Source organism: Mobula birostris, chromosome 13 (genome assembly GCF_030028105.1).
Source record: "Mobula birostris isolate sMobBir1 chromosome 13, sMobBir1.hap1, whole genome shotgun sequence".
NCBI lineage: Eukaryota > Metazoa > Chordata > Chondrichthyes > Myliobatiformes > Myliobatidae > Mobula > Mobula birostris.
Genome location: NC_092382.1, coordinates 4,783,412 through 4,855,500, shown reverse-complemented (window position 1 = coordinate 4,855,500; position 72,089 = coordinate 4,783,412). Strand labels below are relative to the sequence as shown.

Genomic DNA, 72,089 nt, shown 5'->3' with positions numbered 1-72,089 from the left:
CTCTCTCAGCCCCACCATCCGTACACGGGCCCCGGGGAGCTTCCGGCTGATGAGGGAATGGGAACCGATGGGTCTCTCAGACAGAGCTGAGCTCCAGCTGTCTAAATGCAAGGATCGGGAACTCGGAGAAAGGGAACAAAATCTTTTACATCAGCTGTTGTGAAAATCACCTTTGTTCTGCCTCCAGTCACAAACAAGAGAAAATCTGCAGATGCTGGAAATCCGAGCAACACACACAAATTGCTGGAGGAACTCAGCATTAGTACTCTTTTCCATAGATGCTGCCTGGCCTGCTGAGTTCCTCCAGCATTTTGTGTCTGTTGCTTGTTCCACCCCCTCTTGTTCTGGACTTTCTACCCGTGAGAACATGTTTTGTCCCACTCTCTCTGGGTACATAATGATATCAAACACCTTTGCCCTGGGCAACAAGTAGCTTTCACATCACAAATGTGCCAGACTCCAATGAGACAGACTACTGCCCTTCCCTTCATATTCATTGGCATTGCCATCACTGAGTTCACCACCGTCAGTCACCTGGGGGAGGGTTCAGGGGAAATATTTATATACAATGCAGAAACTGGTGTTACCTGTGTGTATTGTGGTGATGCAAAAGTTGCTGGAGAATTTGCAAGTGGGAAGAAGTGGAGTGATATTTGAAAATCTGACTTTTTATAGCATTATTTAGCAAGCAAATCAGATATGGACAGTGTGCAATTGCTCCAGTGAGAAAATCCTTCATTACCTGCTACAGACCTGTTACATATGTTGTGTGAGATTGCAGATCAAAATTATTACTGACAGTGATTTGCTAGCTGTTAAAATGAGTACCTCTATATATAAAATTCAGTGTGCACATGTTGTGTCTCCACTTTAAGGAGTTGGGGCTGGAAATGGATGAATTCCGTATCATCCGGGAGTCGGAAGGGGTGGGATAAAGAGAGGTGAGTTACACCCAAGGTGCAGGACACAGGAAACTGGGTGAGAGTCAGGAAGGGGAATGAGATTAAATAGCCATCGCAGAGTACTCTTGTGGCCATCCCACACAGCAACAGGTAGGCCATAGAGAGGGTGCAGAGGAGATTTATAAGGACTTTGCCTCGACAGGCGAGCATGCCTTATGAGAATATGTTGAGTGAACTTGGCCATTTTTCCTTGTAGTGACGGAGGATGAGAGGTGACCTGATAGAGGTGTATGAGATAATGAGAGGCATTGATCATGTGGATAGTCTGAGGCTTTTTCCCAGGGCTGAAATGGCTAGCACGAGAGGGCATAGGTTTAAGGTGCTTGGAAGTAAATACAGAGGAGATGTCGGGGATAAGTTATTCATGCAGAGAGTGGTGAGTGCGTGGAATAGGCGGCCGGCGGCAGTGGAGGAGGTGGAAACAATAACGTATTTTCAGAGACTCCTGGATGGGTACATGGAGCTTAGAAAAGTAAAGGGCTCTGGGTAAGCCTCGGTAGCTCTAAGGTAGGGACATGTTTGGCACAGCTTTGTGGGCTGAAGAGCCTGTTTTGTGCTGTAGGTTTTCTATGTTTTTTTTATGTTCTATGTATTCTACCACTTTAGAAACTGTTGGGGGGAGGAGATTACGTGGCAGAGGAAAGTCAAAGAGGTGATAGGGGATTTGCTAGTTACGGCAACAGAACTAGAAGGGGACTGATATCCTAGTGTTAAGGCTTGCTTGTGCTAGTGTGGTGGGTGGGGGGGGGGGGGTGTTAAACCAAAGTTGTAGAGGGGATGGGAGCCAGAATGCCAGGTAATAGAGAGGGTGAATTGAATTGACTTTCTTACTTACATCCTTCACATGCATGAGGAGTAAAAATCTGTGTTGCATCTCCATCTAAATGTGCAATGTGCAATTTATAGTAATTTATAATAGAACAGGACAGTCAATATAACATAGAAATACAGTTGTATCAGCATGAATTAAGCAGTGTGATGACCTGATAGAAGAATCCTGTTGGTTCTGGCTTTTATGCTGCAGTACTGTTTCCCGGATGGTAGCAGCTTGGAACAGTCTGTGGTTCGGTTGAGTAGGGTCCCCAGTGGTCCTCTGGGCCCCTTTTACACACCTGTCCCTGTAAATGTCCTGAATCATGGGCAGTTCACAACTACAGATGCGCTAGGCTGTCCACACCACTCTCTGCAAAGTCTGTGATTAAGGGAAGTACAGTTCCCAGACCAGGCAGTGATGCAGCCAGTCAGGATGCTCTCAATTGTGTGTCCCTGTAGAAAGTTCTTAGGATTTGGGGCCCCATTTCAGACTTCTTCAACCGTCTGACGTGAGGGAGGCACTGCTGTGCCTTTTTCACCACACAGCTGGTATGTACAGACCACATGAGATCCTCGGTGATGTGTATGCCGAGGAACTTAAAGCTGTTCACCCTCTCAACCCCAGATCCATTGGTGTAAATAGGGGTTAGCCTGTCTCCATTCCTTCTGTAGTCCATAATCAGCTCCTTTGTTTTTGTGGCAGTGAGGGAGAGGTTGTTTTCTTGACACCAGGCAAATGCTGTTCAGACCTCAGGGCATGGAATTGTGATCTTGTTGACATGACTGGGACTTGTTTGCACCCAACAATCTGAGGAATTTGGAGGAACAAATTAGCAAGAGAGATCGCAGACTATGCCAATGCTTGATATACTAAATGATTTTAAATTTCCATAGATTGACGTGACTCCCAGATGTAAAAGGACTAGATGGGGTAGAGTTTGTCAGATGTGCCATTAATCAGCACATAGAATTCCCAGCATAGAAATGTGCAATAAGCTATTAGAAAATAATCCAGGGCTAGTGACAGAATATTAGTGTATGGGAACACTTTGCATCTAGTGATCATATTGCCATGAGATTCCAAGTTAACATGGAAAAAGAAAGGACTGAACCATGGGTCGAGATTCTAAATTGGAGAAAGGTCAATTCTGATGGTATCAGAATGGATCTGACAAGTGTGGACAGGCTGTTTTCTGGCAAAGGAGTACTTGGTAAGTGGGAATTCTTCAGAAGTGAAGTTTTGAGGGTGTAGAGTTTGTATGTGCCTGTCAAAATAAAAGTTGAAAGGTAACTGGTGCAGGGAACCTTGGTTTTCAAGAGATATTGAGGCCCTGGATATTTTGTTCCTTCAAATGCCTCAGACTGTTGGGTGCTACAAAGACTCATTAGTGACTACAATATCATAATTCCACACCCTGAACTCATCTGACATCTTTTTTAGTCATCTTCTGTAGTTTTCTAAAAGCTTCCCAATAGATTTTGCTCTTTTGTTTGCCCTCTCTTTGCTTTTTATGTTGGCTTTGGCTTCTCATTTCATCCACGGTTGTGTCCCCCTGCCTTTCTAATGCTTCCACTTCTTTGGGATGTATCGATCACTCAGCTCCCGAATTGCTCCCAGAAACGCCAGCCATTGCTGCTCCATCATCATTCCTACTAGTTTCCCCTCCCAATCAAGTTTGGCCAGTTCAGTACAGAAACATGCCCACTCTGGACGATCAGAATGGTAATCTGTATGAGGAGACAAAATATATGGGGGAGATTTTAAATATTATTTTTTGCATCCACATTTACTTAGGAGATGGACACAGAGTCTATAGAAGTGAGGCAAAATGGCATCAACTTCATGGACCCTGTACAGATTACAGAGGTGGAGGTGCTTGCTGTCTTAAGGCAAATTAGCGTGGATAAATCCCCAGGGCCTGACAAGTTGTTCCATGGGACTCTGCGGAAAACAAGTGCAGAAATTGTCAGGACCCAAGCACAGATATTTAAATAATGCTTAGTGACTGGTGAGGTACTGGAGGATTGGAGGACAGCCAATGTTGTTCCGCTGTTCAAGAAAGGCTCTAAAAATAAAGTAGGAAATTATACGTCAGTGAGGTTGACATCAGTAGTGGGAAAGTCATTGGAACGAATGTGCAGGAACCAGATATGTAAGTATTTGGATAGATGTGGACTGATTAAGGATAGACAGCATGGCTTTGTGCATGCTAGGTCATGTCTAACCAATCTAATAGAGTCTCTCGAGGAAGTTATCAGGAAAGTGGACGAAGGCAAGGCAGTGAATGTTGTCTACGTGGACTTTAGCAAGGCACTTGACAAAGTCTCATATGGGAAGTGGGTCAAGAAGGTTCAGTCACTTAGCATTCAAGATAAGATAGTAAATTGCATGAGACACTGGTTTTGGGAGAAGCCGATGGTTGCCTCTCTGACTGGAGGCCTGTGACTAGTGGTGTGCCACAGGGATCGGTGCTGGATCTGTTGTTGTTTGTCATCTAGATCAGTAATCTGGATGATAGTGTGGTTAACTGGATCAGCAGATTTCTGGATGACACTAAGATTGGGGGTGTAGTGGACAGTGAGGAAGGGTATAATGGCTTGCAGTGTGATCTGGACCAGCTGGAGAAATGCAAAATGGAATTTAATGGAGACAAGTGCGAGGTGTTGCATTTTGGTGGGACCAAGGTCTTACACAGTGAATGGTCGGGCACTGAGGAGTGCTGCAGAAGAAAGGGATCTGGGAATACATGTCCATAATTCACTGAAAGTGGTGTCACAGTTAAATAGGGACGGAAAGAAAGATTTGGCACATTGGCCTTCATGAACCAAAGTACTGAGTACAGGAGATGACTTTGTTGACTTTTTACAAGACATTGGTGAGGCCTAATTTGGAGTGTTGTGTGCAGTTTTATCACCTACCTACAGGAAAGATGTAAAAGAGGTTGAATGAGTTCAGAGAAAATTCACAAGGATGTTGCCAGGTCTGGAGGACTTGGGTTATAGGGAAAGATTGAACAGGTCAGGGCTTTATTCCTTGGAACGTAGAAGATCGAGGGGAGATTTGATGGAGGTGTGCCAAAATTATGAGGGTTATAGATGGGGTAAATGCAAGCTGGCTTTTTCCACTGAGATGGGGTGGGACTACAACCAGAGGCCATGGGTTAAGGGTGAAAGGTGAAACATGAAGGGGAACATGAGGGGAATCTTTTTCACACAGACGGTCATCCAGGTGTGGAATGAGCAGACAGCCCAACTGGTGCGTGCGAGCTCAATTTCAACATGTAAGTGGTTTGTATGGGTACCTGGATGGTAGGGGTACAGGGGTAGACAGTTTACATAGTTCAACACAAACTAGATGGGCCAAAGGGCCTGTTTCTGTGTTGTACTTTTCTATGACTCTGTGACAAGAACATGAAATAATACTAATATTCATCTAATTCATTTTAACAGCTGTGCGGACCAACCATTCATCTGGGCAGAAAATGTTCTCGTGGCTTTAAAACTGTGGCACTTTAAATTGACAGTAGATAAAAGAAAATCCCAGCTGTACGTCAACAAAGGGGGAAACCTATTCATCTGCTGAGACAGTGGGAATGGATTCAGTCGGTCATCTCAACTGAAGGTACATCAGCAAGTTCACACTGGGACAAGGTCATTCACCTGTTCTGTGTGTGAGAAGGGATTCAGTCGGTCTTCCCACCTGTGGACACACCAGTCAGTTCACTTCGAACAGAGGCTGGTCATCTGCTGAATTTGTGGAGAAGGATTCACTCAGTTATCTGACCGAATGGCTCACCAGCGAGTTCACACCGGGGAGCGGCCGTTCACCTGCTTGGACTGTGGGAAGGGATTCACTCAGGCATCTCAACTACTGACACACCAGTCAGTTCACACGGGGGAGAGGCCGTTCACCTGCTCAGACTGTGGGAAGGGATTCACTTGCTCATTTAATCTGAAGGTACATCAGCGAGTTCACACTGGGGAGAGGCCGTTCACCTGCTCAGACTGTGGGAAGGGATTCACTCAATTATCTCAATTGAAGGTACATCAGCGAATTCACACTGGGGTGAGGCCGTTCACCTGCTCAGTCTGTGGGGAGGGTTTCACAAAGTCATCTCAACTGAAGATACATCAGCGAGTTCACACTGGGGAGAGGCCGTTCACCTGTTCAGACTGTGGGAAGGGATTCATTCAGTCATCTCATCTGAAGGCACATCAGCGAGTTCACACCAGGGAGAGACCGTTCACCTGCTCAGACTGTGGGAAGGGCTTCACTTGCTCACCTCATCTACTGAGACACCAGTCAGTTCACAACAGGGAGTGACCATTCACTTGCTCAGTCTGTGGGAAGGGATTCAATTGGTCATTTCACCTACTGACACACAGGGAAATGGCCGTTCACCTGCTCTGTCTGTGGGAAGGGATTCATTATGTCATCTCAACTGAAGGAACATCAGCGAGTCCACACTGGGAAGGGGCCGGTCACCTGCTCAGACTGTGGGAAGAAATTCTCTCAGCCAAATCAACCAATTGTGCATCACTGAGTTCACACCGGGGAGAGGCCGTTCACCTACTGTGAATGTGGTGAAGTATTTGTGGTGAACATGGACTGTGCCTTTAAATGAGAGAGAGACAGAAACTGTCTACAGTACTGCTGCCTGCTTCCTGGTTGCCATGGTGAGAGAGAGGCGGAGTTATGTGATGGACAGTTCGATGTTCACAGTTGCTTCTTGGTTGCCATGGTGAGAGAGAGGCGGTGTTATGTGATGGACAGTTCGATGTTCACAGTTGCTTCTTGGTTGCCATGGTGAGAGAGAGGCGGAGTTATGTGATGGACATTTCGATGTTCACAGTTGCTTCTTGGTTGCCATGGTGAGAGAGAGGCGGAGTTATGTGATGGACAGTTCGATGTTCACAGTTGCTTCTTGGTTGCCATGGTGAGAGAGAGGCGAGGTTATAGAGGCGGGGTTATGTGATGGACAGTTCGATGTTCACAGTTGCTTGGTTGCCATGGTGAGAGAGAGGCGGGGTTATGTGATGGACAGTTCGATGTTCACAGTTGCTTCTTGGTTGCCATGGTGAGAGAGAGGCGGAGTTATGTGATGGACAGTTCGATGTTCACAGTTGCTTCTTGGTTGCCATGGTGAGAGAGAGGCGGGGTTATGTGTTGGACAGTTCGATGTTCACAGTTGCTTCTTGGTTGCCATGGTGAGAGAGAGGCGGAGTTATGTGATTGACAGTTCGATGTTCACAGTTGCTTCTTGGTTGCCATGGTGAGAGAGAGGCGGAGTTATGTGATGGACAGTTCGATGTTCACAGTTGCTTCTTGGTTGCCATGGTGAGAGAGAGGCGGGGTTATGTGATGGACAGTTCGATGTTCACAGTTGCTTCGTAGCGAGTTTATTTAATCAAGGTCAGATGACTCTCCCAGAGACACACAGTGGGACACCGGTTACGGCGACCGGTCAGTGAAAGGAGGCCAGTGACAGAGGAGTCATTGGGTGGGACTTTCGAGTGCCCACAAGCGTGGGTTGAGGATCGATCAGGGTAATTGATCAGTGGGTATCACGGTGTGTGTAAGGGCTGACCCTGTGGAGGCTACCGGTGTGTCTACCCTTGCCCGGGTGGTAGTTTACCCTCGAAGATGGTCCCCTTAGTGATAAGCTGTGTTTGGCTAACTCGAGAGTGGATTTGGAGCCTGACGACGGAAGATCAACGGGACCTGTTTCCTCGCTCTTCTCATAATGTCTTTTTCACCTTGGATTCCAAATACCTTCCTCACACACACCAATTCCGTGGATTGAACTGAACTTCCTTACATTTCCATCGTAAGACTTTAACTGTTGCCACCCAAGCTTTAACGAGTTTGGGAATTATATTTACACACATATATATGTGTAACACTGCTAACTTTTGATTTACCTGGTTAAAGTTACTATATTAAATAGTTACTAATAAATAGTGGTTTTTAACATCAAAACCAGACTCCAGGTCTGCTCTATTGCTGCTGGTTCATTTAGACCATTGTGTGTACATAATAGTAACATAGAAACATAGAAAATAGGTGCAGGAGTAGGCCATTCAGCCCTTCGAGCCTGCACCGCCATTCAGTATGATCATGACTGATCATCCAACTCAGAACCTTGTACCAGCCTTCCCCCCCATACCCCCGATCCCTTTAGCCACAAGGGCCATATCTAACTCCCTCTTAAATATAGCCAATGAACGGGCCTCAACTGTTTCCCGTGGCAGAGAATTCCACAGATTCACCACTCTCTGTGTGAAGAAGTTTTTCCTAATCTCGGTCCTAAAAGGCTTCCCCTTTATCCTCAGACTGTGACCCCTCGTTCTGGACTTCCCCAACATCAGAAACAATCTTCCTGCAATCTTCCTAGATTTATTCAGTTGTCTATCCTTATGACACACTACCGGGTTCACACTGGAGAGAGGCTGTTCACCTGCTGTGAATGTCGAAGCGATTCACTCAGTCATCTCACCTTATGTAACTCTCCCTTCGGCTAGCAGCTTAATACAGGGGGTGACAGCGCCCCAGCCTGGCCAAACTTAAGAAATCTCGTTTGGGTGGATGCTGTGCAATGTGTCCCCTGTTACAAATCAGTACCCCGAAATAACAAACAGTACACAACATGTGATTATACAATTGAGCTTCATAATTCTTACTTTGAGTATAGGGTTAGTGAAGTAAACAAAAAAATAGAAAGAGCCCACTCTCTCCATTCGCATCTTCTCATCTCTCCCCAGCAAAAGACCACGAAAATCTCTCTTCCAGACTCACAAGAGAGAACATTTCTGTCATTGGATAGCCCTCCCTCCAAAACATTGTTATCTCTAGTCATAACCTAAACATTACAGCTACAGAGAACCCATTACCTCAGCAGTGAATCAGTGTAGAGAGGCCATTACATGAGCAGTGAAACCTCACAGCATGTTACACTTGTGACACACTGCAGGGTTCACACTGCGGAGAAAGTTTTAATTAGCTGCATGCTGGGTATTTGTCCATCACCATTGCTGAATGCTGTTTTGAGAGTGATTGTCGGTGCTGAACTCTGCAATTATTGCTGCTGCTCACCACACCCAGTCTGCACCCTGGTCACTGGGCATGGGAGGAGTTTCTTCTGCTACATATTCACCTTTAATGGGACTGGAGTTTAATATTCTGCATCTCCGACAAATAAATTAGTTCTATTTTAAACTCTGTTTTTGGTACTTAGCATATTTATAACATAACCAGTGTACTCAGACCTGCTGGACCCAGCCATTGATCCAGTTCCACGACAGTCCTTTTAAATCCTCCCCTGTTGTTCACATCTGTGGAATGGGTTCCAAACAGTCACCACTCTGTGGGTGAAGAGGTTTCCCTTGAATTTTCCGCAGACTGAAGAAGTCGAGCAGACTGCAGTTCTGTCTGAGATGTTCTTCACCCCTCTAATCTCTGGGCTGAGGAAGAATGACATTGGGAGTTAACCTCCTTATTCAGGGCTCATTTCCACATTATGGGTCATTTTCCCTGCTGCTGAAGGATTGTTGAAAACACCACTGTCCTCTAAAGACTGAAAGTAGAATGGGAAACCATTAGTTGGATGTTCAACGGAGCAGGGTCAGAAACCAGAGGCAAGTCTGCACAGGGCAGAGTTTGGGGCTCTGGACGATGGTTGGGGTAAGAACATATGATGAGGAGAAGGGAATCAGCAGTGGGTCGTGGCAACAAATGACAGAGTAGCAACATTTGGAAACTAATTGACAGAAAAAATAATTTGGTTGTCGGACTGATGACACCAATACCTTTGGTGAGATGCCCTATTGGTCGAGGAACGTGTGTGTTGAGAATGGTTATATCTGTTGAGGGAGTTGTTCCTGCTTATTTATCCTGTAATTTTATATCTGGATGGTTCTTCTAGATTATCATAATGTATTGATTATCATATAAATTGTGAGATTCTGTCCCTAACTGGATCAGGCTTGAATTTATGATGCCTTAATGAAGTTATGGTGGTTATTCATGAGTTTGTATTTTAAAGCAAGATTTTGGTGAATGATATTTGCCACTTGATTGTACCTGTGTAAGCAATCAGATTGAGTTAAACTGCAGCAGGATCCTGGAATGTGTTGGATTGTGTCTGGTTTCTCTTGGCATTTTCTGCATTTATTGCCTTGTTACTTTGTATGGTTTGTATTTTTGATTTCTTTTTCTTTTTGTTGACCACCTTGTCCTGTATTTCTGAAAGGAACCCCTCTGTTTCTGGGAAGAGATCTCCAACTCTCAGTCAGGTGCTCGATGCTTCCTTGTCAACATCTAGTCTGCTCAGATCATTGGGATGTCTCCCATGGAGGGTCGTACTCATTCCACTGGTTAATGTTTTCTTCCATAGTGATGATTCATTTTTTCTGAGGTAGCCTCTCATTTAGGTTTCCTGGTCTGTATTTCTTATCAGAATTTCATATACACACATGAAGCACTGAATCCAGTTCATTTTTGATGAAAATATATACTTAGAAGTCTTATCTGAGTGCTGTGTGATTTTTCTTTTTCATGTGTGCTATTCTTCTTTCTCCTTTTGTCCAATGTAGTTTGAATCTGAGGCTACGTCCACACTTTCTTTCTTTTTAAATCTTTTTATTGAATTAGTACACAAAAGGTAAACCATATTGGCACTGATACACTGTTGCAATATAACTTTACAAGAGATATTAATACACAAAAATAAGTTAATACAAACAGTGCAGTTTAGATATAAAATAACAAGGTAATAAAATAGTATACTAATTTTCATACCTGTCAATAAGGAAAAGAAAAAAAAACAAAAAAAAAACCACCGTACAACTAATCTAAAAAGCAAAGTAAAGCGATGGGCTAACTAGGTATCAAGTAGAGTTAATTTGTATTATATTTTTCTTGTATCTCAGCTCCAGCTGATAAAACGAGGTACAGACATGGCGAAGCACACTCATTTCTCACTTTGCTTGGAACTTGTCTGCTCAAATCGCGGGGATGTCTTCTATGGCGGGACATGAGTGGTTAACTTGATCTTCTAGAGTGACCATCCATTCATTTTCTTAATTGTGTTTTTATTTCAGTGTAGTGATGTGTATTTCTTATTAGTTTTTTCATGCCAGCATGGAGTGCTGAATCCTGGTTTTGTTAAGGGAAATATATCCTTAGGAACCTTGCACTTCTTACTCTGACTTCCCATCTTCCTCCCCCCCCCCCCCCCACAAAATGCCAAAACTTCAAGAGTATCGGGGCAGAAGTGAGTATAGATGCTATTACTAAGGAGAAAATTTGCTATGGAAGCTGAAAGGCCTGGAGGTAGATAAGACTCCTGAAAACAGATGGTGCACACCCCAGGGTGCAGAAAGAGGTAGCTGAAGAGATTGTGAAGGCATTACAGTCAAGTAACACTACAACACAGAACAATGCCTTTCGGCGAATCTAGTCTGTGCAAGAGCATTAATCTGCCTCGTTCCAGCAATCTCCACCAGGAGCATAGACCTCCATACCCTTCTCATCTATGCACCCATCCAAACTTCACTTAAATGTTGAATTCGCCCCTGCCACTTGCTCTGGCAGCTTGTTCCACATTCTCCCCGCCTCTGAGTGAAAAGGTTACCCCTCCTGTTTCTCTTAAAGATTGGGTAATGAACTTTTAAGTGTCTCTTGTTTTTGGAATGTTTCTGGGAGACTAGAAAGTTGCAAATGTCACTTCACGCTTTAAGAAGGGAGGGAGACAGAAGAAAGGAAACTTTTGGACAGTCAGTCTGAACTCAGTGGTTGGAGTCCATTCAGGATAATTTTCCAGGATACTTGGCGGCACATGATCTAAAACCTGTTTGAGGAATCCGTTGAAATCCTTTGATGAACTAACAGGCAGGACAGACAAAGGAGAGAAAGTGGATGCTGTTTGTTTGGATTTTCAGATGTTCTTTAACAAAATCTTGCACATGAGACTGCCTAACAACATCACAGCTCATGGTGTTACAGGAAAAAAATACTGACATCGATGGAAGATTGGATTAGTGGCGGGAGGCACAGAGTCAGAACAATGCGAGCCTATTCGGTTTGCTGCCAGTAACTCATGGCGTTCCGCTGGGGTCATTATTGAGACCGTTTCTTTTCCTGTTAGATATCAACAATCTGGATGAGAGGATTGATGGCTTGATAACCAACTTTGCAGTTGATACCAAGGTAGGTGCCGGACAGGTAGCTCAGAGTATAGTGGGTGTCTGCAGAAGGGCTCAGACCGGTTTGGAGAACAGACAATGAAGTGGCAGATGGAATGCAGTGTAGGGACTGCGGTCTACAGTCAGGGACTCAGGTTCACGTAGCATAGTGATGCACGAACATTATTAGCAGAACACTCCGACACAGTACAGTTTTAATTTTGCTTCAGACAAAAATGCCATTTTGGTACTACAAGTAAAGCATATTTCCACAGTGGTGGAAAAGTGCACAGACACCCCTCGCCATCTGTAAAAACCCTTCCAACCCCTACACCACTCCCCAATTCTGTAAACCCCCAGAACACCCTGTATCTCTGCAAAACCCTCCACCATCCACCCTGGAGCATTCAGACCACAGTTGACCCGAAAAAGACACTGTCCGTGGCAGAAAACTCCCCGCAGAAAAGAAGAAACTTCAGTCGCATCAAGGACAGGGGAAGCAGACAAACCAGTTCTCTCTGTTTTCCCCCAGTTTGTCTACTCTTGGATAATCTAACCAGAGCAACTGAATGTGGACACAGGAAGCTTCAGGTGATGATTTGCTAAACCTGAGACCATTCTCAACCACGTAGCCTTTTGTTATGTAAAGGGCGTGGACTCTGAATTGATTTCGGACTCTGGGACAATCTAATCAGAACAATAAACCTGAGACCATTCTCAGAGGAGTAGCTACTTGTTATGTAAAATACCAGACCTGCCAAATAAGAAATCTGTAGTCCCGTTAGACTCTGTCTGGTTTGCTGCATTTAACTGGTTTGGACCAGCAAGGATGTACAGATACAAATACACAAGGCAGGGGTGGGCAGACCTGTGAAACAGTGTTGGCTGTAGCCCTGTACAATGACCAGAAAGAAGGTGTCCCAGGTAGGTCAGGTGACCTTGAGCCAACGGGATGGAGATCCAACAGTCCAGTTGATGAGGAACAGTATAAGACTCAGGAATCCAAATATGCAGGGGCGATAACTCATCAGCAGCCATCCAACCATCGCTGATAAGGAGGACCCCACGGACACCTGGCCAGCGTAGACTACTTTCCTGGGTAATACCTTTTCTCTTCATTGGCTGTCTATGGAGTGTCAGGGGTTCTGGTAGGGTGCACACAGGTAGATAGAGTATGAACCTACGTGCTCTTTAGTTGAAATAATTAAATGTTACTTGTTGTTAAATACAGATTCTCTGTACATCACTGATCATTATTACAAGGGGTGATTCTTGTAACAGTGGCCTCCGTCATTAAAGTTTCCCACCAACAGGACACGCTCTCTGCACAGTGTTACCATCAGGATGGAGATATATAACCATATAAGCATATAACAATTACAGCACGGAAACAGGCCATCTCAGCCCTTCTAGTCCGTGCCAAACGCTTACTCTAATCTAGTCCCACCGACCTGCACTCAGTCCATAACCTAACATTCCTTTCCTGTCCATATAGCTGTCCAATTTAACTTTAAACAACAACATTGAACCTGCCTCAACCACTTCTGCTGGAAGCTCATTCCACAAAGCTACCACTCTCTGAGTAAAGAAGTTCCCCCTCATGTTACCCCTAAACTTTTGCCCTTTAACTCTCAACTCATGTCCTCTTGTTTGAATCTCCCCCACTCACAAAGGAAAAAGCCTATCCATGTCAACTCTATTTATCCCCTCATAATTTTAAATACCTCTATCAAGTCCCCTCACCCTTCTATGTTCCAAATAATAAAAACCTAACTTAAACATAGAACATAGAATAGTACAGCACATTACAGGCCTTTCGGCCCACAATGTTGTGCCGACCCTCAAACTCTGCCTCCCATATAAGACCCCACCTTAAATTCTTCCATATACCTCTCTAGTAGTCTCTCAAACTTCACTAGTATATCTGCCTCCACCACTGACTCAGGCAGTGCATTCCACGCACCAATCACTCTCTGAGTAAAGAACCTTCCTCTAATGCCCCCTTGAACTTCCCACCCCCTACCTTAAAGCCACGTCCTCTTGTATTGAGCAGTGGTGCCCTGGGGAAGAGGCACTGGCTATCCACTCTATCTATTCCTTATTATCTTGTATACCTCTATCATGTCTCCTCTCATCCTCCTTCTCTCCAAAGAGTACAGCAGGCATGCAGGTACAGCAGGCGGTGAAAAAGGCAAATGATATGCTGGCATTTATAGTGAGAGGATTCGAGTACAGGAGCAGGGAGGTACTACTGCAGTTGTACAAGGCCTTGGTGAGACCACACCTGGAGTATTGTGTGCAGTTTTGGTCCCCTAATCTGAGGAAAGACATCCTTGCCATAGAGGGAGTACAAAGAAGGTTCACCAGATTGATTCCTGGGATGGCAGGACTTTCATATGAAGAAAGACTGGATGAACTGGGCTTGTACTCGTTGGAATTTAGAAGATTGAGGGGGGATCTGATTGAAACGTATAAGATCCTAAAGGGATTGGACAGGCTAGATTGTTCCCGATGTTGGGGAAGTCCAGAACGAGGGGCCACAGTTTGAGGATAGAGGGGAAGCCTTTTAGGACCGAGATTACAAAAAACTTCTTCACACAGAGAGTGGTGAATCTGTGGAATTCTCTGCCACAGGAAACAGTTGAGGCCAGTTCATTGGCTATATTTAAGAGGGAGTTAGATATGGCCCTTGTGGCTATGGGGGTCAGGGGGTATGGAGGGAAGGCTGGGGCGGGGTTCTGAGTTGGATGATCAGCCATGATCATAATAAATGGCGATGCAGGCTCGAAGGGCCAAATGCCTACTCCTGCACCTATTTTCTATGTTTCTATGTTTCTAAGAGTAAAGCCCTAGCTCCCTTAATCTCTGATCAGAATGCATACTCTCTAAACCTAACTTGTTCAGCCTTTCTCTGTAACTTAGATGATGAAACCCAGGTAAAATTCTAATAAATCTCCTCTGTACTCTCTCTATTTTGTTGACATTTATCCTATAATTCGGTGACCAAAACTGTACACAATACTCCAAATTTGGCCTCACCAATATCTTGTATAGCTTCAACATTACATCCCAACCCCTATACTCAATGCCCTGATTTATAAAGACCAGCAACCGAAAAGCTTTCTTCACCACCCTATCCACATGAGATTCCACCTTCAGGGAACTATGCATCATTATTCCTAGATTCCTCTGCTCTACTGCATTCTTCAATGCCCAACCATTTACCATGAATGTCCTATTTTGATTAGTCCTACCAAAATGTTGTACCTCACATTTACCAGCATTAAACTCCATCTGCCATCTTTCAGCCCACTCTTCTAACTGGCCTATATCTCTCTGCAAGCTTTGAAAACCTACTTCATTATCCACAACTCCACCTACCTTAGTATCATCTGCATACTTACTAATCCAATTTACAACCCCATCATCCAGATCATTAATGTATATTACAAACAACATTGGACCCAGAACAGATCCCTGAGGCACACCACTAGTCACCAGCCTCCAATCGGACAAACAGTTATCCACCACCACTCTCTGGCCTCTCCCATCCAGACACTGCTATCCATTTTACTACTTCAATATTGCTATCTAATGATTGAACCTTCCTAACCAACCTTCCCTGCAGGACCTTCTCAAAGGCCTTACTGAAGTCCATATAGACAACATCCACCGCCTTACACTCGTCAAATTCTCTAGTAACCTCTTCAAAAAAATCAATAAGACTTGTCAAACTGACCTTCCACGCACAAATCCATGTTAATTGTTCCTAATCAGATGCTGTCTATCCAAATAATTATATATACCATCTCTAAGAATACTTTCCATCAATTTACCGACCACTGACGTCAAACTCACAGGCCGATAATTTCTAGGTTTACTCTTAGAACCCTTTTTAAACAATGGAACAACATGAGCAATACGCCAATCCTCCGGCACCATCCCCGTTTCTAATAACATTTGAAATATTTCTGTCGGAGTCCCTGCTATTTCTACACTAACGTCCCTCAAGGACCAAGGGAATATCCTGTCAGGACTCGGAGACTTATCCACTTTTATGTTCCTCAACAGCGCCAGTACTTCTTTTTTAATTGTCAATTGTCAGATGAAGGAAACAAGAACTTCCCTTCTTGTTTCCTTCACCTAACACAATTCAATACCCTCCTTCTTCGTGAATACTGAAGAAAAGAAATTGTTCAAAATCTCCCCTATCTATTTTGGCTCCGCACATAGCTGTCCACTCTGATTCTCTAAGGGACCAATTTTATCCCTCACTATCCTTTTGCTATCAATATAACTGTAGAAACTCTTTGGATTTATTTTAACCTTACTTGCCAAAGCAGCCTCATATCTTCTTTTAGCTTTTCTAATTTCTTTCTTAAGATTCTTTGTACATTCTTTATATTCCTTGAGCACCTCATTTAATCCAAGCTGCCTATATTTATTGTAGATCCCTCTCTTTTTCCGAACCAAGTTTCCGATATCCCTTGAAAATCATAGCTCTCTCAAACTTTTAACCTTTCCTTTCAACCTAACAGGAACATAAAGATCCTGTAGCCTCAAAATTTCACCTTTAACTGATCTCTATTTCTGTATTACATCCTTCCCATAAAAGAAATTGTCTCAATCCACTCCTTCTAAATCCTTTCACATCTCCTCAGAGTTAGCCTTTCTCAAATCAGAAATCTCAACCCTGTGTCCTTCTCCATAATTATATTGAAACTAATGGTATTGTGATCACTGGACCCGAAGTGCTCCCCAACACATACCTCCGTCACCCGACCTATCTCATTCCCTAACAGGAGATCCAACACTACCCCTTCTCTAGTTGGTACCTCTATGTATTGCTTCAAAAAACTATCTTGCACACATTTTACAAACTCCAAACCATCCAGCCCTTTTACAGAATGGGCTTCCCAGTCAATGTGTGGAAAATTAAAATCTCCCACAATCACAACCTTGTGCTTACTACAAATATCTGTTATCTCCTTACAAATTTGCTCCTCCAGTTCTCGGTCCCCATGAAGTGATCTATAATACACCCCTATAAGCATCACTGCACCTTTCCCATTCCTCAATTCCACCCAACTAGCCTCCCTAGAGGAGTCCACTAATCTATCCTACCAGAACACCGCTGGTATATTTTCTCTTACAAGCAATTCAACACCTCCTCCTCTTGCCCCTCTGATTCTATCACACATGAAGCAATGGAATCCAGGAATATTTAGTTGCCAATCACACCCCTCCATTCTAGCTTAAAGTCTCCTCATACCCTTCGCAAATCTCCCCGCCAAGATATTGGTCCCCCTAGGATTCAAGTGCAACCCGTCCTTTTTATACAGGTCACACCTGCACCAAAAGAGATCCCAATAATCCAAGAACTTGAATCCCTGCCCCCTGCTCCAATCCTTCAGCCACGCATTTATCCTCCACCTCATTGCATTCCTATGTTCACTGTCACGTGGCACAGGCAGTAATCCCGAGATTACTGCATTTGCTGTCCTTTTTCTCAACTTCCTTCCTAACTCCATATATTCTTCTTTCAGGACCTCTTCCCTTTTCCTACCTATGTCATTGGTACCTATATGTACCACAACCTCTGGATCCTCTCCCTCCCACTTCAGGATATCTTGGATGCGATCAGAAACATCCTTGACCCTGGCACCAGGGAGGCAAACTACCATCCGGGTCTCCAGACTGCGTCCACAGAATCGCCTATCTGACCCCCTTACTATCGAGTCCCCTAGCACAACTGCCCTCCTCTTCCTTCCTATACCCTTCTGAGCTACAGGGCCGGACTCTGTGCCGGAGGCACGGCCACTGTCACTTCCCCCAGGTAAGCTGTTCCCCCCAACAGTACTCAAACAGGAGTATTTATTGCAAGGGGCACAGCCACTGGGGTACTTTCTAGTATCTGATGCTTCCCCTTCCCCCTCCTAACCGTGACCCACTTGTCTGCCTCCCGTGGCCCCGGTGTGACCACCTGCCTGTAACTCCTCTCTATCAACTCCTCACTCTCCCTGACCAGACAAAGGTCATCGAGCTGCAGCTCCAGATCCCTAATGCGGTCCCTTAGGAGCTGCATCTTGGCGCACCTGGCGCAGATGTGGTGTCCGGGAGGCTGGGAGACTCCACGACCCCCCAAGTCCGGCACCGAGAACAACAAACTGCCCTCACACTCATACTTCCCCCTCTCCTCAAATAACAGGAAAAAATGAAAACCAAACCTCCTTCGCCTCGCCCGTTTCCGCCGGAGCCAGTTGAGCCAAAACCCTTAAGCCTTCACTGTGCTCCCGGCTCACTCCGCCGCCCGCAAACGACGCTGCCCGCTGTATAAGGCTCTGTTCCTTTTAAATCTTCCGCGCTTCACTGCCCGACATTACGCGCCTTCGCAGTCCCGCCTCTCTGAACTCCGATGAAAAAAAACTTTCAGAATTTAGCCCCATCTGCCACATTCGCCAATTCCTCGTCGAACTCAACGGTTAGTAAGACACTATTTGCCCCGCAAAGAGGTAAGCTAACTGCTCTTCATTAAGGGTCATTAATTACAAGGTATTACTGGCAATAACATAATACTGCTGTGAACCAGGAGGAGTTTCTTTAGCCAGAGGATACTGAATCTGTGGAATTCATTGCCACAGATGGCAGTGGAAGGCAAGTTACTGAATATATTTAAATTCGAGATGGATAGGTGTTTGAATAGTCAAAGGTTCCGGGGAAAAGGCAGGTAACTGGGTTTGTGCGGGTTTATAAATCAGCCATGATGGAATGGCAGAGCAGACTCGATGGGCTGAATGGCCCAATGGTGCTCCTATGGCATGTGGTCTTATGAATGTCAGAGATAGATTTTGCACAGAGAGTGGTGGGTGTGTGGAACACACTGCCAGGTATGGGTATGGGAGGCAGATACATTAGGGACATTTAAGAGGCTCTGAGGCACATGGACTAAAGACAAATTGAGGGTTGGCTGAGAAAAAAGGTGAAATGCATCTTGAGCATTTAAAAGTTCAGCACATGGTGAGGCGAAGGGCCTATTACTGGACTTTTCTACATAGCTGATCTATATGAGCCGTTTCCACGACAAGCTTTTCACTGTATTTCTGTTCATGTGAAAAAAAAACAATTTTGAAATTCTTTTTCCTTCCCCAGCCCCTCCTATCAGTCAGAAGATGCCAAATCTGAAAACACATTGCGACAGGCAAGGACGTCTTCTTCCCGGCTGCTATAAGCCGATTAACCGGACTCCCTAGTATGATAAGTTCAAGCCTTGACCACAAAATCTGCCACAAAATGTGTTCCCAGATTATTATCCGCCTCCATTGCACTTTATCTGTAGCTGCCACACTTTATTCTGCATTCTCCTACCGTTTCATCTTGTTCTACCTCAATACAATGCGTAATAACCCGATCTTTATGAACAGTCTACAAGATAAGCTTTTCACTGAACCTTGATGCATGTGACCACAATACACAAAGTAACCACCTAACACCGGCCCCACAGTCAGTCTCGACATCTCTCCCGTCTCCTGGAATGACCCTGTGGTTCCGCCTGATGGTTGACTGTGTTTCAGCCTGATGGTTGAGTGAACTCGGCCTTTTCTCCTTGGAGCGACGGAGTATGGGAGGTGACCTGATAGAGGTGTATAAGATGATAAGAGGCACTGATCGTGTGGATAATCAGAGGCTTTTACTCGGGGCCCATGGCTGCCACAAGAGGGCACAGGCTGCAGGTGCTTGGGAGTAGGTACAGGGGGAGATGTTGGGGTAAGTTTTTTACGCAGAGAGTGGTCAGTGCGTGGAATGGGCTGCCAGCAACGGTGGTACTGGCGGATACAATAGGGTCTTTTAAGCGACTTTAGGCTAGGTACATGGAGCTTAGAAAAATAGAGGGCTATGTGTTACCCTAGTAATTTCTAAGATAGGGACATGTTTGGCACAGCTTTGTGGGCCGAAGGGCCTGTATTGTGCTGCAGGTTCTCTATGTTTCCATGTTTCTATGTTTCTCAAACCCATCAAGCGCGTTAACATTGAGGTCACGGTAGACCTTGTTTCGTCAAATTAGGCAAATTAGATTACTTCCAGGATGGCCGCATTATGTCAAAAGAGCTCTGGTAATCTGCGTACAGCATGGATCTCAGCAGCACTGTGTGTAAGAGGGGGATTGGCAGAGGGACAGGAAGGGGGATGGAAAGCGAGAGAGGGAGAGAGAGAGGGAGAGAGAGGTACTAGGTGAGGGGGAGAGAGAAAGAGAGAGGAGAGAGAGAGCGGAGGTAGGGGAGGGGGTGTAGATGGATGGACACATTTAATATTTCTTCAGCTCCCTTTATCTCTATTGCTGTTTCTGCCTTCTCTCTCAAACTCTCTCGGTGCTTCTCCTTCTCGCTCAATCAGGATCTTCCTCTCCCTCTTGATTTTTTTTCTCTTTCCCTGTAAATTTTCCCCTCAATGTTTGTCCTTCTCTTTCTCTCCATCTCCTTCTCTCAATACAAATCCCTTTCTCAACCTTTCTCCTCCCTTTCTCTATTTACCGCTGACTCTCCATACCTCTCACGATATTTCTTCCTCTGTTTGTTCCTCTATCCTCTCTTTCCTACGTTGTTAAGAAGTGTGATGGGGTGGGGAGCCATCCTGAGCTCAGGGCCCGAGGTCTGAGTTCAGCAGGGTCTGGAGGTGGGCGATCCGTCATGACATATAAACATCAGAAAGAGGAGCAGGAGTTCAGTCAGACAGGATCAAAATCAGGATTATAGAACATATAACAGCAGAGGCGTTTCAGCCTATAATGTTCTGTTGACATTTGGAAGGTCAATTTACTCTCCAACACAGCCCTCATTTTTCATTCATCCATGTGCTTATCTAAGAGTCTCTTAAATGTCCCCAAAATATCTGCCTCCATCAGCACCCTGGCAGTGCATTCCACAGACCCACCACACTCTGTGTATAAAAAACAACTACCTCTTGTATCCCCCTTATAATTCCCTGCAATCCCTTTTAAATTCTGTCCTCTCCGATTAGAATTTCTGCCGTGGGTGAAAGACGCCCAGTTGTTCACTCTATGTGTGCCATTTTATCATCTTGTACACATCTATTAAGGCATCTGTCATCCTACTTTTCTCCAAAGAGAAAAGCCCTCGCTTGCTTAGCTTCTCCCCATAAGTTATCGTCTCTGATCCATGCAGCATCCTGGTAAATCACCTCGGCGTCCTCTATCAAACTTCCTAATTCATCCAATGATGAATTGACCAAATGTGCCCACAATACCTCGTGTGGTCTAATCAGAATTTTGTGTCGCTGCAACATTAACTCGCAATTCCTGAACACAATCCCGGACGAATAAAGAGAAACTCTCCAATCTTTGAAAAAGTGGACAAATGCTATCCACAGATGGGAAGAGAGACCTGCGGAGATGGCAGAAGAGGGAGGTTAACTACTTCATAAAATTACCATCAGCAATCATCACCTCCCTAACACTGCCTCACCATTCCCTCTCCCTCGGAAATGGCCATCTCCTCTCTCTCCCCTCTGTGTCCCCAGCTTGGTTTATAGAACAGAGGAGAGTACAGACCGGGAATAGGTTGATCGTCTCACCATGCCAGGGCTAAATTCCAACCTGTCTGACCATCTTCTCGGACACACAATGGAGTGGAGAGCGACACACAATCTGCTGAAGGAACTCAGCTGGTCGAGCAGCATCTGTGGGTGGGGGTGGTTGGAAAGGGTTGTCGGACGTTGGAGGCCAAAACTGCATCGGGAAACTAGGAATGTGGACCATGTGCAGGCACAAGGGACTAGTTTAGTTTGGCATTGTGTTCAGCACAGTCGTTGTGGGCCGAAGGACCTGTTGCCCTGCAGTACCGCTTTATTCCACTCTCTTGCGTATACGACACGGAGCCAAGCAGCAGAGATAAAGAGCAGATGGGAAATGTTTAGCTGTTGGCCGCGTTGAGGAGTTCGCACTTCGTATAGGGAACTTAATGGAATACAGTGGGTAGGGTAGTGAGGGATACAGAAAGAGGCAGGTTTACGATTCAGCTGACCACTCTGCAAGGGTTCGACATGAGGTAGACAAGGGGCGCGCCACGCGAGATTAGTTAAAAACACGCGAGAGTCGTTAAAGCACAGACACCGTCACTTCGGCCAGACAGGGTCTTGCCATTCACAGTCCAATCCTATGGTTAGGCCCTGCTATAGACCTTCGATTCACGTTCTTGTCCACAGGGGTCAAATTCCGGGTTGTGGTGAAAGTAAATGAGTGCAGGATTGGTATAACTGGGCATTTAATTGTGAAGACAGTGGACTAAACACTGTGCATTGTGAGACTCAGAGGGCTCACACAGGGCAAATCAAAAAGCAGGCTATTGAATTTTGTGTCTGCTGAATCTTTTGTTTCACGTAGTCAGAGCAGCGATGGTTACTCAGGCAGATCTCACGTGATGAAACAGGCATAGGACATGCCGGCCTTCATCGGTCAAGGCACAGAGTACAGAACTCAGAAGGACGCAAGCAGGATGTGCTTTTCTCGGAGACAGAACAGGCCAATTCAAGATCTCAGGAAAGATGTGTTATCATTGGAAGGCGTTCAAAGGAGTTTCGGGAAATGATTCCAGACCACTTGAAGGCACTGGGTCTATACTTGCTGGAAACTAGGGGTATCAAGTAGGGGGAGAATCTCATTGAAACCTATCGAATGTTGAAAGGCTGTGGCAGACTGTGTGTGAAGAGGATTTTTCCTATACTGGGGGAGTCTAGAACCAGAGGGCAGAACCTCAGAATAGAGGGACATCCATTTGAAACTGGAGGATTTCTTTTAAGTTAATTTTATTATCAACATACATATCTGTCATATTTTATTTTAATTTCACAGTACATGCATGTCCCTAAGCCACTTCGAGATTCATTTTCCAGCAGGAATGCACAGCAAATCTATAAAATAGTAACGATAATGGGGTAAGTGTAAGAACCATTAAAGTACTAAAGACAGGAAACTGTTCAAATGTAAATAAATAGCAATAAATGACGAGAATGTGAAGTAACAGGATAAGGAGTCCTTAAAGTGACTATTGGCTGAGGAAACATCTCAATGGATGGGCAAATAAGTGTAGTTATACACTTTGTTCAAAAGCCTAATATCTGCGGTGTAACAATTGTTCTTGAACCTGGTGATGCGAGTCCAGAGGCTCTTGTACCTTCTACCTGATGGCAGCAGAGAGAGTAGAGCATGCTCTGGGTGGTGAGGAACTTTGATGAGCGATGCTGCTTTTCCATGGCAACGTCTCATGTCGATGTGCTCAATGGTTGGGATAGATTTACCCGTGATGTACTGGGCTTAATCCACTACCTTTGTAGGATTTTGTTTACAGGCCATGATTCAGCCGGTCAATACACTATCTAGTACATATCTGCAGAAATCTGCCGAAGTTTTAGATATCATGCCGAATATCTGAAGAACCCTCGCAAGGCGGCTGAGCCCAATGGAGTACCTGGTGAGGTTCTGAAAACATGGGCTAACCAACTGACGGGGATCTTCTGAGACATCTTCAGTCTCTCATTGCTACAGTGGTAAGTTCTTATCTGCTTCAAAAGGGCAACAATTATACCAGTGCCCAAGAAGGGTAGCGTGAGCTGCCTTAATGACTATAGTCCAGAGGCAATCACGTCCACTGTGATGAAATGCTTTGAGAGGTTGGTCATGGCTACACTCAGCGCCTCTCTCGGGAAGGACATAGAGCCTACCACCACTAGAAGGCTACAGTAGATGCGACCTCAATGGCTCTCCAGGCAGCCTTGGAACACCTGGAAAATGCAAATACCTATACAAGATGCTGCTTACTGACTATAACTCAGTATTTAACACCATCATTCCTACAGCCCTGATCAGAACGTTACAGAACTGAGGCCTCTGTATCTCCCTCTGCAACTGGATCCTCGACTTCTTAGCCCACTGCTCTACTCTTTCTGCACCCACGACGCGTTGCTAAGCACAGCTTTGATGCTATCTATAAATTTGCCGATGATACATTTGTTGGCAGAATTTCAGACGGTGACAGAAGGACGTTCAGGAGTGCAAAATTCCAGTTGGTTGAGTGGTGTCGCAGCAACAACCTGCACACAACGTCAGCAAACCAGAGAGCTCATTGTGGACTTCAGAAAGGGTAATGAGAGGGAACATAGACCTTTTCTCATAGTGGGATCAGAGTGGAGTGCGTGAGCAGTTTCAGCTTCTGGGTGTCAACATCTCTGAGAATCCAACCCGGAGGCAACATATTGATGCCGCATTAAAGAAGTGGAGACAGCTGCTATATTTCATTCAGAGTATAGAAGATTTGTTTTGTCAACTAAAGCACTCGAAAACATCTACAAATATACCGTGAAGAGCATTCTGATTGGCTGCATCACTGTCTGATAGTAGCAGGGGGCGCAACAGCGCAAGATCGAAGTAAGTTGTAGAAACTTATAAGATTAGTCAGCTCTATCATGAGTATAAGCCTTCGTAACATGCGAGACATCCTCAAGGAGCGATGCCGTAGAAAGGTAGTGTTCATCACCCAGGACATGCCCTCATCACGCTGGTACTGTCCGGAATCAGGTACCAAAGGCTGAGGGCACGCACTCAGCCATTCAGGAACAGCTCCTTCGCCTCTGCCATCCGACTTCTAAATGGACATTGAACCTATTAACTCTACCTCACTACTTAATAAAAAAGTGTTTCTATTTCTTTGCACTGGTTATTTGTAACTTAATTATTTAATAACATATATTTAGTGCAATTCTGTATTTTCACTATATTTATTGATCATCTATTTCATGATCCTGCTGCGGTAAAGTTACCGAATTTCACGAAATATCCCGGTGACATCAGAGTTGATTCTGGTTCTGATACATTTAAGTTGAGATGGGGGAAAATGCAAAGGAGGTGTGAGAGCCAGGTTTTTTTTTAACGGAGTGTGGAGCATGGGATGGTGGTAGAGGCACATACAGAAAATTTGAAGAAGTGTTAAGTGAGGCACATAATTTTACAGTGTGGAAGAAGATTAAAGGAAGGTGTTTCATTTTAACGAGTGCTAGGTGCTTGGAATGCTCTGCCGAGGGGAGTAATTGAGCCAGATATATTAAGGTCATTTGAGAGAGTCGTAGATAGGCTGGGGGATAACACAACAGTGCAGGGATATGAGCTGTGCAGTGGGGAAGGTTCGGAGAGAGTTGGGAGGCAGAGAGCGCAGGGAGCGCACACAGGTGGAGCGGGCGTGGGAAGGGTCTGGGAGCATGGGCTAGGAAAGCGCAGAGGGCAGGGAGCGTGGTGAGCGCGGGATTTCAGGATCACGTGGTGAGCGCGGGACCGGTAAGCGGATAGAGTGCGGGTGTGGCGAAACGAGATCTTGGGCACTGTTGCAGTACACGGGGTGCATGAGGCAGCAGTAACCTCAGGCAACTGTTTTCCTCAAATGAGACTCAAGTCGAACACTAAGAGAAGAAGTTAGAGCAGTTCCTGATTCAATCACAGTCACACACAATGAACTGACTGGCGACAGGTTGAATAATCAGTCTTATTTCTTACTGTCTCTCTGCATTGGGGCAACGATGATTCTAAAATCACACGTCGGGGCAGTGTCCGAGATTGCTGCAGATCCAGGGTCTTTCCCAAGAGCTTTTGTCAATCTAACATCACTTTATTCATCAGAATAGGGAATGTATCACCCTCACTGAAGGGAGCAAAAGGATTCTCTCCACGGATACTAACACCCGGTACACGGTTGTCCTGAATTGAGCTCCCAGGGTCTCCCAGGGAAAAACTGCACCCAGATGTCCGGTGGAATTACGCTGCTGGACAGGAGACGGAATTACGTCCAAATGAAGGGTCACAGCCGTAAACGTTCATTGTGATCTTTCCTATAGATGCAGCATAGTTCCTCCTGTATTTTGTCTGTGTTGCTACATGACTGCGGGACACTCTGACGTCACATAGTGCTCAGCTGGAGCCGGGGTCCATCAGAACCGTGTGGGATGAAACTTGGATTGCGGCCATTAAAGGGGAGGGCGGACGTTAAAGGGGACGCCGGGAAATCGGCCAAAGCGTCCCCATCACGAGGTTGGGGATGTTCACCCATTACGATGTTCACAGGTCCACTCTTACTTCTGGTCTGAGTTCCTGCAGAGGCCTCAGTTCCTTCTTCCCAATCCAACTGAACTGATTGTACCGTAACCTAAAACAGGTGGAAGAATGTAGATGAAATAAATAGATTATACAACAGTGTCAGTAACAGGGGACTGGGGTTAATGTTTCAACAACACTCACAGACAAATATTACCAGAAAACCCGCGGATCCGCTGATATTTTATCACATTGAACATTAACACAAACACTCACCAGATCCGTTCCAGACTCGGGAGGGTCAGTATGAGGCAGCGGAGAGCGGGGACAGATCCGTCTGTCAGCGAGTTGTAACCCAGGTTCAGCCTCGTCAGTGATCGGTTTGTCCTGAGAGCGGAGGCGAGATCCTCGGCACCAGAATCTGTGACACCGATATTGTACAGCCTGGAGATGAGAGAGAGTGAGGGTGAAGGACACAGAGAGACAGGAGACGGTACAAATCCCCAGTGTTTATCAGTAACACAATTACTCATCACATTAATGTTCAGTATAAGACACCCAGTGACTGTAAACACAATCTCCCACAGTATGGTACTTACTCCAGTTTCTGTATTTTACACTCTGGGTTCCTCAGAGCCGCAGACACCAGTTTCACTCCTGAATCTCCCAGCGCATTACCACTCAGGTCCAGCTCCGTCAGTGATGGGTTTGTACTGAGAGCGGAGACGAGATCCTTGGCACCAGAATCTGTGAGACGGACCTTCCTCAGACTGGAGATGAGAGAGAGTGAGGGTGAAGGACACAGAGAGACAGGAGATGGTACAAATCCCCAGTGTTTACCAGTAACACAATTACTGATCACATTAATGTTCAGTGTTGGACACCCAGTGACTGTAAACACAATCTCCCACAGTCTGGTACTTACCCCAGTTTCTGTATTTTACACTCCGGGTTCCTCAGAGCCGCAGACACCAGTTTCACTCCTGAATCTCCCAGTTTATTGTCACTCAGGTTCAGCTCCGTCAGTGATGGGTTTGTACTGAGAGCGGAGACGAGATCCTCGGCACCAGAATCTGTGAGACCGACCTCCCTCAGCCTGGAGATGAGAGAGAGAGAGGACGAAGGACACAGAGAGACAGGAGACGGTACAAATCCCCAGTGTTTATCAGTAACACAATTACTGATCACATTAATGTTCAGTGTCAGACACCCAGTGACTGTAAACACAATCTCCCACAGTCTGGTACTTACCACAGAGTCTGTATTTTACACTCTGGGTTCCTCAGAGCCGCAGACACCAGTTTCACTCCTGAATCTCCCAGGTCATTACTACTCAGTCTAAAGACAAACAGACAAATTGATGAACAAAGTGATTCAAACTGTGGGTCTGAGGGAATTTCTCTCACTCGGATATTTCAGGAAACATTAAACCCTTCAGTAAATCACTGATCAGAGTTCCCATCACTGTCAATGTCCCTCACTGCCCAGCTCCAGGGTATTCACCGAATGTCGGTAATTTAGTCTGTCGGCGTGACCCTGTAAACTCCCCACAGGGTAAGATGGTCAGGTGGAGCAGGAATGAAGGTTAGGGGAAAATCCCACAGTGAGGAGGAGTTGTGGATGATAAAATATCAACGGGATGGCGTGAGGGACCCCCACCAGCATAATAGGATGGGGAAGAGAGATCCCACCCGAGGAGGATGTAGGGAAGAGAGATCCCACCCGAGGAGGATGTAGGGGAGAGAGATCCCACGAGGAAAGAGGATGGAAAAGAGAGATCCCACTTGAGGAAGGGGGATGGGGAACAGATCTCAGAGGCCCAAGAGGGACGGGGAAGAGAGGTCAGAGAAGAGGATGGAGGAAGCAGGAAGAGACATCTCACAGGAGGACAGGAAATAGGGAAGTGAGGTCCCACAAGAGGAAGGGGGTGTGTAAGAGAGGATGTGATGCAGATGTAGGTCACACGGAAGGGGCAATTCTGAATTGAAACAGATATTCCAGAGAAGAGTTGCCCACATGGGTCTGGGTATCTTGTTGTGAGCAAAGACAAACAGGTGGAGTGATGGAGATAGTGACACACGGGGAAGGCAGGGAGAGGAGGCTCTCACGCAGGTATCTCTCTCACTCGGAATGGGACAGTCCGGTGACCCTCTTTTGTTCTTTATGGGGAAGAGAGCATGAAGCTCCGAATCTCCTGCTGCAGTCAGTATCTGTCTGGGTGTAAGTAGCAGATAGAAGGAATACTGTCACAGCCAGAGAGAAACACGGCCATGCCTATGATTTACAGCGATTCAACCAATGCTCGTTGATCACTGATCTGCTGAAGTCTCCAAAATCTCTTCGCATAAACCCACAACCCTTGCTTCCTGGTGAAATTACTGACCAATTCCCTGGTCATTCAGAACATAGAACATAGAATTCTATAGCACGTTACAGGTCCCTCAGCCCACAATATTGTGCCGAGTATGGAACCTGCTCTCGAAGTTGCCCAGATTTCCCCTACGGTATAGCCGTCTATTTTTCTAAACTCAATTTACCTTCCTTAGTGTCTATTAAAAGGCACTTTTGTATCCAGCTCCACCACTGTCACTGGCATTGCATTCCACGCAGCCACCATTTTCTGTGTGATAAACTACCCCTAACATCCTCTCTGTATCTGCACCTAAGCACCTTAAAACTATGTACCCACTCGTGTTAGCCATTTGTGCCCTGTATCTATCTAAGAGTCTCTTAAAAGACTCTATTTTGTACGCCTCTACCACCCACTGCTCTTTGTGTGAGAAATTTCATTTGACATCACCCTTTTACCGACATTCAAGCACCTTAAAACGATGCTCCATCCTGTTAACCATTTCAGCCCCGGAAACAAGCCTCTGGCTATCCACACAAACAATGCCTCTCCTCATCCTATACACCTCGATCAGGTCACATCTCAACCTCCTTTGTTCCAAGAAGTAAAGACCGTGTTCACTCAGGCTATTCTCATGAGGCATGCTCTCCAACCCAGGCAGCATCCTGAATGGTCCCTGAAAATTTGACACACTTACGCTGTACATTTCCCTGAGAATATCTCCTCTCAATTTATGATACCATGTAAGTTCCTGCCTAATAGCATCATATTTCCCTCTACCCCAATTAAATGTTTTCTCAAATTGTCTCTCCTATACCTCTCCAGCGCTATGGTAAAGAAGATAAGAATTGTCATCACTACCTCCAAAATACTCTCCCACCGAGAGATCCGACACCTGAGCAGGTCCATTTCCCAATACCAGATCAAGTACAGCCTCTCCTCTAGTTGGTTCATCTACATTTTGCGTCAGGAAGCCTTCCTGAGCACACATAACAAACTCCAGCCCATCCAAACCACTTGCTCTATTGGAATGCCAGTCAATATTAGGATTGTTAAAATCACACATCATAACAACTCTATTATAATTGCACCATTCCAGAATCTGCCTCCATACCTGCTCCTTGATGTCTCTGTTACTGTTGGGGCCTATATAAGAGTAAAGTTATTGTCCCCTTTCTGATTCTGACATCCACCCACAATGACTGAGCAGATACTCCTTCCATGGATTCCGACTTTCCTGCACCTGTGACACTATCTCTTATTAGCAATGCCATGCCCCCACCTCTTCTGCCTCTCTCCCTGTCCCTTTTGAAACACCTAAAGCCCGGCACACTCAACAGCCATTCCTGCTCCTGAGACATCCATTCTCTGTAATGGCCACAACGTCACAGTTCCATGCATTGATCCACGTTCTCAGTCCATCCGCCTTGTTTATGATATCCCTTGTATTAAAAACGACACATCTCAAACCATCAGGCTGAATGCATCTTTGCTTTATGATCTGCCTATCCTTCCTCAGAAACTTCGTACAGGCTGTCTCTGCTTGTGTGCAAACCGCCTCATCCTCCCCCTCTTCACTTCGCATCACACCGCCGAGAACATCTAGTTTCAAACCTCCGTAATAACATTAGCAAACCTTCCCGTCAGGATATTAGACCGCTCACACTCAGGTGCAATGCGCCCTTTTAGTACTGATCACACCTGCCCCAAAAGAGGTCCCAAAGTTCCAGAAATCTGAATCCCGGCCCCCTGCTACAATCCTTCAACCACACATTTATCCTCTACCTCATTCTATTCCAATCCTCACTGTTGCGTGGCACAGGCAGCAATCCCGAGATTACTAACCTTGAGGACCAGCTTCCTAACTCCCTGTGTTCTGCTTTCAGGACCTCTTCCATTTTTCTACTTATGTCTTTGGTACCAATGCGTACCACGACCGATTTCAGGATACAGTATTTTGAACACGTTCAGAACATCACAAACCCTAGCACCTGGGAGGCAAACTGTGTTTCTTTTAGGCGTCCACAGGATCTCCTATTTGTTTTTCAAGTATCGAATCTCCTATTAATGCTGCCATTCTCTTCCAGACCTGCCACTGTTGCTTCCCCCAGGTTGTCGTTCCTCACACCAGTAGTCAAAATGGAGTACTTATTGTTAAGGGGGATGGCCACAGAGGTGATCTCCATTGCCTAAGGCTCTCCTTTCGTTCTTGTCACAATCTGGACAGTCTGGTTTTCTCCAGTGTTTTCCCAAATCCTTTACTATTGAAACAACACAAAGGAACAACTTTACAGTTCAAAGTGATACATAAATTAAGTTACCCCAACTCCTGGCACTTGTGTAGCCCGGGTCCCAGACGCTGGATTTCTTCACACTGAATGTGGCAGTACTGCAAGTCGAGGTGTTTTATTGTATCACAGTGTCCGATGACATGAGACAGGACCGCGCAGTCAATCGGGGTCAGTGTCATTCCACTGAATGAAAGTGTTTCCACAGATCCCAGTGTGGCCTGAGCCAGTCCACGATTCTGAGACTCAAACAGGTAGTGCAATGTATTCAGGAAGCTCCTTTTGCCAGCTTTATTCCATGTGTATCGAACCTGGCGTTTAAATTCCTCCTTCACCCAGTCAATCACCCGGCAGGTTGTCTGATGAGGAAATGGACCCAGAAACTCTTCCAGGCCCCGAGTTGTCATTGGGGAGGAGAGACCAGCAACAAAACGGAGAAATACCTCAAATCGTCCATCTGTAGTGCTGTGGGCTTCAGTGAGGAATTTCAAGATATCCCTGGGACATATAGTCAGGAATTGTGCGACTGCAGCTACAAATTCTTGGACGGTGAGGTGTGGGAATGTGTACACCACGCTCCGGGCAGAATCCTCTCTCTCCAAAAGCTCCATCAGGAACCCGGACAGGAACTGGGAAGGCTGCAGATTGTAGTTGATCAAATCTCCATCTGTAAACACAATCTTCTTATCGGACACTCCTCTGAAGGCCATCTGACCGACCCTGAGTAACACATCACGGGGGTTCTCAATCTCACGGCCGTGGTTTTTCAGGATGTTGTAAATACAGTAGGAGTACAGTTGGGTGATGGTCTTGGGAACTCGCTGCGGGTCCCTGACTCTTTGTGTGAAGAAGGGGCCCAGTGCCAGAGCGAGGATCCAGCAGTAGGAGGGGTTGTAGCTCATGGTGTACAGGATCTCGTTCTCCTTCACGTGTTTGAAAACAGCTTCTGCCACTGTCTGATCTTCAAAATGCCTGATGAAATATTCCTTCCGTTCCTCACCAACAAATCCCAGGATTTCAGCCCAAACACCGATCTCCGCCTTTTCCAATAAATGTAACGCAGTGGGACGTGTGGTCACCAGCACTGAACACCCTGGGAGCAGCTTGTGCTGGATTAAACTGTACACAATGTCAGACACCTTGCACCGGAATTCAGGATCTGTGCATGTGTACTGAGGTCCTGTGTCTCTCCGACTGTCAGCAAAATCGATTCTGTGCTCGAATTCATCCAAGCCATCGAATATAAATAGCAATCCCTCTGGGTTCTTCCAGACCTCTCTCAGGATATTCCCAAAGTAAGGATACTGATCCAGAATCAGTTCTTTCAGGTTTATTCTCCAGTTAATGGAGTTTAAATCTCGGAATTTGAAACTGAAGACAAACTGGAATTGTTGGTATATTTTCCCCGTGGCCCAGTCATAAACAATCTTTTGTACCATTGTTGTTTTCCCGATCCCCGCGACTCCGGCCACTGCTGCCGAACTCCCAGATTTAGAATTACTCCGGGAAAAGCTGCTCTGGAACAACTGATCAGTCAGGATTTTTTCCAGCTCTCTGCGGAGATGTTCCTCTCTCCACTCCTCGTGGTCTCTGCCTCTTGCCAGCAGCTCATGTTCCACCAGTCTCCGATCTCGAACAGTAGAAATGACTGTGAGCTCAGCGTATCGATCAACCAGCTGGAAAACCTTCACCTTCTCCCTCATCAGGATTGTGTTCACTCTCAGTGTTTCAGTTTGTGTCCGCAGAGTCTCCTTGTGTTTCTGTTGAACATCTTAGGACATTAAAAAAAACAGTTTGTAAGTGTCTATTGTAATGTTCCTGAGCTTTCCAAAACATTTACTCTCGATAAAACTTTGCTGAAGTTCAGGCAAAATTCTGATATACAGTGCTGAAAATGAATCCTTGAGCAAAATAATTTCCCCGCCCATTGGTTTGACATCTTTCCTCAAGGTTACATTTGCACTACCCCCCCCCCCCCCCGCCCGCCGATGAGGTCAACGCGCACAATCCTGGATAGTTCACTGTTGTGGTTGTACTTTGAGTGTGATACACAATCCCTTCACTGGTTATCCTCTGCAAAAGAGGGGATATTGTACTGACCTTATTAACCAAGTCCACAATCACTCTACTCCTTCACTCCTGCATAACACATAACCTTCAATATTTCTTTCATCCATGTTTTTCAGAGTCTCTTAAATGACCCTAATGTATCAGCCTTAGCCACCACCCCAGCAGTGCTTTCCGGACACCACTCCTCATGTAAAAAAATAAAGAAAACTACTTTTGACATCTCCTATTAATGCCCCTAATATACAGTAAATGCCAGGTTCCCGCTGGACCGATATTAAACAGTGGAAAGTGGGAGTGTTGGTGCATAGTTCGCTGAAAGCAGCATCTCAGGGAGTTGCGATGGTGAAGAAGGCCAACATCAGTCAGCACATTGAATACACATTGCAGTTATAAGATGTTGTTCGGGACTCACGTTTTCAGATTTGGTCACCTTGTAATAGAAAAGAAAATTTATTCCTTATCCAGTCTGAGCCAGGAGTGGTATTAAAGCCTTGATAACCTCTCCACAGCCACCTCTTCTCTGAGGACCCGATGCATGGAGGCTGTTCTGGGTCACCGCACTGTTGGAGATTCCCAGGAGATCTGCGTTTTGCCATTGGATGCAGTGATGTTAGACTTCCTAACCTGGGATTCATGGTTCCATATGGATCCCTCTGCCTTCAGTTAGTTTAGGAACTGGCAACTCTCAGGGCTTCTCGTCGGCGCTGCCGAACGCAGAATTCGCAAACTTGCATCGTCCCCTGCGGCCGGCCAATGGACTTACCTTGGACGGTTCTGCTCGAAAGCTGCAAACGTCGCTCGGTGCTTGAGGGCGATGGTCCTCCAGACCCAACAACAGAAACCTGATTCCAACAAAAGCTAAGCAGGCGTACATATTCACAGAGAGAAATAAAGACTTTGAGGTTTCTATCCCATCGCTTACCTTTCAGATGTGCGGGCACTTCAGATAAACCCCGCTCAGTGTCCATGTAGGCGAACTGGGCATCACCTGTTCAAACAGATTAACCTGTATGAAGTCTGTTCTGTGTAATACTGTAAATTTATCAGCATTTACATCTGTAACACACAGTGTATTGTTCACCATACCACGTTCCCATATTTCATTCAATATTCTGCTCAGCTTCGGTAAATGGTGGTGTAGTTTCACAAAGGATTCCCACATCACCCTCCGGGCCCCGGAGCCCTTCTCCATCACCAGATCCAGGAGGAGTTTGGAAGCGCCTGCTCGGTTTCCCTTCTCCGCCAGCTCAGTCACGCTCTGTAATGAACAATGGGGAATATATTGAGGAGTGGAGGGATGGGTACAAATCTACGCCGAACATGGACTGACCCAGCACATTCTACTCGCCAGAGAAATCTAACAGCCATTGAAGTGTTCATAGCAAGGAAAGTATCTAAAAAGAAGCGAGTGAGGTCAGTCGGGACTTCCTGCGCCACAGATTGCGGGGAATCCTCCACTTGGCAAGGTTTAGGCAGAGCAGACATAGTGTGAGTGAGTCAGAAATAGAGAGGGGAGTTGAGGGTTTGTGTCAGAGAGGGTTCAGTGAGGAGAGGCGGAGGCTTTAGGTAGATTTTAGATAGTATTTTCCCTTCCGTTTCATGGTTAGAACAGTGAGAATACCAGGCAGGATAGTGGAATGCTCTTCATACGGGGTGTGGCAAAGCAGGGAGACCGCCAGTGTCCCCGATAACTACACCTTCAGGAAATTGCATCCAGCTGCAGCTTCTTACAGACTGTGATCAGGAATTGGAGCTGGAGCTGGTTGAACCCAGGATCATTCAAGAGGATGAGAGGTTGACTGACAGGCTATACAGGGATGGAGCTATACCTAAGGCGCAGGACACAGGTAACTGAGAGGCAGCCACTGCAGGAAACTCCTCTGTAACAGGTATACAGGTTTCTGTTTCGGGGTATGACCTAGCAGAGGAAAGCCACGGTCACTAAGCCTCTGATACCGAGTTTGGTTTTGTGACTCAGAACGAGTGAGAAGCGTGAGCTGAACTAACAGGGGGAATTCCGCGGTTAGGAAAACAGACTGGAGGTTCTGTTGACGAGAACAATATTTCTGGATGGTGTATCAGGGATATCTCAGTTCGAGTCTGAAACTTTCTTAAGGGCAGTGTGAGCAGCCAGAGGTCATGGTCCACGTTGGTACCAATGACAAGAGTAGTAAGTGTGATGAGGTCCTGCAAAGTGAGTTCATGGAGTTAGATGCTAAACTGAAGTGCAGGAACTCCAGGGTTGTGTTCTTAAGATTGCTACCCGTGCCCCATGCTGGGGAGGACTGAAATAGGACGATAATATAGTTTAACGTCTGGCTGATGAGATGGTGCATGACCGAGGGCTTCAGATGTTTGGATGTTTGGGCTCTCTTCCAAGGAAGTTGTGGCCTGGACACCCGTGATCGTTTTACACCCGAACTGGAGGCAGACTGATACCCCTGTGGGAAGGGTTGTTAGCGCTGCATGGAGAGAGGGGAGGTGTCAAACTTGAGTTGCAGGGGGTGAGGAACCAGCATGGATGGTGGAGTGGTTGTGTGGGAAAGATGTTGTTAAGCCAACATACAAAGTCAGGAAACTAAAGGATGAGAATTGTTTTTCCCAAAATACGTATTATTTCAATGCAAGGAGTACTGTATGAAAGACAGATCGGCCTAGCATGTGGATCAGCACATTGAATTACAGCATTGTAACCATTGTTGTGATTTGGTTGGAGGAGGCGCAGGATTAACAGCTCAGCATTCCAGTGTTCCGTTGCATTAGACACGATTCGATAGAGTGGGAGGGATTACAGAGGGACGGGTGGCATAACTAGTCAGAGAAAATGTCACTGCATTGCTCAGACAGGACAAACTGGATAGCTGGTCCAATGAGACTACATAGGTGAAACTACGGATTAAGAAAGGGATGACCATGTTAGTTGGATTATATTATAGAGCACCCAATAATCAATGGGATTTAGAAGAACAAACGTGCAGGGAGTTCACAGAAACAAGAAACATAAGATTCTGATGGTAGACAATTGACTTTCCATTTATTGACTGACTCACTGGGTTAAAGGGCTGGATGGGATAGTGTAGGTCAAATGTGTCCAGGGAAGTTTCTGTAATCGATATATTCAGGTCACAACTGGAGAGAGTGCATTCTGGAATCCCTATTAGGGAACAAAACAGGGCAAGCAACAGAGGAGTGTGCAAGAGAACACTTTGGATCTGGTGATCATAATAACATCAGTTTAACAATCATTATGGAAAAGGATGGGTCTGGTCTTTGGGTTAAGACTTTAAATTGGAGAAAAGCCAATTTTAATGGTACCAGAAAGGATCTGATGAAAGTGGATTGGGACTGGTTGATTTCTGGTACAGATGTGCTTGGTAAGTGTAGGGCCTCCAAAACCTATATTTTGAGAGTACCGAGTTCAAATACATAAATGACCACAAATGAAGAGTTTGAATGTTCCCGACAGAATAAAAGACAAGGGTACCTTCGTTTAGGGAATGTTGTTTTCTTCTTTTTTTTTTAAAAAAAGAGATATCAAGGCCCTGAGCATATCACAAGTATAGGCTCAAAGGATCAAATGAGGCATTTGATGAGTACAGGAAATGCAAGAGTTACTACAGGAGGAAATCAAGAGGGCGAAAGTACAGCCTGAGTTTGCTACAGCAGACAAGGGAAAAGAGAACCCCAAATCCTTCATCAAATGTATTTAGAACAAAAATATTCCAACGGTCTAAATTGGTCCTCTTGAAGCTCAGAGTGGGCATTTGTGCTTGAAGCTCAGAGTGGGCATTTGTGCTTGAAGCTCAGAGTGGGCATTTGTGCTTGAAGCTCAGAGTGGGCATTTGTGCTTGAAGCTCAGAGAGGGCATTTGTGCTTGAAGCTGAAGTAGATGGGGGAGACTTAAAATGGATTTTTTACAGTTATATTTACTCAGGAGACATACAGCATCTTTAGAGTGAGGCGGAACTGCAGTGAGATCATGGACTCTATACAGAGGAGGAGGTGGTTGCTGTCTTGAGGCAGATTAGGGAGGGTAAATCCCCAGGGTTTTCCTTCATAATTTGTCTGAGGCGAGTGCAGAGCTTGCAGGTGTTCCAGTAAAGATATTTAAAATGTTAGATGCAGAAGTATTGGAGGGTAGATAATGTTGTTCTGCTGTTTGAAAAGGCTGTAGAAATAAGCTGGGGAATTATAGGGTCGTGAGCCTGACAACAGTGGTGGTAAAGTTATTGGTGGGTATTCTAAGGGACTGGGTATGAGTATTTGGATGGACAAGGATTCATCAGGTATAGTCATCACTGATTTGTACCTGGTATATCTTGTCTTACCAATCTTATGGTTTCTCGAGGATGTTACCAGGGGAGCAGTGAAGGCAAGTGAGGGATGTTGTCTACATGGACTTCAGCAGGGCCTTTGACAAGGTCCCTCATGGGAGCCTGGTTAATAAGGTTAAGTCGCTTGGCATTCATGACATGGTAGTAAGTTAGTTTAGATATTGGATTCGTGAGAGAATCTAAAAGAGGCAGTAGAGATTCTCTGACTGGAGGTCTATGACTAGTGGTGTGCTTCATGGATCTGGATGATAATGTGGTAAACTGAGTCAGTAAATCTGTGGATAACATCTAGGTAGTAACGGCGAGGAAGTTTATCAGAGTTTGCAGCGGGACCTGAAACAGCTGGAAGAAGGTGGAGTGGAGATCGGCAGATAGAATTTAATGAAGACAAGTGTGAGGTGTTGCACTATTTGAGGACAAACTAGGATAGCATTAAGACATTGAGTGGTTTGGCAATGAGCGGTGCGGTAAAACCAAGATATCAGGGAATACAGATCCAAAATTGCTTAAAAGTGTTGTCAAAGGTAGATGTCCTGATAAAACGTTTAGGATATGGGCCTTCTTAAATCAAAATATCGAATACAGAAGTTGGGATATTATGTTGAAATTCATGTTGCAGAGGCTAATTGGGAGCAATGTAACCATATAACCAGATGACAATTACAGCACGGAAACAGGCCTTCTCAGCCCTTCTAGTCCGTGACGAAAGCTTAATCTCACCTAGTCCCACCGACCCGCACGCAGCCCACCTACCTCTCGGAAGGATATCAATAAGATTGAACGAGTGCAGAAAAAATTACAAGGTGTTGTCAGGACTTGAGGGCCTGAGGTAGAGGGAAAGTTTGAATAGGTTAGGACTGCCATAGGGTGTAGGAGGACGAGGAGAGATGTGATAGAGGTATAAAAGTTTATAAAAGGTATAGATAGAGTAGATGCAAATAGGCATCTGTTACTGAGGTTGGGTGAGACTGGAATTAGAGGCCATAGATTAAGGATGAAAGATGAAAGGAAATTTGAGGGAGAACTTCTTCACTCAGAGGCTGGTGAGAGTATGGAACGAGCGGCCATCGGAAGTGGTACATGTGCATTCGATTTGATCATTTAAAAACAATTTACTTTAAGTACATGAATGAAAGTGGCATGGATGTCTCTTGTCGGTGTGCAGATCAATGCAACTAGGCATATAATAGGTCAGTGTGGACCTGATGGGCCGAAGAGCCTGTTGCTGTACTGTAGAGTTCGATGACTATGGCTAAGTCAAACTATGACAGAGTCACTGTTGATTTTCCCAGGGGGAATCTCTGGTGACCGCAGCAGGTTCACAATTAACTGCCCGGCTCCATGATGAGTCCAGTGTCAGCCTACAGCTGGGAACTAGCAGTGAGGAGCAGACAGTAATTACAGGACTTTTGTGCGTGTCAGAGAGACCAAAGTCAAATGGTAGTAATACAGAGAGGGAAGGTTGGATTGAAATTGTCAGCTGTCGCATGTGGAATGTTAGCGTTGGGGATAATATGTGGCTCTTCACTAAAATTCAGTCTGGTGAGCAATAGGTGAATGTGTCCCAGTAACAGGAGGACCATTGGAAAGACATTTCTTGGTAATTCTGTGTTATCTGCAGATGCTTGGACGATTTTCAGTGATATTATTTTGCAGTTCCTAGTGCTAACAGGAACTGTGGTAATTACAAACTCAACATGGAACAGTGACAAGGAACAGAAGGTAACTGAACCATGAGGATTGTTGGAATATTTGATCAAATGAAAGAGGGTCAGTAGTTGAAAAGAGAGACGATATTCAGTCCTGCCTGTTCAATTGATGATGGAGTTGAAGGTAGACTCGAGAAATGAGCTGAGAAATAAGTTAATATATATTTGATTTGTGGGAAACCCGGGAGTAATCAAGAGAGTCTGCTGAATGGCCATTAAGGTCGAGCATTGGGAACATGATGTGATGTCAGTGGTTCTCTGTCCACTTGCAATGTCCATCAAGTGTCACGTCACCAAATTCACCTGTCAATCATTGTCTGTATCCTAACCTGTCTAAAAATGAATGTGTTCAGTAATATTAACAGAGGCCTGGGTTGGTTTCTGCAAACAAAAACTCTGTTCTTGATGCTCACCACAAGCATTGCAGGACTTTCATAGCCCAGAGGTAACATTACACTGGTTCTGTCAGTCTGTGATAGATTCAGTAGAATCTAAACTCAGTCTATGTTCCTACCACTTACGTGATACTCTGGCCCGGTGAAGTGATCCTCGCCCATTAACATGAAGCTGACTCCCTCCACACCCTCCTCAATCGCCTGCTCCAGTCGCTCCATGTAGAATCTCGTCAACAGGAACAGTTGGTGATCCTCACAATTTGACAGGAAGGCGGAGATTGCGGAGTTCAGATCTGTAGTCAGTCACAGAGCATAAAATAGTAGAGTGTACCATGTGTATGCGGACACGATGCCAATTTAAACCAATCCCATCTTCAGGAACATGGTCAATATCCCTCCGTTCCCGGCCTACTCATGAGTTCAAACCCTCTCAGATGCTGCTGAGTATCTGTTTCCAGTCCCTCCCTCGGCAGCTCATTCCAGACACCGATTACTCTCTGTGGAAAACATGCATCCTAAATCCCCTTTAAACTTTACCCTCTAACCTTGAACCTATTCACTCCAGTGCTTGATATTTGCACCAAGTCATGGACTATCGAACTTTGCTTTGCCCCTCATAAATTTATGAATTCTCTGAGATAGCGGTCTCAGACTCCGACGCTCCAGAGAAAGGAATCCAAGCTTGATCGACCTCTCCCAGAAGCCAATATTCTGTAATCAGGGTGAAACTCACCTGCACCCTCGCCAGAGCCTCTACATCATTCTCATGATATGGCTACCAGATTTGTGCACAATACTGAGATTGTCTCTTAACCACAGTTCATCCAGTTACAGCACAACTTTAAAAATTACGTACTCACACATCAACTCATCGTTAGCACGCTGCCAATTGTGTTCCCACTTTCAGGGAGCTATGCCCATCCATCACAAGACCCATCCACTCATCAGCCTTCCTAACGGTCCCAGCATTCACTGTGCACATCGCTAGCAAACTTGATCTCCCAAGGTGCAACTCCTCACATTTGCCCGAATTAACTGTACTCGGTGACTTTCTGTTCATATTTCTCATTGGATGCTGAACATTTTGACAACAGTCCCAAATTTACACAACTCCGCCGAGTTGGTTAATCGACGAACCAATCCACCTACGTGATTCTTTCTATTTAATCATTTTGAGTAATACATAGTTTATTATTAAGTTATTTACATCACACATGACACATAGCGAGCCAGTAGCCTTGCGGAGATTACTGGTCACAGACCTTCACCCAGAAGAATGCTCCTCCATTCCTGCTCTATTTGATGTGGCCAAGACAACACTGAAATCAATGTACAAAGTCTCCGCTGAAGATTCCTCAAACCGAAACGTCGATTGTTCCTTTCCCTCGATAGGTGCTGCCTGACCTGTGAGCTCCTCCACCATTTTGTGTGCTGCCCTCACTACTTACCCTGTTGTTTTACTTTAATCCTATTCACCAAGGACATTCAATGCCTCCGTAGCCCACTCAGATTCCCTGTTTAAAATTTCTCTGTCACTGTCTCCCGCACCCAGCCCGTTCTCCCACAATATAACGCTCCTTAACTCGGCCGCAGAAAACACACCGAGAACTCCCCTCAGCTCCATTGAGCAACAACCCGGAAATCCGGGGGTAATTCACCACTGGCCTTCCAAACAGAAAACAGCATCTGTTTCTCACTGGCTGTTGAAGGCATTTCCCACATCAGGATGTAACAAATACTGATGGAAATTCTGTCTGTTCCCTGGACTGTTACATTGCCCGCTGCTGTATTCCTGTCTGAGTGTCACCCATACCCACCTTATTCAGGAGCTCCTTCCCCTTTCACTCAGGTGAAGATTTGCACGGTGAGCGGAGTGATTCGACCATTCCCGTTGTTAGGTCCCTGCGCTGGACCTGGTGAATTGTTCCAGTGCTCAAGGTCGCTTTACCGGTAGGGTCAATGACCCCGTTTAATGGCACGTTTTGCTGTGCCCCTTTAGCGCCCAAGTTTATTCCTCTGAACTATTGATGATTTGACTACACGTGTACAATGATGCCAGAGTTTTAATGACAGAGAGCCCAGTGAACATACCTGTGTCCATTCTGACTCTGACTGAGTTGGTTGATTGTCGGCTGCTTGTCCGCCGTCTGGGTGGAAGAAAGCACCACCTGCTGGCGATGATGTGAAATACACAAATAAAAGAGTGAGTCAGTCAAGCCTGGTTTATACTCTGCGTCAACGCGTCGCCGTAAGCTCTGCGTCACCGCAAACCCTACGCAAATTTGATAAGGACCCCCACGCGACAGCTTGCATTGCTGCAACGCGCACCTCTCACAAAATTCAATCGCGCGTCGCGGCAACACAGAACGCAACAACTGTGATCGGTCCGCTTCATTGTATCGCATGTCATTCTACGCTGCAATAGCTTCCCATTGGGCGACTGAAGGGCAGGGAAGGAACTCTGGTTGTAATGCTTTCCATAAAGCTTTACAGACCTCCGAAATTGGACAGGTTGCTCTCTGGGAAGGATGTGATCGGTCGGTGGGAAGCCTTCAAAGAAGAAATTTTGAGAGTGCAGAATTTGTATGTTCCTGTCAGGATTAAAGGCAAATTGAATAGGAATAAAGAACCTTGGTTCTCAAGGGATATTGCAACTCTGATAAAGAAGAAGAGGGAGTTGTATGAAATGTATAGGAAGCAGGGAGTAAATAAGGTGCTTGAGGAGTATAAGAAGTGCAAGAAAATACTTAAGAAGGAAACCAGGAGGGCTAAAAGAAGGCATGAGGTTGCCTTGGCAGTCAAAGTGAAGGATAATCCAAAGAGCTTTTACAGGTATATTAACAGCAAAAGGATTGTAAGGTATAAAATTGGTCTTCTTGAAGATCAGTGTGGTTGGCTATGTGCGGAACCAAAGGAAATGGGAGAGATCTTAAATAGTTTTTTCTGCATCTGTATTTACTAAGGAAACTGGCATGAAGTCTATGGAATTAAGGGAAACAAGTAGTGAGATCATGGAAACTGTACAGATCGAAAAGGAGGAGGTCCTTGCTGTCTTGAGGAAAATTAAAGTGGATAAATCTCCGGGACCTGACAGGGTGTTCCCTTGGACCTTGAAGGAGACGAGTGTTGAAATTGCAGGGGCCCTGGCAGAAATATTTAAAATGTCGCTGCCTACAGTTGAGATGCCGGAGGATTGGAGAGTGGCTCAGGTTGTTCCGTTGTTTAAAAAAGGATCGAAAAGTAATCTGGGAAATTATAGGCCGGTAAATTTAACGTTGGTAGTAGTTAAGTTATTGGAGGGAGTACTAAGAGACAGAATCTACAAGCTTTTGGATAGACAGGGACTTATTAGGGAGAGTCAACATGGCTTTGTGCATGTTAGGTCATGTTCCACCAATCTATAGGAGTTTTTCGAGGAGGTTACCAGGAAAGTGGATGAAGGGAAGACAGTGGATCTTGTCTACATGGACTTCAGTAAGGCCTTTGACAAGGTCCCGCATGGAAGGTTAGTTAGGAAAATTCAGTCGCTAGGTATACATGGAGAGGTGGTAAATTGGATTAGACATTGGCTCGATGGAAGAAGCCAGAGGGTGGTGGTAGAGAATTGCTTCTCTGAGTGGAGACCTGTGACTAGTGGTGTGCCACAGGGATCAGTGCTGGGTCCATTGTTATTTGTCATCTATATGAATGATCTGGATGATAATGTGGTAATTGGATCAGCAAATTTGCTGATGATACAAAGATTGGAGGTGTAGTAGACAGTGAGGAAGGTTTTCAGAGCCTGCAGAGGGACTTGGACCAGCTGAAAAATTGGGCTGAAAAATGGCAGATGGAGTTTAATACAGACAAGTGTGAGGTATTGCACGTTGGAAGGACAAACCAAGGTAGAACATACAGGGTTAATGGTAAGGCACTGAGGAGTGCAGTGGAACAGAGGGATCTGGGAATACAGATACAAAATTCCCTAAACGTGACGTCACAGGTTGATAGGGTCATGAAGAGAGCTTTTGGTACTTTGGCCTTTATTAATCATTATTAATCAAAGTACTGAGTATAAGAGCTGGAATGTTATGATGAGGTTGTATAAGGCATTGGTGAGGCCGAATCTGGAGTATTGTGTTCAGTTTTGGTCACCAAATTAGAGGAAGGATATAAATAAGGTTGAAAGAGTGCAGAGAAGGTTTACAAGGATGTTGCCGGGACTTGAGAAACTCAGTTACAGAGAAAGGTTGAATAAGTTAGGAGTTTATTCCCTGGAGCGTAGAAGAATGAGGGGAGATTTGATAGAGGTATATAAAATTATGATGGGTATAGATAGAGTGAATGCAAGCAGGCTTTTTCCACTGAGGCAAGGGGAGAAAGAAACCAGAGGACATGGGTTAAGGGTGGGGGGAGATAGTTTAAAGGGAACATTAGAGGGGGCTTCTTCACACAGAGAGTGGTGGGAGTAGGGAATGAGCTGCCAGACGAGGTGGTAAATGTGGGTTCTTTTTTTAACATTTAAGAATAAATTGGACAGATACATGGATGGGAGGTGTATGGAGGGATATGGTCCATGTGCGGGTCAGTGGGACTAGGCAGAAAATGGTTCGGCACAGCCAAGAAGGGCCAAAAGGCCTGTTTCTGTGCTGTAGTTTCTATGGTGCTATGGTTCTAAATTTTGGAGGACACATTTTGCACGAAAAAAGACGCTCGCGTCTTGTTTACCCTGACACTACCATGACCATGAAGCCTTGCGTGGGCGGGTGAGTGCGCATGCATGACGTGCGGGAATTGCCGAGCTGCACAGATACACCAACGCACAAGTATAAATGCTCACAATGCGCGTAGGCCACTTGCGTAGGTTACGCCGTCCAGTTAATGCAGAAGTATAAACCACGCTTTACTCTGCCCTTCAAATTTAAAACACTTCTGTAAGATTGCTGCTCAGTCTCCTACATTCCAGGGAGTAAAAACAGAGTGGTCATCCTCTCCCCAGAACTGAGGCCTTCTGGCCCTGACAACAGACTCGCAAATCGTCTCTGCACTCTTTCCACTTTACCCAAGCCTTTTGAAACATATAGCGGCAAGAACTATACTTTGTACCACAAACACAGTCTCACCAACGACTGATACAACGGTCCCATAGTGGTTAACACACGTCTTTACAGTTTGAATGACCCAGTTGCAATTCCCACCGCTGCCTGTAAGAGTTTGCAGGTTCTCACTGTGATCACATGGGTTTCCTCCAGATGATCTCGGGGGACCTAATGGGCAGCGCGGCTCACTGTATCTCAATAAAAAAATAAATAAAATAATGTCCCAAATCCAGCACTCAGTACCCTGACTGTTGAAGGACGATGTGGTAAACACATCTTCACCACCCCATGTTGCCGTATTGAGCGAACTGTGCACCCATACTCCACAATCCCCCCGTTCTGCGACAATCTCAGACCAATATTCAACGCAATATTCAAAATGAAACTGCAGAGCACCAGGAAAACCAAGGTTTGATGTTGATAGCATCCCTCAAGAATATGCAGTGAAGCTGGTAGAGAGAAGCCAGAAGAGCATTGCAAACAAAAAGAAGACCAGGAAAGCTAAATGGATTTCTGCGGAAGCTGAGCAGCGAAGAGAAGTGAAGGACATTGGAACAAATACCTCCAAATGAACACAACGTTCAAGAAGACAAAGGAGAGATAAGAAAACTTACTTAACAGACTGATGCAAAGAAGATGAAGAAACCAAAGAATTGGAAAAACAAGAGATCTATTCAAGAAGATTAGAGAAATCAAAGGAACATTTCATGCAAAAATAAGTATAGTAAAAGGCAAAGAAGGGGAGGCCCTTACAGAACCAGAAAATGTCAAAAAGAAATGGCAGGAATACACAGAAGAATTGTACAGAAAATATCCCAACAGCCAAGACACCAGCAATGACTCCCTCGACGATCTAGAGCCAGACATTCTGGAAAGTGAAGTCAAATGGGTGATAGAAAACATTGCCAATAAAAAGGCAACAAACATCACAGTTGCTGGTGAACGCAGCAGGCCAGGCAGCATCTCTAGGAAGAGGTACAGTCGATGGTTCGGGCCGAGACCCTTCGTCAGGACCAGCAACTTTGATGTCTGTTGCTTGAATTTCCAGCGTCTGCAGAATTCCTCGTGTTTGCGCCAATAAAAAGGCTGCAAGGATGTGACAGGGGTCCAGTTGAATTGTTTAAAACTTTAAAAGATGTTGCTGTAAAAGTGTTGTATGCAATTTGCCAGCAGATCTGATAATCCTAACAATGGCCTTTAGACTGGAAAATAAAAGTTTATATCCCAATTCCCAAGAAGGTCAATGTAAAGGATTGTTCAAATTACCGAGCAATTTCACACGGTGGCAAGGTGACACTAAAGATCACGCAAGCAAGACTACAGCAACGTATGGAACGAGAACAACCAGATGTACAAGTTGGTTTTCGAAAAGGCAGAGGGACCAGAGACAAAATTGCTAACACATGCTGGATAATAGAGAAATCAGCAGAATTCCAGAAAAGTATTTATCTATGTTTTAATGATGAATCTAAAACCTTCAACAGTGTGGACCATAATAAACTATGGCAAATCCTTAAAGAAATGAGGATACCTGGGCATCTGATCTGCCTTATGAGAAACTTGTACGGAGATCAAGAAGCAACAGAACTGACCACGGAACAACAAACTGGTTCAAGATTGGGAAAGGAGTATGACAAGGCTGCATTCTGTCACCCTACTTATTTAATCTATATGCTGAACACATCATGAGGAATGTTGGTCTAGAGGACTCAAAATGTTGGAATCAAAATTACCAGACAAAAGATAAACAACTTCAGATATGCAGGTGATACTGTTCTAATGGCTGAGAGTGAGGAGGATCTGAGGAAGCTTCGAATGAAAGTGAAAGAAGAAAGCTGGCTCCTTGCTCAATATTAAGAAAACCAGGCAGTCCTATTAACTCCGTCGTATTAAGTGGAAAGGAAATGGAAGCAGTGATGGATTTTGTCTTCCTCAGCTCAACAGTTTCTATACATGGAAAATGCAGCTAGAAAATTAATCGGTGCTTACTCCTGGGGAGGGCAGCGATGGGAATTTAGAAAAAATACTGAAACGCAGACACATAACATTGTCTCCGAAGTCCGTAGAGTCAAGTCTATGGTATTTCTAGTTGTGATGTGTGGCTGTGAGAGCTGGACTGAACACAAAAGAATCGACGCTTTCAACTTGGATGCTGGAGAAAAGTGTGAAGAGTTCGTTGGACAGCCAGAAGATCCAACAAGTCAATACTTGAAGAAACACTGCCAGACTGCTCACTAGGAGGCTTGAGAAGATGAAATATTTTGGCCACATCATGAGAAGACAGGATTCCTTGGAGAAGACTCTCATGTTAGGCAAAACAAGAAGGAGAGGATGACAGACACTACGATGGATAGATAATATTACTCAGACAATGGCTATGCCCTCGAGGGATCTTACCGAGGCAGTTTCCAACAAGAAGACTCGGTGTGCAGTAACGCTGCTGTATTTGGCTGTATTCATGGGTTTTCATGTATGTTTTGAATGACGATTAACGGAACATAAGTTGGACAATGATTGTATCGTAAGCAAAATACGGAATAAATACAAATGTTTTCAGTCAATAACAGACTTGTAAATGTTGCATTTTGTCCCTCAGATAAATTGCTGATGCAGACAGGGAGAAACCATACTCCAAACATCTGTCCCCACAGCGCCCACTGGGACAGTCGTGTTGTGAGTGTTACTGGGACAGGCTGCTGGCCCAAGGTGGGTCTGTTTACTCCGCTGTTTAAACCCAGCCAGCTCAAACAAAAGGCAGCCACTGAGTCCCTGCAGCCCGTTGTGTCATAGAGAAAGATCGTGACTTGCTCTCAATATCCCCCCCCCCCCACCCCCTGCACACTGCACTTGCTGGTCAACACTTTACCGGTGTCCGCTACAAATGTATTGAAGCCTTCGTCCTCGCCACTTCAGAGGAGATAAACCCCCTGTTCTCCCTCTTCAATCCGTCGCCCTTGCAGCTCCTCTAACTCCATGGCGAGGAAGAGCGGCATTGAAGCAACAAGCTTGTTGGATCTTTCCCAAGAGTCAGTTTAGGAAACAAGTGGCGGGGTCTCGAGAGGGAACTCCTTAATGACAAACCCCATATTCCCATTGGTTGGTATGCTAAATTGGCATTTGCTGTCACCAATGAGAGACAAGTAAATCTCACGTCACTTCACGGGAGATACCGGGCACGCGCAGCGTCAGCACGGGAGCGCGAGGGTGACGGCGCTCCGCCAGAGGGCGCGCGTGGGCAGTGGGAGGGGTGGTGAGCTGGAGCGCGCGGTAGATGGGGAGACTGTCGAGTCAGTGACAGAGACCGCGGGAGCCTGGCCCTCGGTCCCGTACCGTGCTGGCCAGCTCACCGAATGAGTCATGGTCGATCCGCAACCCGCTGCGGTACAACACTAACTCATAAATATCCATGTATATACCTAATCAATGTAGTGTTTCTATTCAGTTCCACAATATAATTAATATGCAGAAGTTATATTGGCTTACACTAATTAAACTGTCAGAACTTTTCTAATCAACGCACCAAATGCATAAGTGGACCACTCGGCTTTCCGAAGCTGCTGCTGATCTGATTCAAACTTCCGTTACACATTCCCCCATGTTCATCTGGAAAACACTTCAACACCACTCTTTATAAAGAAACTGGGCTCTGAAATGGAATCAAAGGCTTTACTTTCACTGGTCTGTGAGCAGAAAGAGTTCCTGACTCCCGTGATTAATACTGGTAAAAAAAAAACAGGAGAGTGAGAAGGGGAGTCGGGGGAGGGGGAGGGGAAACTGATGCTGCTTTTCATTACATGATGCCCTATCCACAGCTAATCCTTCCGCAGTCTCTCTGAACATTGCATCTTCCTTAATATCAACGGCTTCATCATCTGACTCAACAGGCTGCTTCCCATCCCTCAACGACTGAGTTTAAACCGACTCCGGCAGCTGTAGCAGTCCTGGCTGCGTGGACATTCGTTCATCTCAAGTCAGATGTAACCTGTGCCTTTGCTACAGGGTCAGATGGGAACATTGCAAAACCTACTTCTGCTTGAGCACGGATTCTGACAATTTTTTGGTAAAAAAAAATAGTTTATGACGCCAGGGTATGTAAGTATTATTTATTGGTTGGCTGTTGCTAGTTAGGACTGAATGAAATGTGGTGCTGGGACATTTGGCTTCAAGAGGGTTTGCTCTTAGCAGAGGCTTGCACGACGATATACTTGAGGGCAAGTATATCATTGCAGCTTGCAATAGACGGGGGAATTAATGACATGTTGCTGCAGTTCATGGTACGACACCCCGAGCTACCTGCCAGCCTAGTCATCATATGGGAGCTGAAACATGGGAGGATGAACCCTGGGCGCCCTCTCAAGACTATGGTCAACACGGTCCTAGAAGACAGCGGCACGGCTAATGTAGGTGAACTGAACACACTGATGAGGCAGACGGAGCAGTGGGGAGTCCGTCATCGTGCCTGACGCCGGCCCCCTAGGCCTGAGTAGATGTAGTAGTAGTCATGGTAATTCCACATTTCTGTTATCACTACAGCAGGAAACAACTGCGGCGTCTAATAGAGGGAAGAAATTCTAAACGCATTTCACAGACAAAGCAAGGAAAAATCGGAAGTGACAAGTTTGAAATGAGCAAACAATATGAGGGAATGTGCGTGGCTTCACAGAGCTGATGCCGACAGCATATTAGCAGATCTGGAATGATTGCAACTGACATAACTGGCACATCTAGGTTTATTTAGTCTCATTCCAGCTATTTCCTATTTTCCTTGGTACAGAAGTGCAATGTCTAAAGGACCAATGTTAGAGTAAATGAGACTCACCAAACTTTCTCCTGGCTGAATTAATGGAAACTTCGAGTCAGAAGGGTTCTCTCCAGTTGATGCTCTCAGTCCTCGGGCTGGTTCCATTCTTGCTGTTCCCTCATCTTCAGTTGTGGTTCGCTTCCAGTCGTGGGCTTTTCTTCCAATAAACCTCTCACCGCAGGTCTAAATTTAACCAGACAGATAATGAAATATGTTACTAACACAAACAAGAACAAAGCATTAACCTGAAATTTAAATCTTAATACAGATATGATCTGAGTGAAGAAATCTGGAACTGTCCCTCACACTTTACATAACCTGTCTTGGATACAAAAGAACAGACAGAAAATTCTGGAGGAACCCATCAGGCCAGGCAACATGTGCACGTTGACTCTACTCTCTTCCATTAATGCTGCCTGGTCTGCTGAGTTCTTCCAGCATTTTGTGTGTGTTGCTTGAATTTCCAGCATCTGAAGATCTTCTCTTGTTTGTGATGGGATACAAAGAAGTCATCGTTCAGTCATGTTATAAGATACAAGTTATAATACATAGGAGTAGAATTAGGTGATTCGGTCATTCCAGTCTGCTCCATAATCAATCACGGAGGATGTTTTTTTTTCCAACACCATATTCTTGCTTCCCTGCTATAACACTCGACCTATTTAGCAATCCAGAACATGAATATACCGAACGATAGCCTCCACCACCCTCTGTGGCATCAAATTCTACAGATGAACCAACCTTTGGCTGAAGTAATTGCTCTCGTCTCAGTTTTAAAGTGAAGTCTGTTTATTCTGAGGCAGCACTCTCAGATCCCAGACTCTCCGTCTAATCAAGACACCCTCTCCATTCCCAGTGCATCCAGACTTGCTGTTATTCAGTTGGTGTAAATAATCACCCCCGCCCTAACTTCCACCCCCCACCACCACCAAACCCCAACCACCATCCCTCTGAACTCCACTGAACACAGGCCCAGGTCCATCAAATGCTCCACATGCATAATGCTTATTCCTCAGATTATTCTTGTGAACCTTGTTATCAACAGCTGTACTGAATACATTTCCGGGGAAAACAGGACAATTGGTACCAGGATAATGTACTGGGAAAAGCTGTGCCTTCTTTACTCTTCTGTCAACTCTCACAAAATGTTCCAGGATGAATGTAACACAGATAAACTGGAATCACTAGAAATGCTCAGCAGGTAAGGAACAGCTGTGGGGAGAGGAAAAAAGTTAGCAATTCGGTTTCTTAACCTTTCATCAGAATGGATTCAAACATCATCCAGCTTTTAGTGGAAAATCTTGGGTTGTTCTCCATGGAGTGGTAGGAACTGAGGGAAGATCGGATGGAGGTTTATAAGATTATGAAAGACATAGATAGAGTAGACGGGGAGTATTGTTTCACTGGTTAGAAATGTCTAATACCAGAGGACATGCAATGAAGGTGTGAGGGAGTAGTTGCAAAGGAAATGTTAGGGTAAGTTTTTCTACTCAGAGAGGTGTGGATGCCTGGAATGCATTGTCTGTTATGGTGGTGGAAGCCAACACATTGGAAGCTATTAAGAGATGTTTAGGTAGGCACATGGGTGTGAGGAAGATTGAGAGGATATGGACATTGTGTACGTAGGCGTCATTATTTTTTTTTGGGGGGGGTTGATTTACTTTTTATCTGGTTTGGCACACCATTGTGGCCGATGTGCCTGTTCCTGTGATGTACTGTTCCATGTTCTGTTCTATCTTCAGCATCTTGAGTTTCCCTTTGACTCCCACTGGCAGATAGACAGGTGACAGTGAGGGGGAATTTCCAAAAGTGAATTGAATTCTGAAACCCCGGTCTATTTCTACTGGGGCAAACACAAAATAGCGTACTAATCACAGCCTCTCCCTGCGAGGGATGGAATGGGAACTCATTCTCTGCTTTGCTTCAGAACTTCAGAACCTCAGAACCAAACATCTGAGCACAGAACAGAAATACTCGCTCAACATCTCATAAACCCGGACAACCTGATCCCCTGATTCATTTTATCTGGGTGAAAACGTGTGGTATTCCAGGATCCAACCTCAGAGGGTCACAGCCCACACCCAGAGCCTCACACATCTTTTCCACATATCACATTGGGTGTTTCCACATCTCACACTGACAGACTCACGCTACCAATATCCAGCCCCTGGAGACGTCTGCTTCACTGTGGAAGGAGGAACATCCAGCCACATCTGTAAAAGCACCAACGTAGACCGAAGCCCAAACACTGCCAGTTCCATATTCCTGGAGACCCCATCCCAAGATTGTATCTCAAGCACCAACTCTCCCAGGGCTCTTTGCTGCCGGTAATATGCGGCAGTGTCTCAGCTAATCCCAGTTCAATCTTCTTGCTGCGTGGGATCTCGCCCAGTACAGCTGGCTGCCATGTTTCCTGCAGTGTAGCAGGAACAAAATGTAAAATTATAAAGTAGAAAATGCTGGGAACTCAGTTCATCAGACTACATCTCTGAAAGGACAAATGGTGGAAGACCCAGTTTCAGAACTGAGACTGTTCGAGATGCTGCCTATCTGCTGAGCGTTTCCAGTATTTTCTCCTCCTTACTTTGAATTTCCTGCAACTGTAGTATTCTCTCCCTCCTCGTTTTAATGCACAGATAGTAACTGATTGTAAAATATCAACAACACCCTAAACTGTAAATGCCACCCCACCCCAACCCATTTGTTAGTTCCTCAGTTCATCCTGACCCTGGTGTAATACATCCCATACAGTCAATGCTCACAGCATCCTTTCCTCCCACTGTCACTCTGTTACATTTGCTCCTGAGGCCACTGTCTCTACGCTGAGAGGCGGTGACCACAGAGCGATAAAAAGTACAACACTTGCTGCAGCTCTGACGGGCCGTTACCCTGGAAACGGAGGAAGTGGCTCACCGAAAATAACCGAAAAAGGAAATAACAAACTCAACATCAGATGCTCTGAGCTCTATTATTACAAAGATTAACACTGCAGCCATTTTGTAACGGGGAAACTAAAATTGAAATGGCTGTTTTTACGCTGCCACCTGCTGTGTTCAATTAAACCTCTGGTAGCTCCAGCTATCAAAAAAACAATCCTGGAAAAGATGCAAAACAAAACTTCACAATGAAGACAAAGTTTAGAAGAGAGTTTGCTGAAATATATCATTGCAGCAATGGGATACAGACTGGACAGAGATTGAACAAGATGGTTGATATATATCATCGCGGCATTGGGACGCAGGCTGGACAGAGATTGAACAGTGGGTTGATATATATCATTCAGTTGGTGGGATTCAGACTGGACAGAGGTTGAACCAGATGGGCAGGGAATAAGCAGATGGAACCCGGTGGGAGAAGGAATCAAGTGCGCTCTCCGATGGTCGTCCAGTAATACACAGACACTGAAATAATAGTACACACTACTAGATAACAGATTCCAATATAACAAAGCCAGAACAAACAATAGCCCTGGAGGAACGTTGTTTCGTTTTTACTGTGTACTGCCCCAGCAGCTTATGGTCGAAATGACAATAAACATGACTTGACTTGACTTGAATAAGAAGTTCGGTATATGTCGTTTTCCACTCTACAAGCTTCATCGGTGCTCCGGAGAAAGTAGCCCATCCCGCTACCGCACAGCTTAATACAACTACTGTCTACTGCTATTTCTTTAACTGAATGAAGTAGCGGAGAACTGTGGACACAGCTGAGCACATCATAGAAACCAACCTCCCCTCCATGGACTCAGTCTACACTTCCCACTGCCTCAGTAAGTCAGCCAACATAATGAAAGATCCCCGGAACCGTAAACATTCTCACTTCTCACCCTCCCTCGGGTCGAAGATTAAAGGGAACAGAAACATACCACCAGTTTCAAGGACAGTTTGTATTCTGCTGTTATAAGCGAACTGAATGTTCTCCAGCGTGGTGAGTGGACTCCTGACCTCACAGTCTAAATCGATGTGACCTTGAACCACATACCTATCAGCACTGTACTTTCTCTGTAACCAGAATGAGTTGTCACACTCAGGTATTGTTTTGCCTCAATGTACTGCTGTAATGTATTGATCTATGTCGATGATAACGAAGACACGATTTTCACTCTACCTCGGTACATGTAAAAAAAATAAAGACTCCCCAATTTAACCGTGCTCCTTTGGAAATTCTGCAGGCAGCGTACACACTTCTGAGAAGCCCAGATAGATGAAAAAGACTTAATTCTCGCATTAATAGGCTCATATATCGGGAAACACTGTCAGCATTTCGGCAAGTCGTAGTCATGGAAAGAAGATGGAAATAAACTTCCCAGTCCCCCGAGAGGACGTGAGAGATCCGGATCTCACTGTCCTGTCTGAACGGGGGAAAATGAAACTATTCATACACGTGGAGCATTGTCCCGAGGGTGCGATTACTCTGTTTAACCCTTGTGTCTGCAAGAACACAACAGGCCGAACGGCTGCTTCTACTGTGCTGGAAATATGCAAAATAACTATCGATCCAGGTGAAGTTTGGATCCGATACGGGGCCGGGTCATGGAGGTAAAGTTCCCCAACTACAACCGGACCGATGGGTTTAGTCCCGGCATCACCACCTCATCCCGCACCTGGGACCAGTGCAACAGGGGCTGAGCGGCGGCTCAACTCAGGCGGCTCGGTGTGAAGGTTCCAAAACCCGGACCGACCCGGGCAGGATATGTCCATGAAGCGGGAGGAGCCCTGCAGTTCCGAGAAGTTAACGGGACTCTCTGAACAACATCAGGTCGTCCCCCTTGGGATCTGCCTCAGTACTCACCGATGGTAAATTGCCCCTGTCGTTCAACCGAGTGACCGGCCTCAGTACTCACCGGTGGGAACTTGATTTATTTGCCCCGCAGACAGCAATCCGTCCACCGACTCCCCGCCGACGATCCGTTTCAACAGAGAAAGGAAAGAAAACCAGCGTCCATCCGAGGACTGTGAGGGCGGGACGGGGCGGGGCCTCGGAAGCGAAAACCCCGCAGATGCTGCAGATCTGCGCTTGAAATGGGAGCGAGAAACTAGATCACGTGACGAGTGGAGTGTCTCCCACTTGAACCGGTGACTCTGCTCCTCGCCCCACACCCACTGCCCGACCCACCTGCCACATTTTACACATTATTTCTTATTTACACCAGCTACATTTTTAATTTTTCCCTTAGTACCTTCGCTGTCCCCTTAGCTCATTATCCCCTTGTGTTGGGCACTTGGCCAAGTGGTTAAGGAGTTCATTTAGTGATCTCAAGGTCGCTAGTTCGAGCCTCAGCTGTGGCAACATGTTTGTGTCCTTGAGCAAGGCACTTAATCACACAGTGCTCTCGTGTCTGTGCGAGGAGTGGCGCCCCACACAGATTTCGAATCTGCGCCTTGTAAGGCATGAAAATGCCCGAAGCAGGCCTCTGAGTCGACGTCCCCCCTTAGCTCCACCTCCCTGTTCTCAGAGTTAGCAGTTCGATTCCCACACCGATCCGATACACAACTCCCACTCCAACAGGAATTGTGCAGGTTCAATTCAAATCTCTTCTATGTTTATAAACACTAATTTCTATTCACATTCCTCACTGGGCAGAAACACTGAAACATCAAATGAGAAACAGCAGGAGGTGGCCATTCAGCCTGTCTAACCATCAACAAGATGACGACTGCTCTCCCATCTCAGCCCCTTGTTTCTGCCCCGATCCTCATTTCCTCGATCCCTTCGGTCTCCACAAATCTGTCGACCTCTTTTTTTATGGGAAGACGATCACTGATCTTCATCGTCCTCCAGGAATCAGTCTGGTGAATCTCTAAAACAAATACTCTCTAAGTTCTTTGTTAATCGTTCATAGAATTAAATTCCTTCTTCTGCAGCCCCGTGCTGCCCCCACCACTCTATTCCCACCCCCGTCACTATTTCCAACTTCCCACTTCCCGCCTCACCTGGATCCACTTCTCACACCCCAGCTCTTGTCGGATCCCCACCCCTCACCTCTTTTCTCTGACTATTACCTGTCCACTCTCAGTCCAAAAGTAGGTTCTCAGCCCAAAATTTTGACGGTCTATTTCCCTCCACAGATGCTGCCCGACCCACTGAGTTCCTCCGGCAGTTTGTTCTTTGGTCTGTATAACCCGTGTGAGTATGAGGTGCAGGATTTTACATCAGATTCCCGATATAATCTCAACAACGCCCAAATAATAGTTATGGTAATTACTATACGTAAACACGAAAAAGCCTGCAAGTGCTGGAAATACAAAGCAACGCACAAAAAATGCTGGTGGAACTCAGCACATCAGGCAGTATCTATGGAAAAGAGTAAACATTCAACATTTTGTGCAAAGAGCCTTCTTCTTTGCTGGGGAATATGGGGAAGATATCTGATTAAAAAGGTCGGGGAGGAGAAAGAGGCGAGCTGGAAGGTTATAGCTGAAGTTAAGTGATGGGCAGGTCAAGGGCTGGAGAATAAAGAATTGGAGTGTTATCAATAGGAGAAAGGGAAAGAGAGGACCCAGGGGGAAGTAATAGGCTGGTGATGAGTAATGAAAGTTCAGAGTGGGGAATAGAGAAGTGGGCGGGGTGGAAATTTGTTTACTGGAAGGAGAATTCAATATTCATACAATCGGGTTGGAGGGTACTCAGATTGAATACAAGTTGTTGCTCCTCCACACTGAGGGCGGTCTCATCTTGGCACAAGAGGAGGCCATCGATCGAGACGTCGGAAAGAGAATCGGAATTAAAATGTTCGGCTACTTCTCCTTGTCGTCCTTGTGGCAGGTGTTACAGAGATGCTCAACAAAACGGTCTCCCAATTTATGGCGGGTCTCACTAATGTAAATGAGGCCGCATCGGGAGCATAGGACACAATAGGTGACCCCAGCAGGTTCGCAGGTGAAGTGTTCCTGGAAGGACTGTTTTGGGCTCTGAATAGAGGTGAGGGAGGAGGTGTACGGGTAGCTGTCGCACATAGGTCGCTTTCAGGGATAAGTGGCTGAAGGGAGATTAGTGAGGAAGAATGAATGAACAAGGGAATTGTGGAGAGAGTGATCCCTGTTGAAAGAAGAGGGCGGGGTGGGAGAGAGGAGGGTAAATATATGTTTAGTTGTAAGATCTCTTTGGAGATGGTGGAAGTTGCAGAGGTTGAAGGGGTGGTAGGTAAGGACAAGAAGAACTCTATCACTATTACGGTGGTAGCAAGATGGGTGGAGCACGACGTATGGTAAATGTGAGTGAGGACAGTATCAATAGTGGAGGGAGGACAGCCACATCCTGGGAACAGCGGAGGGAGACAGACACATTCTGAGAAGAGCGGAGGGAGGACAGCCGCACCCTGGGAACAGCGAAGGGAAGACAGCCACATCCTGGGAACTGATGCAGTGGAAGCAAAGAAACTGAGGTAAAAGAAGAGCATTTTACAAGTGACAGATTGGGAAGAGGTACGGTCGAGATTATCATAGGAATCAGTAGGCTTATAAAAGAAGTAGGTTGACAACATGTCTCTCGAGATGGAGACAGAGAAACATCAGGAAAGGACACGGACGTGTCAGAGATAGACCAGCTTATAACAAATAGCTCTTGGCAGCCTAGTGTAGAGACTACAGGAGCCCTGGCAGACACGGATGTTGCTGGCATTTAAGGAGCTGAGTTACAAAGGTAGATTGAACAAGATAGAAAATCATTCCGTGAAACACAGCAGAATGAGGGGAGATGCTAGCAGAGGTTCCCAAACTTGTTTTATGCCATAGACCCCTTCCATTAACCGCGGGATCCATGGTCCCCAGACTGCGAACCCCTGCTAGAGGCATTGAAAGGATAGAAAAATAGAGGGCAATGGCTAACTCTAGGACACTTCTAAAGTAAGTACATGTTTCAGACAGCATTATTAGCCAAAGGGCCTGTGTATTATGCTGCAGGTTTTCTATATTTCCATATTGTCAGTTCATTCCATACAGCCAAAGCTCACAGCATCCTTTCCTCCCACTATTATTCTGTTGCATTGTTTCCAAAGGCTACTGTCTTTAAGCTTAGAGGAAGTGAACTCAGAGCGGTAAAATTGAGCAACACGTCTTGCAGTTCTCGTTGATTGTTACCGTGGAAACGGAGGAAGTGACTCAACAACGGTAACTGAAAAAGGAAATAACAAACTCAACATCATACGCTATGAGTTACATTGTGACAAAGGGTAACACTGCAGCCGTTCTGAAATGTGAACCTAAAATTGTAAAGGCTGCTCTTTTAGGCATGCCTCGTGCTGTATTGAATTAATCATATCGTCGTTCTGACTAACGAAACATGATTCCTACTCTAGCGATCAATAATATATTGCCGTAAATATACCAAATGACAGCCTCAATCACCATCTGTTGCAACAAACTCCACAGCTCAACCACTATTTGGCTCACAAAGTTTCTCTGATCTCAGTTTTAAAGGGAAGGTTGTTCATTCCGCGGCTGTCTTCTCAGACCACAGATTTTCCGTCTGATGGGAACACCCTCACCATATCCACCGTCTCCAGGCTGTTCAGCATTCGGTAGTGTTAAATAAGATCCCGTCCAGCTCTGTACTTCTGAACACCATAGAGTACAGGCCCAGAGTCATTAATTGTTTGTCATACATGAACCCTCTCATTTCTCAGATTACTCTTGTGAACCATGTGAGCAACAATTGTACTGAACACATTTCCAGGAATAACAAGAAAAGTATTAAGGCATCCGTTAGTCTTGCGAGACCATGGATCTGCACCTGGAAAGTCTTCACTCTCCAGGTCGCAGGCCTGGGCAAGGTTGTGTGGAAGATCAGCAGTTGCCCATGCTGCAAGTCACGACACCAATGTTGTCCAAGTGAAGGGCATTAGGACCCATACAGCTTGGCACCAGTGTCGTCGCAGAACAATGTGTGATTAAGTGCCTTGCTCAAGGGCACAACACGTTCCCTCGGCTGAGGATCGAACTCACGACCTCCATGTCGCTGGTCCAATGCCTTAACCACTTGGCCACGTGCTCACACTAACAGGGAAAGTGATACCAGGATAATTCACAGGGAAACGTTGTAGTTTCTTTTCTGTTCCACTAAGTATCACAAAACAAGCGCCTGTGCACAGTTCCATTTCAAGAAGAACAAAGTTAGCGATTTGAGTTCACAGCCGTACGTCATGGTGGCTTCAACTAGTATCGCGTTTTTCGTGCAAATTTCCAGCATCTTGAGTTTCTGACTAATTTGCACCGACTGAGAGGCAGATGACAGGAGGGGGGATTTCCAAACACAGTTTGAACACCAAACAGTATTCCTACTGTTGCAAACAGGGAACAACCCATTTACTCACAGCCTCTCACTTTGAGGGGTGGGATGTTAACTTATCCTCTCCATATAACCATATAATCATATAACAATTACAGCACGGAAACAGGTCATCTCTACCCTTCTAGTCCGTGCCAAACGCATTACTCTCACCTAGTCCCACCGACCTGCACTCAGCCCATAACCCTCCATTCCTCTCCCTTCCATATACCTATCCTATTTTTCTTTAAATAACAATATCGAACCTACCTCCAAACACTTCTACCGGAAGCTCGTTCCACACAGCCACCATTCTCTGAGTAAAGAAGTTCCCCCTCATTATACCCCTAAACATTTCTCCCCTAATTTTCAACTTATGTCCTCTCGTTTGAATCTCCCCTTATTTCAATAGAAAAAGCCTATCTACGTCAATTCTATCTCCCTCATAATTTTAAATACATCTATCAAATCCCCCCTCAAACTTCTCCGCTCCAATGAATAAAGACCTAACTTGTTCAATCTTTCTGTGTAACTTAGGTGCTGAAACCCAGCTAATATTCTAGTAAATCTTCTCTGTCCTCTCTCTATTTTGTTGACATATTTCCTATAATTCGGTGATCAGAACTTTAAACAATACTCCAAATTTGGCCCTCCTAATGCCTTGTATAATTTTAACATTACATCTCAACTCCTATACTCAATGCTTTGATTTATAAAAGCCAGCATACCAAAAGATTTCTTCACCACCATATCCACATGAGGTGCCAGATCCCTCTGTTCTACTGCATTCTTCAATGTCCTAACATTTACCATGTATGCCCTATTTTGATTAGTCCTACCAAAATATAGCACCTCACACTTATCAGCTTTAAACTCCATCTGCCATCTTTCAGCCCTTTCTTCTAACTGGTATCAATCTCTCTGCAAACTTTGAAAATCTACTTCATTATTCACAACTCCACCTATCTTAGTATCATTTGCATACTTACAAATCTAATTTACCACGCCATCATGCAGATCATTAATGTATGTGACAGACAACAATGGACCCAATACAGATCCCTGAGGCACACCACCAGTCACCGGCCTTTAACCTGACAAATAGTTATCCACCACTACTGTCTGGCATCTCCCATCCAGCCACTGCTGAATCCATTTTACTACTTCAATATTAATACCTAACGATTGAACCTTCCTACTAACCTTCCGTGTGGAACCTTGTCAAAGGCCTTACTGCAGTCCATATAGACTCATCTTCGTCAACTTTCCTAGTAACCTCTTCAAAAAATTCAGTAAGATTTTTCAAACATGACCTTTCACTCACAAATCCATGTGGACTGCTCCTAATCAGACCCTGCCTATCCAGATAATTATATATACCATCTCTAAGATTACTTTCCATTAATTCACCCACTTCTGACATCAAACTTACAGGACGATAGTTGCTAGGTTTACGCTTAGAACCCTTTTTAAACAAAGGAACAATATGAGCAACACGCCAATCCTCCAGCACCATCCCAGTTTCCAATGACCATTGAAATATTTCTGTCAGAGCCCCTGCTATTTCTAGAATAACTTCCCTCAATGTCCTAGGGTATATTCTGTTAAGACCCGGAGACTTATCCACTTTTAAATTCCTTAAAAGCGCCAGTACATCTTCTTCTTTAATCATCACAGTTTTCATAACTTCCCTGCTTGTTTCCCTTACTTTACACAATTCAATATCCTTCTCCTAAGTGAATACCGAAGAAAAGAAATTGTTCAAAATCTCCCCTATCTCTTTTGGCTCCACACATAGCTTTCCACTCTGATTATCTAAGAGGCCAATTTTATCCCTCACTATCCTTTTGCTATTAATATAACTGTAGAAACCATTTGGATTTATTTTCACCTTACTTGCCAAAGCAGCCTCGTACCTTATTTTAGCTTTTCTAATTTATTTCTTAAGATTCTTTTATATTCCTTATATTGCTTGAGCACCTCATTTACTCCGTGCTGCCGATAGTTACCGTAGATATCTCTCTTTTTCCAAACCAAGTCTCCAATATCCTTGAAAATCATGGCTCTCTCACTCTATCAACCTTTCTTTTCAACAAAACAGGAACATAAAGATTCTGCACCCTCAAAATTTCACCTTTAAATGACCTCCATTTCTCTATCACATCTTTCCCATAATACAAATTGTCCCAATCCACTTCTTCTAAATCCTTTCGGTTCTCCTCAATGCTAGCCATTCTCCAATCAAAAACCTCAACCCCGGATCAAGACCTATCCTTCTCCATAATTATATTGAAACTAATGACATTGTGATCACTGGACCCAAAGTGCTCCCTAACACATACCTCCGTCACCTGACCTATCTCATTCCCTAACAGGGGGTCCAACACTGCTCCTTCTCTGGTTGGTACCTCTACGTATTGCTGCAAAAAACTATTCTGCACACATTTTACACACTCCAACCATCCAGCGCTTTTACAGTATGGCATTCTTATGGCACTCCCCACCCCCCCAGTATGACAGTCATTACTTCCAAAGAAACTCCAGAAACAAACTTCTGCGCTTAGATAATAAGGAAATACTGGCTCAACACCTCATAAACCTGCACAACTTGATTCCGGGTCCATTGTACTTGGATTCAAAACTGTGATATCCCGGGACTCTGATATTCCAAGCAAACAATTCTGTGCCGAACCTCTACTTCTTGAAGAAATTACTTAGGATTTCCCATAGCCCTCTATTTTTCTAAGCTCCATGTCCCTATCCAAGAGCCTCTTCATATACCCTATAGCATCCGCCTCCACCACCATTGCTGGCAGCACATTCCATGCAGTCACCACCCTATGAGTAAAAATATTACCCCTGACATCTCCGCTGTACCTACTTCCGAGCACCTGAAAACTGTGCCCCCTCATGTTAGCCATTTCAGCTCTGGGAAAAAGCCTCTGGCTATCCACATGATCAACACCTCTCAGCATCTTATACATCTCTATCAGGTCGCCTCTCATCTTTCATCGCTCCAAGGAGAAAAGGCCGAGATCACTTAACAAATTCCCATAACGCATGCTCCCCAATCCGGGCTACATCCTTATAAGCATCTTCGGTACCCTTTCTATGTTTTCCACACCCTTCCTGCAGTGAGGTGATCAGAACTGAGCACAGTATTCCAAGCGGCGTCTGACCAGGGTCCTACATAGCTGCAACGTTACTTCTCGGCTCGGAAAATCAATGCCACGGTTGTTGAAGGCCAATTCACCGTATGCCTGCTTAACCACAGAGACAAGCTTTGCGAAGCAGTGTAGCAACTTTAAATATTTTATGGACTCGAACGCCAAAATCCCTCTGATCCTCCACACAGCCAAGATTCTTATCATTAATTCTATATTCCGCCACCATTTTGACCTACCAAAATGAACCACCTCACACTTTCCTGTGTTGAACTCCATCTGCCACCTCTCAGCCCAGATTTGCATCCTATCGATGTCCCGCTTTAACGTCTGACAGCCCTCCACACTATCCACAACACTCCTAACATTTATTGTCATCAGCAAATTTACAAACCCATCCCTCCACTTCCTCATCCAGGTCACTTATAAAAATCACGAAGAGAAAGGGTCCCCGAGAATTAACATTGGTCGTCAAACAATTTAGTTGGGCTGGAAAGGCACTAACTACCTTTGAAAAATTCATTTGACTATTCCTAATCATAATATGCCTCTCCAAATGTCCATAAATTCACCCTCTCGGGATGTTTTCCATCGACTTACAAACCACTGAAGTAAAGATCACTGAAGTAAAGCTCACTGGTCTATATTTTTCCTGGGCTATCTCTACTCCCTTTCTTGAATAAAGGAACGATATCCGCAACCCTCCCATCCTCTGGAACCTTTCCCGTCCCCACTGACGATGCGAAGATTTTCGCCAGAGGCTCAGCAATCTCCTTCCTCGCCTCCCACAGTAGCCTTGGAACATTGCGTCCGGTCCCGGTGTCTTATCCAACCTAATGCTCTCCAAAAGCTCCAGCACATTCTCTTTCTTAAGAGCTATATGCTCAAGATTTTCAGTCAGTTGTAAGTCATCCCTACAATGTCCAAGATCCTTTTCTGCAGTGAATACTGAAGGGGAGTATTCATTAAGCACCTCTGCTATCTCCTCCGTTTCCAGACACATTTTTCCAATGTCACACTTGATTGTTCCTGCCCTCTCACGTCTTATGTTTTTTACTCTTCACATACTTGTAGAATGCTTTAATCCTGCCCGCCAAGGCCTTCTCATGGTCTCTTCTAGCTCTCCTAATTCCATTCTTCAGCACTTTCCTGTTCCCCTTATAGTCTTATGGATTTCTATCATTACCAAGTTTTTGATCCTTTCATAAGTGTTTCTTTTCTTATTGACTAGATTTTGAAAACATAGAAAACATAGAAAATCGACAGCACAGTACAGGCCTTCCGGCCCACAAAGTTGTGCCCAGCATGTCCCTGCCCTAGAAATTACTAAGCTTACCTATAGCCCTCTATTTTTCTAAGCTCCATGTACCTATCCAAAAGTCTCTTAAAAGACCCTATCCTTTCCAACTCCCCCAACTTTGCCGGCAGTCCATTCCACGCAATCACCACTCTCTGAGTAATAAACGTACCCCTGACATCTCATCTGTACCTATTCCCCAGCACCTTAAACCTGTGTCCTCTTGTGGCAACCATTTCAGCCCTGGGAAAAAAGGCCTCTGATTATCCACGACATCAACGCCTCTCAACATCTTATACACTTCTATCAGATCACCTCCCATTCTCCGTCACTGCAAGGAGAAAAGGCCGAGTTCACTCAACCTATCCTCATAATACATGCTCCCCAATCCAGGCAACATCTTTGTAAATCTCCTCTGCACCTTTTCTATGGCTTTCACATCTTTCCTGTAGTGAGGCGACCAAAACTGAGCACAGTACTCCAAGTGGGGTCTTACCACGTTCCTATATAGCTGCAACATTCAATTCAACGATGTATGAAGGCCAATACACCATAGGCCTTCTCAACCACAGATTCAGCCTGCGCAGCTGCTTTGAGTGTACTACGGATTCGGAACCCAAGATCGCTCTGATCCTCCACTCTGCCAAGAACCTTACCATTAATACTATATTCTGCCATTATATTTGACCTACCAAAATGCACCACTTCACACTTATCTGGGTTGAACTCCATCTGCCACTTCTCAGCCCAATTTTGCATTCTATCAATGTCCCACTGTTAACTCTGACAACCCTCCACGCTATCCACAACACCTCCAACCTTAGCGTCATCAACAAACTTACTAACCCATCCCTCCACTTCCTAATCCAAGTCATTTATAAAAATCACAAAGAGTAAGGGTCCTAGAACAGATCCCTGAGGCACCCCACTGGTGACCGACCTCCATGCAGAATATGACCTGTCTACAACCACTCTTTGCCTTCTGTGAGCAAGCCTGTTCTCGATTCACAAAGCAATGTCCCCTTGGATCTCATGCCTCCTTACTTTCTCAATAAGCCTCGCATTGGGTACCTTATCAAATGTCTTGCTGAAATCCATATGCACTACATCTACTGCTCTTCCTTCTGCAGTATGTTTCGTCACATCCTCAAAAAATTCAATCAGGCTCGTAAGGAACGCCCTGCCCTTGAAAAAGCCATGCTGACTATTCCTAATCATAATATACATCTCCAAATGTTCATAGATCCTACCTCTCAGGATCTTCTCCATCAACTTACCAGCCACTCAGGTAAGACATACTGGTCTATAATTTCCTGGGCTATCTCTACGCCCTTTCTTGAATAAAGGAACAATATTCGCAACCTTCTAATCCTCCGGGACCTCTCCCGTCCCCATTGCTGATGCAAATATCGTCGCCAGAGGCTCAGCAATCTCCTCCCTCACCTCCCACAGTAGCCTGGGATACACCTCATTCGGGCCCGGCGACTTATCCAACTTGATACTTTCCAAAAGCTCCAGCACATCCTCCTTCTTAATATCTACATGCTCAAGCTTTTCAATCTGCTTCAAGTCGTCACTATTATCACCAAGATCTTTTTTTTTTCCATAGTTAATACTGAAGTAAAGTATTCAATAAGTACATCTGCTATTTCCTCTGGTTCCATAGACATTTCCCCACTGTCACACTTGATAAGTCCTATCCTTTCACGTCTTATCCTCCTGATCTTCACATACTTGTAGAAAGCCTTCAGGCTTTCCTTAATCCTGCCCGCCAAGGCCTTCGCATGGCATCTTCTGGCTCTCCTAATTTTCTTCTTAAGCCCCTTCCTGTTAGCCTTCTAATCTTTTGGATCTCGAACATTACCTAGCCTTCTGAACCTTTTCCAGGATCTTGAGTTTATCTCTGATTTCCAACGACTGAGAGGCAGATTACAGTGAGGGGGGATTTTCAAACATGGTTTGAACACCAAACTCACGGGTCTATTTCTACTGTTGCAAACACGGAACAGCCCATTTACTCACTGTCTCTCTCTGTGAGGGATGGGACGGTAACTCATCCTCTCCTCAGTATGGCGGTCACTACTTCCAAAGAAACTCCCGAAACAAACTTCTGAGCTGAGATAATAAGTACTGGTTCAACACATCACAAACCTGCACAGCCTGATTCCCGGGTCCGTTGTACTTGGACCTAAAACTGTGATATCCCAGGACTCTGTGATATCCCAAGCCAACAATTCTGCGCCGAACCTCTACTCCTTGTAGAAATCACCTAGGGTTACCCATAGCCCTCCATTTTTCTAATCTCCATGTCCCTGTACAACAGCCTCGTCAAAGACCGTATCGTATCCACCTCCACCACCGTTGCCGGCAGCCCATTACATGCACTCACCACTCTCTGCGTAACAATATTACCCCTGACATCTCCGCTGTACCTACTCCCCAGCACCTTAAAACTGTGCCCCCTCATGTTAGCCATTTCAGCCCTGGGGAAAAGCGTCTGACTGTCCACACGATCAATGCCTCTCATAATCCGATACACCTCTGTCAGGTCACCGCTCATCCTTCGTCTCCCCAAGGAGAAAAAGCCGAGTTTACTTAACAAATTCCCGTAGGGCATGCCCCTCAATCCAGGCTACATCCTTGTAAGACTCTTCTGCACCCTTTCTATGGTTTCCACATCCTTCCTGCAGTGAGGTTTGCAGAACTGAGCACAGTACTCCAAGCAGGGTTTGACTAGGGTCCTACTTAGCTGCAACGTTACTTCTGCCTCCGAAAGTCAATCCCACAGTTGTTGTAGTCAATGCACCGTAGGCCTTCTTAACCACAGAGTCAAGCTTTCAGCAGCTGTGTAGCAGCTTTAAGTGTCCTATGGTCTCGGACACCGAGATCCCTCTGATCCTCCACACTGCCGAGCCTTACCATTAATTCTATATTCTGCCATCATATTTGCCCTACCAAAATGAACCACCTCACATTTACCTGAGTTAAACTCCATCTGCCACCTCTCAGCCCAGATTTGCATCCTATCGATGTCCCGCTGTAACGTCCGACATCCCTCCACACTATCCACACAACCCCAACATTTGTGTCGTCTGCAAATTTACTAACACATCCTTCCACTTCCTCATCCAGGTCATTTATAAAATTAACGAAGAGAAAGGTTCCCGGAACAGATCCCTGAGACACACCACTGGTCACCGACCTCCATGCAAACTATGCCTCGTCTACAACCACTCTTTGCCTTCTATAGCAAGCTAATTTTTGGATCTACAAAGCAATATTCCCTTGGATCCCATTTCTCCTTACTTTCTCAAGAAGCCTTGCATGCGGTACATCTGCCTGCTCTACATATATCAATGTGTTTAGTCACATCGTCATACAATTCAACGGGGTTCGTAAGGCACGACCTGCCTTTGACAAAGCCATGTTTACGATTTCTAATCATATTGTACCTCTCCAAATGTCCATAAGTACTGCCGCTCAGGATATTTTCCAACAACTTACCAACCACTGAAGTAATGGTCACTGCTCTATATTTTTCCTGGGCTATCTCTGCTCCCATTCTTGAATAAGGGAACGACATCCGCAACACTCCCATCCTCGAGAACCTCTCTCGTCCCACGGATAATGCAAAGACCGTCCTCAGAGGCTCAGCAATCTCTTTCCTCTCATCCCACAGTAGCCTTAGTACATCTCGTCCGCTCCTGGTGTCTTATCCAACTTGATGCTTTCCAAAAGCTCCAGCACATCCTCTTTCTTAATAGCTATATGCTCAAGACTTTCAGTCAGCTGTAAGCCACACCTGCAGTCGCAAAGATACTTTTCTGTAGTGAATACTGAAGGAAAGTATTCATTAAGTACCTCTGCTATCTCCTCCGGTTCCAGAAACATTTTTCCACTGTCACAGTTGATTGTTCCTGCTCTCTCACGTGTTATGATTTTACTCTTCACATACTTGTAGAAGGCCCTAATCCTGCCTGCCAAGGCCTTCTCATGGCCCCTTCTGGCTCTCCTAATTTCATTCTTCAGTTCTTTCCTACTAGCATTATAACCTTCTGGACCTCTATCATTGCCAAGTTTTTGAACCTTTCGTAAGCTTTTCTTTTCTTCTTGACTAGATTTTCATCAGACAGTGTGCACAATTTCTTCTCTGTCTCATTGGAACGTCCCTGCGCAGAACTCCATGCAGATATCGCCTCAATATTTGCCACATTTCTTCTGTACATTTCCCTGAGAACATCTGTTCCCAATTTATGCTTCCAAATTTCCGCCTGATAGACGGATATTTCCCCTTACTCCAATTAAATGCTTTCCTAGCTTGTCTCTTTCTGTGCCTCTCCAATGCTACGGTAAAGGAGATAGTATTGTGATCAGTATCTCTGAAATGCTTTCGCATTGAGAGATCTGACACTGACTAGGCTCCATTTCTGAACAAAAGATCAAGTACAGTCTCTCCTCTTTTAGGCTTAGCTACATACTGTGTCCAGAAACGTTCCTGAACACACCTAACACACTCCACCACATCTAATCCCCTTTCTCTAAAGAGTTGTCAGTCAATAGTTGGGAAATTAAAACCTCCCAACACGACGACCCTGTTATTATCACACCTTTCTAGAATTTGTCACCCTATCCACTATTAAGTGGTCTATAAAAAACACACAGTACAGTTATTGACCCCTTCCTGTTCCTAACATTCACCCACAGAGATTCAGTAGGCAATCCTCTCCAAGGATATACTGTGTATCGGAAAGATAGTTTGGTAGCTAAAGGGGGTAGTGTAGCCCTCTGTGTAAGAAATAATATTAAATCATGCGAAGGTCATGACATAGGATCGGAAGGAATAGCGTCTTTATGGGTTAAGTTAAGATTTGAAAAGGATAAGGGGACCCTAATGGCAGTTTTATACAGGCCTCGAAACAGCAGCCGGGATGTGGATTACAAATTACAGCAGGAGATAGTAAAGGCTGTCGGAAGGGCAATGTTATGATAATCGTTGGGGATATTAACATTCAAACTAGTAGAACATGCATGGTTACCTCAGTGTAGTAGAAAGATAATGTAAAATTATAAATGCAGAATGCTGGGAATTCAGTACATCAGGGTACATCCGTGAAAGGAGAAATAATGGAAGACCCAGTTTCAGAGCTGGGACTGTCATTGATGCTGCAGATCTGCTGAATGTTTCCAACATTCTTTCCCTTTTACTTCAAGTTTCTTAGAACAGCAGTGATTTTTTTTTTAAATTTTCGATGCACAGATATCAACTGTTTGGAGGGTTGCGGAGGTTGTTCCCTTATTCAAGAAAGTTAGCAGAGATAGCTTAGAAAATGATACACCAAAGAACCCTACATCAGTGGTTGGTAAATTTATGGAGAAGATCCTGTGAGTCAAGATTTATGAACATTTGGAGAGGCGTAATATGATGAGGAATAGTTGGCATGGTTTTGTCAAAAGCAGGTCGTGCCGTACCAGCCTGATCGAAGATTTTGAGGATGTGACTAAACATATTGATGAGAGTAGGGCAGAAGATGTAGAATATAGGGATTTCAGCAAGGCATTTGGTAAGGTAACACATGCAAGGCTTATTGAGAAACTAAGAAGGTATGGGATCCAAGGAGACCTTGGTTTGTGGATCGAGAATTAGCTTGTCCACAGAAGGCTCAGAGTTGTTGTAGACGGGTCGCATTCTGCATGGAGGCCGCTGAGCAGTGCTCTACCTAAGGGATCTGTTCTGGCACCCCTTCCCTTCGCAATTTTTAGAAATGACCTGGATGAGGAAGTGGTGGGATGCGTTAGTAAATTTGCTGATGACACCAAGGTTGCGGGTATTGTGGATAGTGTGGAGGGCTGTCGAAGATACAGCGGGACATTGATTGGATGTAAAACTGGGCTGAGAAGTGGCAGATGGAGTTCAACCCAGATAAATGTGAGGTGGTTCATTTTGCTAGTTCATCTATGATGGTAGAATACAGTATTAATTGTCAGACTCTTGGCAGTGTGGAGGATCAGAGCGATCTTGGGGTCCGCGTCCATGGGACAATCAAAGCTGCTGTGTAGGTCAACTGTGTGGTTCAGAAGGCATCAGGTGCATTTGCCTTCAACCGTGGGATTGATTTCAAGTGCCGAGAGGTAATGTTACAGCTGTATACTACCGTGATCGGACACAACTTGGGTACTGTGCACATTTCTGGTCAACTCACTACCCGAAGATTGTAGAAACTATAGAAAGTGTGCAGTTCAGAATTCCAAGGAAGGTTCCTGGATTGGGGAGCATGCCTTCTGAGAAAAAGTTGAGTGAACTTGTCCTTTTCTCCTTGGAGAGTTGGAGGATGAGAGGTGACCTGATAGAGGTGCATAAGATGATGATAAGCATTGATCGTGTGGATATTCAGAGGCTCTTTCTCAGGGCTGAAATGGCTAACACGAGAGGGCACAATTTTAAGGTCCTTGGAAGTAGGTACCGAGGCGATGTCAAGGGTAAGTTTTTTTTTTTCCTTTTACGCAGACAGAGGTGTGTAAATGGAATGGACTGCCGGCGACGGTGGTGGAGGCGGATCGAGCAGGGTCTTTTAAGAGGCTGTTGGATACGTACATGGAGTTTAGAAAAATAGAGGGCTATGGGTAACCCTGGGAAATCTCTGAAGCAAGGGCTTGTGTATTATGCAGTTTTTCTATATTTCTATGTTCTCAGTACATTCCATACAGTCAATGCTCACAGCATCCTTTCCTCCCACTCTCATTCTGTTGCATCTGGTCCCAAGGTTGCCGCCTCCACCCTGAGAGGAAGTGAACACAGAGCGATAAAGTTGAGCAACACGCCTTGCAGTTCTCGTTGATTGTTACCGTGGAAACGGAGGAAGTGTCTCAACAACGGTAACTGAAAAAGGAAATAACAAACTCAACATCATACGCCATGAGTTATATTGTGACAAAGGGTAACACTGCAGCCATTTTGAAATGTGAATCAAAAATTGTAAAGGCTGCTTTTAACCATGCCTCGTGCTGTATTGAATTAATCCTCTTGAAGTACTGGCTAACAAAAACATGATTCATACTCTAGTAATCAATGTTATATTAGCCACTGATATAACTAGACCCAATGACAGCCTCAACCACCATCTTTTGCAGCAAACTCCACAGTTTGACCAGTCCTTTGCTGACGAAGTTTCTCTCATCTCAGTTTTGAAGGGAAGGTTGTTTATTCCGAGGCTGTCCTCTCAGACCACAGACTCTCTGTCTGATGGAAACACCCTCACCATGTCCACCGTCTCCAGGCTGTTCAGCATTCGGTAGGTTTAAATAAGGTTCCGTCCAGCTCTGTACTTCTGAACTCCATAGAGTACAGGCCCAGAGTCATCAAATGTTCGTCATTCATAAACCTTCTCATTCCTGAGATTATTGTTGTGAACCATGTGAGCAACAGTTGTACTGAACACATTTCCAGGAATAACAGGGAATGTGGTAACAGGATAATTTACAGGGGAAAACTATGGTTTCTTTGTTGTTCCACGAAGTATCACAAAACAAGCGCCTGTGCATAGGTCCATTTCAAAGGGAACAAAGTTAGCGATTTGGGTTCACAACCGTTCAGCAGAATGGTTTCAACCATCTTCCATTTTAGTGCAGTTTTCCAGCATCTTGAGATTCGGTCTGATTTCCACCGACTGACAGATAGGTGACAGTAAGGGGGGAATTACACATACAGTTTGGACACCATGCTCACAGGTCTATTTGTACTGTTGTAAACATGGAACAGCCCATTTACTCACAGCTTCTCACTGTGAGGGATGGAATGTTAACTCATCCTCTCCTCAGTACAGCAGTCATTATTTCCAAAGGAACTCCAGAAACAAACATCTGAGACCAGAACAGAAATACCTCAGAACCTGGGCAGCTTGAACACCGGGTCTATTTTACTTGTATCTAAAACTGTGATATCCCAGGACCCAAACTCACAGGGTCACACTGCTGAATCTGGCACTCACCGACCCCGAATCCTCACACATCATCCCCACATCTCACAGCGAGTGGTGTGATCAGAAATTTCCCCAGAACCAATGCCCAGCACCCCAAGCCTTTTGATTCATCATGAAAGGAGGAACATCCAGCTCCCATCTGTGGAAGTACTGACCTGGACCAAATCCCAGATACTGACAGGTCCATTTGCCCAGTGTTTCCCAGGATTACAGCTCAAGCGGCAACTCGCCCAGGACTCCTTGTTGCCGGTGATATGGCCCAGTGTTTCCCAGGATTACAGCTCAAGCGGCAACTCGCCCAGGGCTTCTTGTTGCCGGTGATATGCTGCAGTGTATCGGCCATTCAGAGTACAGAACCAACACTCCGACATCAACCTGTGGCAAAACGGGAACCTGATTATCTTCTGACTGAGCCAGAGATCGGGCTGAAAAACCTGGGCGCGGGGCACCAGCAGGCGGGTATACGTTTCACATTGTCTCCACCAGCTAAAGTGAACACATTTTATCATGATCCTATTGTTAAATGAGATATTGCCCAGCACAATTGGCTATCACATTTCCTGTAGGCTAACAGGAATAAAACACGTTTAATATAAAATTGAAAGTAAAGTGCAGGAAACTCGGTACATCGGATTGGATCTGTGTAAAGAGAAACTGTGGAAGACCCAATATCAGAACTGGGTCTGTTCAAGATGCTGCCTGATCTGCTGAACGGTTCTAGCGTTTTCTCTTTTTTCTTCAAATGATGCACAACTATTGACCGATCACAAGATGTTTGTGAAGGCCTGAACAAAGTTGCACAGATGTAATGCCAATATTCATTAGCTTTCTCTTTAACCTAATACGGGGATAATGCAGTCAATGCACACAACATCCTCCCCATCCCAATATCAATCTACTATTTCTGCTTCCAAGCCTCCTTCCGACAAAGATTAACACAGCGGACATTTGGTAACGTTGAAGCTAAAATCGTAATGGCTGTCTTTACCCAGCACGTGCTGCATTCAGTAAATCCTCTGGTAGTTCATCTGGTCCCAAACACTGATTTCATACATAACTCTGTGAGGCAAAATACGTCACAATGAAGACAAGGGCAGACGAGAGATTGTCGATATATAATCATTGATGGGACACAGGTTGGACAGAGATTGAACAAGATGGTTGATATATATCATTGAGGTGGTGGGATACAGGCTGGACAGTGATTATCCCAGATGGGCAGGGAATTGATTTGAGTTTATTACTTACATTCTTCATATGTATGAGTAAAAATCTTTAATTTACGTTTCCGACTAAATATGCAATGTGCAATTTATA

General features: G+C 45.1%; 1 protein-coding gene across 7 annotated transcripts; it reads right to left on the bottom strand.

Moving 5' to 3' along the window:
- Nucleotides 1–22,767: 22,767 nt before the first annotated feature.
- LOC140208237 (NACHT, LRR and PYD domains-containing protein 3-like) lies at nt 22,768–54,028 on the bottom strand. Of its 7 annotated transcripts, none has more exons than XM_072276757.1 (12): nt 53,915–54,028; nt 49,090–49,254; nt 41,284–41,363; nt 39,319–39,485; nt 33,841–34,012; nt 33,677–33,742; nt 30,718–32,455; nt 27,298–27,384; nt 26,972–27,142; nt 26,646–26,816; nt 26,323–26,490; nt 22,768–26,158 (listed from the first exon to the last, which is right to left on the bottom strand). In XM_072276757.1, exons 3-12 carry the CDS (start codon nt 41,291–41,293, stop codon nt 26,071–26,073), a joined length of 2,838 nt encoding a protein of 945 aa, XP_072132858.1. In that variant the 5' UTR covers nt 41,294–41,363; nt 49,090–49,254; nt 53,915–54,028; the 3' UTR covers nt 22,768–26,070. The 7 variants fall into 7 exon arrangements, with proteins under 7 accessions (XP_072132858.1, XP_072132857.1, XP_072132859.1 ...); XM_072276756.1 differs by having other exon boundaries at nt 41,284–41,360; XM_072276758.1 differs by lacking the exon at nt 53,915–54,028 and adding an exon at nt 53,863–53,884 and having other exon boundaries at nt 41,284–41,360.
- Between the last annotated feature and the right edge of the window lie 18,061 nt (nt 54,029–72,089).

What these genes read in the sequence shown, in the direction of transcription:
- LOC140208237 (XM_072276757.1), bottom strand. An exon ending in TGTAAAATACAGACTCTGTG is followed by an intron (nt 27,143 to 27,297) that starts GTAAGTACCAGA and finishes TCTCATCTCCAG; the next exon opens with GCTGAGGGAGGTCGGTCTCA. An exon ending in TGTAAAATACAGAAACTGGG is followed by an intron (nt 26,817 to 26,971) that starts GTAAGTACCAGA and finishes TCTCATCTCCAG; the next exon opens with TCTGAGGAAGGTCCGTCTCA.